Below are 72089 nucleotides of genomic sequence, written 5' to 3'. Positions count from 1 at the left end.
GCTATTGTTATTTCTGTAATTTACACAATTTAGTACCTATCATGTATTTCTATTAAAAAATGATATATTTACATACATATTAATTAACTATATTCATAATTTTTTACTTTTTTTCTTAAAATTTTTTAAATAATACTTAAATATCTAGTTTAATTAAAGGAAATAAACTTTAGAATTGTTAGATTATGAACCTAGAACAGAGGTCGGTAATTAAATTTTATGGCGGTCCAGATAATTTGAAAAACAATTTTTGAGGACCAGAAAAAACTTAAATAGTTGTTAATAATTGTTGTGTTATCGTAACTATTATTGTCAATAGCGATAAACGATAAACACCATCGTTATCACCAAACTTACCATAAAAGTAGATCAAATATCTATTGTTTGTGGAAAACCATGCGAAAAAATATTTTAGGCGGTACAATTATTTCCCCTCCCCAGGCTAGATTTGGCCCTCGGGCTGACTATTGCTGATCGCTGACCTAAAATGTTGTAGTTTATGGTTACAGAAAAAAAGTCATTATTTCAATTTGTAGATTACGAAAAAATGTAGAAATATAATATCAGTCGAAAACATTGTAAAAGTTCAATTTATTTTTAAAATATAATTTCGATAAGACATTATCGAATTTTATTTGTGTTGGTTTTCAATTATCAGTAGTTATATTCAATGACGTGATTGTTACATGTATACATGTTGCATAATATTATATACATAATTACAATATAATTATATATATACATATTAAACTTTGTTATTAACTCTGCTGTAGTTTTATATAGGTTAGACGTTAGTTATTCTTGTTTATAAGAGTTATTACTAACTTAGTAACGTCTACAACATTTGCTTTTGTTTAGAACGTCTTATCAAAATTCATAAACTGTAAATCGTTGTAGAATTTCAGTATTTATTTATGGGTATTTTTTTTTGTTGTCTAAATTATGTATATAATAGGTAGGTACTATATAAATAATAGTTTATAAATAATCAATTATATTAATGGTTAAGTTTACAGTTGATGATGTTTTTTTTTCAGTTGAAGATAATTGAAAATCAAACTAAAGGTCTAATTAAAAATTTTACCTAAATATGTAAGTGTATGAGTATAAATAGATAAAAATAACACATTTTTGTCATATTAATATTATATTTTATAAACAATTAACAATACCAGAACTTTTATTTTTATTTATATTATTATTCTTGTTTTGTATAAAGGATGTCGTCAAAAGGTGTATATTATACTTAAAAATTGTTAGGTTAAATAGTAATAATAATAAGCCGAAAGTATTTTAATTTGCTTTTATAAAAGAAGAAAGTTATTATGAAGCATGTCCTAAAAGCCATGTTTTCGTTCTGTTTATACTTGTTCTGAGTATTTGAATAAAATAAATATTACCAACAACTGTTAAAATTGATATATATATCAATATATATGACTATATAATATGTTCCTAAAATGGGCATCAGCACATTATTTAAAGTATAAAATTATATAGACATAAGTACATAACTTTAGTGTTTTTATTTCATATAAAAGCAGTTTATAAATTTTTGAATTTAAGTTTTAGTGAAAATAAAAATATCTTAACTTATAGTTTTTCAGTGGCTGGTTGGCATTTATCTTAAGTGCAAAACGTATATTATTCATATCCGTTTTAGCAAAATATTTTTTTATAATTTATTTGTTTTGGTTTGTGCACATGATAATGATTCTAGGTACATATGATTATATTATGAACTTCAGTCGCTACAAAATGAATCATTATAAATAAAGTTTAATGTAAAAATATGATAGTGCACAAAATATCGAAAAATCGGCCGTGGGAACATTGCGACGATCAAAATGATGATATTTCGAAAATAGTTGTATCACCATCATTATGATAATTATTATTATTATTATCATCATCATAGACACGCGCGCGATTTAACTCTTCAGAAAGGTAAATACGTGTGTATATAATAAACAATAATATTGCATATAACATAATTTTATTATTATATATCTATATTATATTTTTACGGTCGTGCACTACGCAAATTACCGAGTTCGGACCGTAATGGCAGTTGATTTTTATGTCCACAGCATAGAAATATACTCGAAACTAAAATTCGATTTAATATGTTCTTAATTTAATTTTAAATTGTTTCTTAACCGCGGTATAAATGTATATACATCCTGTGGTCTGGTCTCAAAATATCTAGCGTATATAGGTATATAATATCTGTTCCGTAATCATTGTGGTGGGTACTTACTTGATAGTTGATAGTGATTTAGTAATTGGTTACTTGAATATTTAATATAATATTATAATGTATATGGACAACAGTGTTGTGGATAATTTAGGACTGAGGATATTATTTTTATCACGGTATCAAGCTCAATAAAAAAAAAAAAAACCGTTTGATTTTTAGTCCCATGTGCCTTGACGTATGACCTCTGTGTAGTTGCGGTAAAAATATTATGTCCGTTGTTGGAATATTAAAATTGCTTTATTTGCATGTGATTTGTAAGAACGAGCAATGAACATTATTTATACATTCGCATTGACGTACATTATCTGCAACGAAAATTTGTCGCATGATCTGCTGTGTACACATTTCAAAATAGTATCAATAGTAAATCATATCATTTTTTAATGGTTGTAAATTATTTAATGCATCGTACACACATGTTAAATAATTCATTTAAACTCATTTAGTAATAGAGTGGTGCGATAGTGTAACTCAGCTGAATCACGATGGTATAATAAACCGTATAGATATGTACGTACGTAAGTAACACATATATTTTACATAGAATCTATGAGATTATTGGCATACTGCACATACCTATTATACTACAGTAAGTATACATACGATACCTACATATCATGTCAATCTCGATAATTCGGGCTCTATTGAATTGGCTACCAATTTTGGGTTAATATGAATTCGACCCTTAAATTGACCCCTGAAAAATGTATATTTAAAATTGGCTCCCTAAACTGTAAAATATTATTATTTAACCATAGGTAATCATATTATGCGCGTTTACTTTTACGATGTTAACCTATTATAGTCTGGAAATAAGTTCTCAAACATAGTATAGCGCAGGATATATCAATATTATCATATATATATATATACATACCTATACATATTTATTGAATTTAGTCTTATCCTCTTAATCGTCTTAATCGTCGTAATCTACTACAATAATCGATTATCAGTGACTCCTATACACTAATTTATTTGGTTGTTAATATTTGATGACCACAATAGCAATGTATTATACTTTATTAGTAGATACGCTGTGTTCACGCGAGTGTGTAAAAAAGAATTCCGTTAAATATGACACTGGTGTAAATACAAGATTTCAATACAATCAATTAGGGTGTAATGGTATGCATAATAATTGAATATTTTTCAGTTAAAATTATAAACATTTAATTATTGTTTAAAAATTCGTATTTTTTTTATTTCACAGTTCAGTGTTATAATTGTATCTTTATTTCTGAGTGGATCGATGGATGTAATTGTTTTACAATACAATACAACGCAATTGTTATGTATAACGCTCAATGTAACGATGTAAAGTATGCGAATGTGATACCATAAACCATATGTTAAGATATCATACTAACGTCAACTACTCTAGGATATAAGTGATATAACATCTAACTTTAAAATATTAACAACATTTTCGTAAATAATATATTTTTGAAAAAAAAACACTAGGAAGCCAATTCAATAGTAAATTCTTGGGAGCCAATTCCATTGCACCGTATAATTCAAACCTTAAATAATTCAAAATTCTTGATAATTCGTTGTAAATAATTGTTCATTTGAAACCTCTCGCAATAATTCGAAGAAAAACAACGCATTCATTGGTATACGTACACTTAGTGATTCGAGGTAAAATTTAGGATGAACATTCTTATTGTTTACTCTTACCCACCAATTTTTTATTTCGTTGTGAAAAATACGAGTTGGTGGTAAAAAAGTTTGTAACGAAATCAAGCATTTTTCGGGAAATTTTTCAATACGGACTACGGGTTTTGTAAGTTGAAATAATAAGGTATATTAAATAAGTTACATAAATAGGTAAAACCTCTAAATTGTATACGGTGAATGGGAACTATAATGGTTTTACAATAAGTACGGTTTTTCTTTGAACATACAATTTTAGGGCAGTTCAATCTTAAACGGGTTTAATAGTTTTAAGTGTCCCTTATACAGTTATACATTTTTTATAGGTTAGTTATTAAACAATATTCTCATTTTATCTGCAGTTTTGATAAATACATTTACCATTAGACTTATATTTTGAGTGTTTAAATACAAGGATGTTTTTTTTTATGTATGTAACATTATAATATTGTATAAAAAAAGTACCTAATACAATAAATAACATTATAAAGTGTAATGTAACAGAAAATATATTCACTTTCTGTTAATAATTGTTATCAATTTATTGTATATTTCTATAGGACATAGTCATATAGTTTTAACTTTTATTAACATAAAAACAATATTGTGCGTTATTATAGTAAATAAATTAATATTTACACTGTTGTGAGCACCATTAATTTGCAGTTACAGCTGATAACTTAATACGTATGATTATATACATATTATATTATTATAGTATTGTTTTCCCAATTATTAATTCAATTAAATTATGAATTTCGAAGTATAATATAATATTATATAATATTATACATTGTGTACCTATAGTAAACAAAGAAAAAAAGGAAATGCATAGTTGTGCTATGTGATTAAAATGAAAAAATATCAAAATAATGACGATGTAACATAGGATTTTAAAAAAAATATGTCTATGATACTAATTTATAAGACAGAAAATGCCGTGAATAAAAAATACTGATAGGTACCTAATATATTTATTTTTTACATCGGTTACAATAATATATACAAATGCGGTCGACTATAAAACCGTATTGCATCGCATAGGCAAGTAGTATATGGAATATTATGATATAATATAATGTAGCGCCGCTGCTCATCGTTATATTCGGACGTTTTTATATCCAATATAACCTAACGTCGTGTATAGATTATTTTCTCCTCGTTTGGTTACTGTACTATATTATGTAATACGAATTTCCGCACGTAGACGATTCGATTTTTAGGGGTAGAAAGAAGGAAAAACACCCCAAACACGATTTCACGTCGAGAGGAAGCGTGACGGGGTTCGGAGAGGACTTCCCGCATGGTCGAAATTCGGACGATAAAAATATAGTGTGCATGTATACTGCTGCGCCCACACACACACACATGATTATAATATCATATAATAGCGTATAATATTTTACATACTTATACATACAGATAAAATGTACCATTTCTCGTCCTCGCACTCTTTGCAGGCTGATATTATAGGTTATACGTATATGAGGTCAGATATTATAATATGTATACACGTAACGATGACGTTCTCGTCGGACGTCCCAACCTTATATTATTATGTTGTGTCGCGGACGCGCGCACACTCGCACACAATAATAATACACACCATAATATCATATTATCATCGACCACACGACCGAAGTCGCCGTCGAAATAGTATTATCAACTCGTTCTGTTAAATAATCGCCGGTTGAACTTGGGCGGTACCGCCACCACGCGGCGCGCGCGTTATATATTTATTATTATGCGATCGGTGCGTGACGTCTTGCCCGCGTATAGCCCCTTTACAATAATGCGATACTGTGTACATATATAATGTATGGAAAAAAAACCGTCTAACCTATAAAAACGTAAATCGCGTGCACGAACTTTAAAGACGGCGGACAATGTTCCTATGGATATGTGTGTGCGTGCGTGTGTGCGAGAGAGAGTGTGTAGTGCATACGAAACCGCCACGGTTTCCCGTTTTTAAAATTACACGTTCCGAAGGGGCGAATAAAGAGAGTGGAGTGGAATGGGAAAATATGCGGTTATAGACGAAAGGTGTAAAGAGTATAACATTAAAATATATAATGTTCGAAAGTTTAATTTCTATCGACGTCGTTACTATATACGTGCCCGGATGACTCACTATCGTCGATCGGACACGACTCGACTAATATAATATTTATACCGTATTGAACCTCTATATTTTGACGAACTTGAAGGTTCTTTGGAAAAAATTCGTTAAAAATGTATGAAATTTTTTTCACTTGAAAAACTCATTTTTAGTGCATGCAGTCTATGCAAATATGTAATAATATATAGTTTATGTTAATAAATAAATTTAAATTATATCAAGTACATCGATACATGTAAATAATTTTTTTCATTCTTTGTCGTCAAAGACCTTTCCGACGTTCAAAATATTTACAGTTATTTAATGGCTTAAAGATAATATTATAATATATGGTATGGTTTTCGGTGTGCTGATGATCTCGTACGATCGTGTGGGTATGTTATCATTTACCTATTTGAAAAGTGTGTGATTTATAAAGAACAATATATTATTATGTAGTTTCAACAATTTGTCGTTGAAAAATAACACAAAATCAATTCGTCGAATAGAACCGTTTTTGAATGAAAATTTCACGGTTCCATAACGCGTTTCGTCGCATATAGAGATGATATAATGATAGTTTCAAGATACGACTTTTAAGTAATACGATTATAAGTAGGTATATACGTATTATGTATAGAACGGCGACTGCTGCAGGTTTGGTGTTTGGCGTCATGTTTTTTAATATTATTCGTGTATGACATTATGTCGCGTTGCAGGCGCGTGCGTACGGACGCGAGCTTTGGAATATTCGGAGATAAAAAATTCGGTTGACAAAATAAAAAAAAAACGATATTCACCTTTTCTCGGTAATACGCAAACGCCGTGACATTGTACCGGCGAAGAATTTCAAAATGGGCGCCACCGAAAACGCCGTCGTTATAATTATTATTCTTACTTACGACTGCCTAGTTTTTTTTTTCTTTCATTCCGTATATTTTCGTCTCTCGGCGCAGCAGCAGCAGCAGCGTGTGTGCACGCATTCGCGACGACCGGCCGGCCGGCCGACTACCTACTCGTTTGGCGACTACGTAAGTCATTCCTGTTTTCGGCACACATCATACGGACGATTTCTCGGAATTCCAATCGTCAACGGCTTTTTTTTTCCTCGGCGCACAGCGATAATAATGTAACGTGTGCAGCACATAATCGTACATAGCTGCTGCCGCACTACGCGTCTGCCGACACCGATCCGGTCGCGCACGTAGGTAAGAGGTAGAGTGAACACACCGACGAACGCCGTTGCCGGGCTGTATATCGGGCCGGGGCGCACTTGTACGACCGTCGGATCGTGACGGTTAGCTCTTGCAAAAGCTCATTGCGATAGGGTCGACTGCGGCTGCCGACCGTTGTGCAGTCCCACACAACTGCATCATTTTCTCCTTCGTTGAGTCACGGACAATAACATAATTATGTTTTATACACAACACATTGCGCGACGTGAGCATTTAGCGACGTATCCTTTGACGCCACCTGCAGCGATCTGCGGTCTTCGCCTCGTTTAAAATCGTTGTTCGTGTCGCATCGTGGCCTTTTTCTTGTTTTATTTCGAAACGTAGGCTAGTGATACCTACGCATACGCCGCAAAACATATTATCGTCGTACCCGTTTGTTATCGCACTGCCACCGCATACCATACGTATCACTCCTGACACTTGGACAACTGCGGACGACCGTCTGTCAATCGTTGTATACTGTGGTATTTTTTACACAACTTGATAAGACTTTAAAAAAGTTTAAAATCATAATTAAATTATAATCATTCAGTCACAAATAACAGCAGTGAAATAGTAAATAGTTGTTACTCGTTAATATTAATTCATAAATACACGTAGAGAAAGTCAAGACTGCAGTTTTCCGAAGATCTTTAAATTTCACACGTTTTATTTATTTTGATGACATGTTTTTGTCGTGAAAATTGAATGCTGGTATTAAATATTGCTTAAATCGTCGTTTATAGCTCACATCACGCATCACGTACAAATATATTATACCTATATGCATTACATTATTTTTTTTTAGTTCGACGAGGATTTAAAAACATTGATTTTTAGCTTACATTACTATAAATATATCTAAGTCATACCATTATAAATATAGTAATATATATTATGATGGTCGTAAATTTTAAAATTTTAGTATTAGATTTATCTCACCGAAAATTGTACAGATTAATACGATGCTCTTTTTGTTGAGGATTGAATGCAGTGAGCGCAGAGATAGTTCGGAATTTCGAGAGCTTCGACGTATTTGGGTTAGTTGATCATGATATTTTTGATCGTAAAGTCGGCTTGAACAGCTATACGTCGTCTGTTGTGTTGTCTTCTTTGTATCGTATATTCTGATTGGCCATTAAAATCATGGTATCATGGCTATCATGCGCTATAATCTATCGCGAGTTGGATCGAGCTCAACTTTTGAACACGACACGACAGACGACGTAGCTGTGACTCGGCTTTAGCGTTACATTGAATGTATCGCATACGCGGTTGTTAGACACTGCACGGTCACATAGCATGGACAGTTATTTGTACTATTTTAAGTATTAAGAGCATTGCAGTATCAAATGTAGCGGACAGTTTGTATTATTACTACTTATTATTCGGGCCGACAAAAATGTATTTATCTTACACAATTATAATTATTATTATAAATTTAAATTTGTTTTCAAATTGTCTATAGCGTACGGATAGTGTTCTCTTAAATATCTCTAAACTAATAGATATTGATTAAGACCTGGCGAGTTTGATCTAAATAGTCTCGAGTAATCTAATCGTCTTCGTCCTTTACATTATATTCCCCACCGTACACATTGTCCACGATCAACTGTTATCGGTAAAAGTGTCCATTTACGGGTTACTATCACCTATTGGTGATATGCACGTCATATCCTTGATACGCTGATGATTAGGCGTGAGTTAGACGAGTGTGACCCATATAGTTGCAGGGTGAGTGACGATTACTTACTTCTACGAATAATATATTTACAGATTTACTGACCTTTTCAAACGTTCACTGCAGAGCTACTTACGATCTTCTATAATTCTATTTGTGTACCGTAGTCCGTCCATTCTTTGCAATACAATACGAGAGAACTGTCTGCCTATTGCATATATACTCAGCATTTGTGTAAATCACGCGTTGTGTTTATTTGAATAATAATTATATATATCAAATTACACGATCGGTGGGGACTGTCCATCGGTCTTTAGTGAGTATATAGACAAACGCAATACTTAGACATTACGATTTAGAGAGTTAACAATAAAGGACTATAAAATACGTTTGTGTTGTTATTCAAATTAGTACTACACAACACTGCCCTTAAACTGTTTTCGCCCTGTCCTATTTAGGGCCTGTCACATAATAGCTGCGTCTCTGTACGCACATAATAGGTATATAATTGCGGTGGCTATTTCATCTACCGCCCAACAGTGCACCACAGAGGTCCTTAATCTGCTGACAAACATTATTATAATAATACTAATAATAATAATAATCATAATACACGTATAGAAACGAGATGAGACAGAGGCGGCGGAAACGGCACAGCTACTAAGAGACGAGGGAGAAATTTTCCGTTTTCTTCCGAACCCGTCGCACGCCGTACACCACACAATGGATCCCCGCGGTTTAGTTCCGTCCGTTTGTGTAAAACAACACCCAAACAGCCAATAAAACATCACGTACCACATGCTGCTGTCCGAACACATCCTCTTTTATTATACTCTGTGTGCTGTTTCATACATAATCTCAAAAGACCTCTTTACAACTCTTTTTCTACATATATATATATATATATATATATATGTGTGTGTGTGTCATAATAATATAATGTATACCTAATTTAATATATATATTATATATATATATATTGCGTATACCGACAACTGGCACAGCCACAGACTCGCTCGCGCGCACACAATATAGTACGAATATAACGTAATATTAATTATTATACATGCACACAACAACACTGCAAGGTACCCTTTCTTTCTGTTTTTGGTCGTTGTCCGTTTTTTTCCTCCTCATTCTTTTTTTTTGGATTGCAATATAATATTATTATATTATAAGCGGTGCCGCGCGTGCGTGCGCGTCGTTTATATTGAATTCGCCGCGGCAATAGCATAAGGTAAACGGCGGCCGTTTATACACATTATTATTACCGTGGCGGCGGTATATACCTATACGGTGGTGTACGGGATCGAGTTTTCCATATTTTTTTTTTTCCATTCGCCGCCCCGCGCTTAAATATATATATATATATATATATGTACATATCAATATACCTCTACACGTATGTATTATAATATTTAAATCGCGGTTCGAGTGTCCTTTCATAATACATATACAATTTATTATTATTATTATATTAAACGCTCGTACCACATAATATTACATAGGAAGCCGGTCTCTCCCATCCTCCTCCCATGACAACCAACCGACGTACGTTAAGACACGCTATTTTCTTTGATCTCTTTGACACGCAGATATTGTTGTTTTTTATTATTATTATTAATACGTATATATATATATATGCCCACAATATCGATACGAGAACAATAATAATAATAATAATAATAATATCATATATACATATATATATATATATATGTATATGGACTTCTTGTTATTGCGGCTCTTCACCCCTCCGGTGTAATATAGCATCATATTATATATTTTATTATTATCGTTATAGTAACGAATTGTATATTATTTATGTTGCTGTCACGTAACGCCGTCGTTTATTATGGTCGTTGCTGTTGTGCATTAGCAAATTAACCGTATCATTGTCCGCCGCACCCTGCCGACACGAGTATATACACACGTCGATATCTTCTGTTTGAGATGAAATATTTATACGTGCATTATTTATTATATATAAATTGCAATGGCGCTGTGACCATTATAAATAATCATAATACATAATATTATAACATACTTTTTCGGTCTATTTGTGTATCGCCTCTGCAGCCGCGGTATAGACGTGGGTGCTATTATTTTTTACGTTCTCTGTTTTCGACGTTTGCCGCGGAAGAGTGATTGATATTAAAAATAAACAAAAATCAAACGGTTCCGCGAAATCGTTCATAAACCGTTCGTTCACAGCCAGAGGGTTGTTCACGGGCCACTCGCGTTCGGAACGTTTAATTAAAATTTCCGTTTAAAACCATATTCGGTGAGAATTTGTACGAATATTTTATACGTTTAATGACACTGTTTCGGTAAATGGACTTTTCCGCGCGCCGTTTGTCCAAGTCGTATTCACCACATTTATCTTTTTTTATGGGTGTGCCTTGATTTTATTCTCGAGTCTCTTTGAACTCAAGACCTAAAATGTATTCCCACCAGTGTATGGGCTCGATTTATTACTAGGGACGTACATAGAAAAAAGTTTTGGGGGGTGTTTTTGAAAATCAGTTATTAAATAATAAAACTTCTTTTTTATAAATGTAAGAAATTCATAATAGGTATACCTAATAGGAAATATGCCAATACACAATAGGTATAATTTTATTTTATTTCTAATTCCTGTTAAGTATTTTTATTTTTTTTCAAATCATATTAAAATTAAAATTTATAAGTATTCAATTTTTATTTTGCTTTAGCCGATTTTTTACAAACACAATATAATATTATACCTGTCTAAAAGTGTAATAATATAACAAATAACATTAAAATTGAATAAGTAAATATTCTCGTTGGTATCTTCCTTCATTTATAAAGTCATATCCCCCCCCCCCCTATGACAAAAACCTAAATACGCCATTGCATATAACCAAATATTTCTTGGGGCGTTTGAATATCCAAAATACCCCCCTGCGTACGTCACCGTTTATTACTGTTGAAATTTGTTATTGTTTCAAATTCTAAAGTCTACTTAATAATTATTTCAGTGAATTTTCGATTTAATTTTGTATATTATACAATATTTCTTAAGAGTTCACATTTTTTATGAATATTATAAATATAAGTCAATTACTATTATACTTCACCAAACTACCAATACAATTTTATTGGTTTAAATAATTGTTAACAATGAATTTATATCGCTTAATCCAAATCAAAATGAAAAATAAATAAAAATATCTAAAATCTAACCACAGTGAAAAAAAGGTAAAAGTATTTTTTTTTTAATTGTCAATCATGTAATTGAGCTTCAAAGATTATTTTAGATAAAATTAAAAAGTTTAATCTCATATTTATATTTTAAGATATATTTAGAAAAATTATGCTCCAAAAAATATAGTGTAATTAATTATTATTATTATCATTTATTATCAATCGGGAATACTTCATTCCCCATTCTAAACGAGATTTTATTGAGTAATCTTATTGAACTTCAATTCCCAATACTAAATACAACATAACTGATTGCAAAAATCTAGCAAAATAATACAAGGAAAACTAAAAAATCCCAAAATATATGTGAAAAGAATCTTCTTGTAGCATAACATTTTCGCTATGTGTTGTCTACTAGTCTGTCTTACAACTCCACAATAAATAATTTGTTTAAGTGTTTAACTTTGTTATTTGTAATAAATATTTACTTGTCTTATATTTTTAATATTAGAGTGAATTTATCTTATTAAAATTTAAATATAATACAATTATTACATAGACTTTCCTTTTATTTTTTCAATTTTTAAGCAAGTTAATGAGCATATTTTTAAAACATTAAATGTCTTATATTCTTATATAATAATTTAAAATGCACATAACTTGATTCAAAATAAAAATAACAAAACAGCTTACTTGGAGTCCGTAATAATGTTCTTACCTTTCAAAAATATAACACGACAATTTACTGTATAAAGTATAATTTAGGGTACAACACGATTGCGAACGTTTTACCTTTTTTATAACACGATTGCGAACGAATAACTCTTATCAGAGAATTTGTTTTTTTAGACGAAAATCGAACGATTGCGAATGTTTTTTTAGACAACGTTGCCAAGTTTATAATTTCTGAATATTTTAAACATTTATTTATTTTTATTTATTTTTAACATTTATTATAAACATTTTTTTTTTTTTTTTTTAATATAAACTATTGGTATTAATAATACAATTAAAACAATAACTCTTCGTTACAAACTAAAATAAAATTATACAATTGGTATGTAGCGTTTAAAATGTTGATTAATTAAAACAATTTTCGTTGTATAATTATTAATAATACTGTTACAAAATGTACTTGTTAATTTTACGTTATAGAAACTGAATAAAAAAATAATATAATACATTCAAAATACTAGTTTTAAAAACACACATGTTAGTGTTACGTTTGAAACTGAAAAATAAATAAAATAATACATACATACATACATAGATCTGAGTTCTGAATAAAAAATAAAATAATACATAAACATACATTCAAAATAATAGTTTTTAAACATTTTTTTCTACATTTTTATTATTTTTTTAAATTTTTTCCTTGGTAGGAATTTCCAGTTTTTCTTAAATATAAAATTAAATCCTTGTTGTTTTTATAATCATTATAATTTTGTAGAGTTAATTCAATTTTAGGTTTATTTTTTTTTGGACATAGGATTATGTACATTGTTTTTAATTGAATTAATTATTGTCAAAGTTTGAGCTTGTGTTTCTTTTAAAACAGATATAACTACATGTGTTGGAGAATGGGGGCTATAAAACTGACCATTGTACGTCCTATGAAAACTCTCTGGACCATTAGTAGTTCTAAAAAATAATTATAAAAACTTAGAGATTTTGAATTTACTAATAAAATTAACATAGGAGAAAGAATTTAATTTAAAAAATTTTAAAACCATACCTTGGATTTACTGAGGGTTCTTGTGCCCAAAGATATGGTGGAAATAATGAATCAGGTGCAATATATGTTGATACTAAATAGTCTGTAAATACATGAGCTTCTTCTAGGTTAGGGCATTCGGCTATTAATGCTAAAAATGCATCTTCAATTTCGTCACTGGGTAAAAACGGTAAGCCGAAAAATAATTTTAGCCATGGACCTAATTCATTGTTTTTTTCTTTGTATGCATTTATCAAATTTGAATCTTCATTAATCTGTAGATATTTTATTTCATTAAAAATAATGCTTCAAAGTCGTAAAGAGTATTAATTTATAAATAAGATTAGATTTTGATATTACCTTTCTCCACCAAGCTTGACCTAAATGAAAACGGCATTTATCTATCTTATCGGCATCGCTACGGCGTGGTGTAATAGCAAAAAACCCTTATATTATTATTATTTAATTATTTTTAAAATTATTATTTAAAAATTTGTTATTGACACCAAATCTGACAACATTGCAAAATTAAAGTCGGGTAAAAACGTTCGCAATCGTGTCACCGGAAAAGGTCCGTTCGCAATCGTTCCATTCGCAATCGTATATTACCCATAATTTAGGACGATGTAATTTAAAAAACTCAATAATGAGGTATTTTTAAAGTCGCATTAAATATTTATATAAATATACAATAATAACATCTCTCCCGCAATCACTTGTCACGCATAAGTCAATTCAATATTATACTCTTAATTCTTATCATATGCCTAACCTATATGACAGTAAAACATTTTAATATAACAAGACGAAAAAATACAAAATCATTCTTATTTAACTACATTATATTAAAAAAAAAATCAATTTGAAAAGACAGACGAGGTTATTCGTCCGTATTGTGATATCACGTGGTTTTACATCGATATTTTCTTGTATAGTTTGATTCGTGTTTTACACACACTAGATCGATGTTATGAGGTATTTTTACGACAATATCATAAACAAAAACAAGTTTTGTCGCAGTATTATCTAAAGTAAAATCTAATCAAGGATCCAATTACAATTTCATAAGACTATTCGAACATAATAAACACTATATACCTAAGTAAGGTAAGTAAGTACATTGTATTTTTTGTACTATTGCGTTCATCACGAACACATCACGTATTATACTGTGTTCCTCATTTTCCGAATGATTTTATGTAATTCATAAACATAAATTATACACGTCGATGTATCGCTTTATAACTCATGGGCACTTATGCGTATATGCATTTGGAACGTTTTCAAAGCGGATGTGATGTATTATAAATTAATTATTTAATGTTTCACCGCGGTATCTTTGTAGTGGATACCATGGTACATATATAACTGTAAAACATATACCTGCAGTCCATACGTGCATAATAAATACGTGTATTTATACATGTATTATGTACACGTCACCGAGGCGCTTTTATCCGCGTAAATCGTCAGTAGGTACATATATACACTACGCGAGCGGCTATTATTAATTAGAGTTTAACGCTCGACGTGATAACCAACACGAATATGCGCAATAGAGTATATAAGGGGATTAGGAAATCCTGAGGAAATTTTCGTGTTTCGCAAAACCGTCACTAAGGTCTTTTGTCGTCGAATACGACAATGTTTTTCACACGGCCATTACGGCCGTTTATTGCGCGTCCCCCTATCGAACCTCTCCACACACGGGACTACATAAACTATATAAATAACCTACACACACATATATATATATATATACGTTTTGTGCACACGAAAAAGGGGTCGTGTTTTTGGCATACACAGGTATCAGGGGACTCCGCCCCTCCACTCGAGGCGCGCGACCAAACACCTCTCATAGGTTGACACGATTAAATAATGTATAATATTATAATAATTTATTACACAAACTTTTGTACAATTATCTGTTGAACGGTATTTTCTCTCATCTGTAAAAATTGTTTTTATATATCTACGCGCAGTGTGAATTGTGCACGTATTTCATGATGTTTACTGTGAACATTCACGTACACGCAGACATTTAGTAAGATTTCTCTTTGTCGTGACGTCTGAAAATTCGAAGGACTTCTCGGCCGAATACATATATATACTCTTGTGTACAGGATAAAGGCGATCGTAGCGGAGGAGCGTGCAGCGGTAGTAATCGAGTAGCAGAGGGGGTAGGATTTAATCCTGGAAATGGAAACCGGCCAACGCGGTGGAAGATTCGGCACGGAAAAGCTTTGGGTGTATGTATACATATATATATATATAGTTGTGCTTTGGAGTTCGGTGTGTAGCGATGGTTTGTGAAAGGTCGATGGGAATCGCGGGAGTATAGTGAGGAGGGAGAGGAATAATAGTAAAAGGACCTCCAGTGTGTGTATGAAAATGCTAGATACTCGGGGACACGAGCGTATAGAGAGAGAGAGAGAGAGAAAGAGAAAGGTGGAAAGACGTAGATAGAGGAAGTATGTGTGTATGTGTGTGCGTGAGAGAGAGAGAGAAAAAGAGATATAGAGGGAGAGAGATAGAGAGAAAGACAGAATGAGAGAGACCGCAGCAGATCAATAAAAGTTTTACCCTTCGAGGAAATTTCTCGGCGACGTGGCCCTTTCTGTATTCCGTACACACATATATTACATACACACACACACACACATATGTACATACCTCCATATGTATAAACGTGTGTATTAAAAGTATATATGTGTATGTGTGCAGTGCGTATGTGTGTATGCGTTATAATATAGTAATACTGGCGAACACCATACATAGGTATTAAGTGTGTAGTGTGTGTATGGAACAACACGATTTTGTATCTGTATATATATATATATACGATATACGCATACAATATATGTATGCGAGAGGGGTGTTGTGACGCTTGCAGTGTTTTTTCCGAACTTAAGAAAATATATTATATATCCAAGCAATCTGTGTACCTAACGTTTCGACTTGTGTGTGTCGAATATGTTGTTTAGGTCACTCACCCGTACCCTGTGTCATATATGCGAAGACGTATTCCTCAATAAAGTTGGTCGCTTCTACCATATAATATCTATGATATCTCATTAATATCGTGCTTCGAGTTTTTTTTTTTTTTTACAAACAGCGTATTAAAGAATTCCCGAGGATCGCGGTGTTTATAAACGTGAATTGGACGAGTTGAATTAGTTTTAGTACGACGTTACAATTTCAAACTTTAGTGTGTCTATAAAAAGTTTGGAAATTTTAAATTAAAAGCAGCGGATAACGATCAGATATTCATATATATTATTACGACATGCTACGGACCAAAGATTGATTTAACGTTCATCAAACTTTCTGTCACATAGCAAATGACAAGTATTATATATATTTATATTTTATACTATTTTTAGTTATTACTCGAGTATATAGGTATTTCCTTATTTAAGATTTAAGCGTAGTACATGCTGACATTTTGATAATATATAGTTATGTGTATCGTAAATTCGTAACTAAACAATTAGGATTATCACAAGCTTTCAAGACAAAATTAAGCTGGAATTATCTAGGAAATAAAAGTTACTTACCAAAAACCGGGACGTGTAAAATCAACCATTTTGCAATAAGTTTATGTTATTAACCTTGGTTATCCAACTTTAAAATTACACTATGATTAAATACTATAACCAATTTGTTTTATTGTGATATTTAGACTTAAATATGTTGTATACATTTTGAATTGTATTTTTTAGTAATATTTTCAAGCTAAATAAAAATATTGTCGATTCTCGATATTTTAAACAGTTAATAACTATTATGACTATCTACTGTAATTCGATTTTTCCCCCTCTCGAAGTTTCAAACCTCTTATAAATGCAAACACCTAATTATAATTTGAAATTTTCATAAGTTCTTCCAACTTTCAATTAAAATATTATGAATATAAATTAAATATACATACTAAGTATTCTTTTTTAAATCCCATTTTACCGGTGAAATTTACTTATTAAGTAAAATATATTCCCTTTTTTTCTTTGTATATATATATATATATACTTTACATAATAATCTATATATATAATATTATTACCTAATTATAATTCATTGGGATTAACATGTACTATTTTAGTAACATACTTTTATGTTAGTTGATATTATATACATATTGATACATGTCACTTAAAAATAAAATGATACAATATTGACGTCAAGAAAGATAACAAGTGCGAAAAAAATTACAGAGTACTTATCTAATATTTTTTAATCATATTATGTTTTTAAGATTATAACTTATTATTTTATAAATATTCATTATGTGCACATTTCATACAACCATATATTATACGAGTGTACTAAGAAAATTACTAAAAATTTAATTTATATCGACTCATCAAAATTAGTGATTATTTATCTCTAAATTATTCTAATTAAGACTATTATGAAATTTATTAAAATTTTATTAAAAGTGAAAATAAATTATTCATGAATCATAACGCATTAAATATTTGATTATTACAGTCAAGTGATAAGTAAATATTTGTAATCATGCATAAATAGTACGAAATCGATTATAAATCATTTTAAATAGGCGCCTACTTAAAGTTAAACTTAATTTTAAAACAAAAATGTCAATTTTTGTAAATATTGAGTTAAACTTAATTTAAATCATGTAATCTATTAATTTTTAAACTTTATTACTCAGGAATAATTAATACATTTTCATTTTAATTACTGTTTATTTACCGTTATCGTTATTTTTATTATAACACCTAAAAGTGACTTTCACTGTAAACTGATGTATGATTAACTTACTATTAAGTACTTAAAACCAATACATATGATAGTTACAACCAATCATTTAGTTAAGTCATAAAGTGAGTATGTAATTATAACTTACATGCAAATAATGCAGGTATAATAATCACATTAATTTTAAATTAAATATTTGAACTTCTATTATAATAATTACTTAAATTGATCAGATGTAATTTTAGTAAAGTTATTCTTTTTTTTTTTAAACATACTTCTCACCACTAATTTATAACTTACATTATTATTTATATTATAACTATACATACAACTTTCATACATTCGTTCTCAGCATATTTTTCACACAATATTATATATAATAATATTGATAAAAAATTATGTCTGTAGAGGTTATCAGAACTTAAAATCTATTCATATAGATTTTAAGATATTAAGTCATTACTAATAAAGATTATGGCTTTTGTTATTTTTTCACTATTTTTATATCGTCTTCAATTACAAAATCTAGTTAAACATCGACTTATGACACGACAACAACACGATTTTAAAATGTACTATTTACATTCATAGACAAAGGGTATAAATAAAGTTTTTAAGTACCTACTTAGGGTTTTAGAAAAGTATAATTTTTAAATTTAAATATATTTTTATAACAAACTATTTTATCATTTATTTAGATACCAGATGGTGAAAACATAATAGTAAATTATATTTTATGTTAGGCACCTACCATGTGCATGTATTGCATGTTGATATATATTAATTTTAAGTTGCGATAAATAAAATTCGTGTCAATTAATTCTTTAAGTAGAAATATAACGTTTGGATAGTATACGATTTCAATAAAGTTGTACTGCTTCAAAGTTGACTTAATACCAGCTGGTATCAAATTTCAGACAAATGTGAGTATTTACGGATGTGTGGTCTGTACAGCGAGAAATGTATGTTAAGTACCTATAATTAATATTATATATTTTAATATAATGTGTACTGTGTATACCTATCATAGTGTGAACATGATATTTCGAATGCGTTTATAACACAGCGCAACCATGGTTAACTGAAGAACGAGAAAACGATGTTGTAGATATTTTCTAATAACCTCTTAAGAGTATTTTTTTGATAAATAAAATAAATGCGTATTGTTTTTTTTAAGTATTGTTTGAAAATATTTGTATAAAAGCATTATTTAAAATATATGACATACAAGGACACAAGGTTAATCAAACATGCTCCGTCTTTTCGTTATCCTTTAATTCTTTTATAATGCATTTATTGTTTTATTCAGATGTTAATTTTTTAGTTAACTCTGAATATCAAGTAGGATATCAAGAAATTTTAAACTATATGAAAAATGAGTACAAAAAATTAATTTTTAGGGTTAAAAAATGGCGTATTTTCAAAAATTTTCAACGATGACAAGAAATCAACATAATAAATGCTAGAATCAGATATTCCCATTTTTACTCACTCATCCGGTCAAACCTAATCAACAGTGATCCTTCATTCAGAAACAACAAATGTCAATTCAATTAAATCACATAAAAAATAAATAGCATAGGTAATCTATTAATGCTCTGACCGCAGCGTATCAAAATGTATGCGAACATATATTATTATCTTACCAAATTACTAATAGATGAAGGCCATGTTGCAACTCTTATTTTAGAAAAAAGCAATACAATTGTAAACTTTCTGACAAATTCTAAAATTGTGTTGCACCAACCTATTAAATGAAATTTATTGTGTTTTATACATTGTAAATAATTAAAAAAAAAAAAAAAAAAATGTAATAAGTAACTATCGTATTAATTTGGTTTAATATTCATATAATCATTATTTATAATATGTAATTGAAGATAAAATAATACATTTAATAATGAGTGATTGATGATGTACTCAGGAAATACGACATTAAATATGATTTAGTAACTTACATAGGTATAATCATACCAAATAATACGTTGTGATGGTTATTTAATATGCGTCATATTCAAATGTTCTGCAATTAATGCGTTTGTTGCGCTATGCAATTACTTATAATATGCATATTATATTATTATATCTACAGAATAGGTACAATTATACTATACATTGTTGTTCGAAAACATCTACCAACCATTTTATTGTTTTTCTTATAGGTTTTAAAAAATTCCAGGAACAAAATTCTGCGATAATTAGATGCCAAGGTTTCCAGCCTAGTACTGTACCAAAAAATATGATGTAAACTGTAAAGTAAAATCTCGTTTTTCGTCTATGCCCAACGCTTGTATTAATTTAAAAGTGTCCGGCAATAATATAAACAATTGTCTGAATATTTATCGATAGTTAATCGACTATTTGAACTTTGAACTTCGAAGTCTATCGGTTTTAATTGATCTTAAAATACAACCATCCGAATCACGACTTTAAAATACGAATAATGTGCTAGCTGATGTGTGAATAGTTGATTTTCATGACATTCATAAATATATAGATCTAATAACAATAAGTAAAATTCAAATTTGAGTAGGAATAGAATATTTTATAAAATATTAAGCTTATTATATCAAACTTATACAAGGTTATAATTATTAAACTCTTAAAAAAATAAAAATATTCAGATTTTTCATTTATTGGCACATCAAGGATAGGCAGATACGTTCATTAAAAAAAAAAATGTCTATACAATTTTAGTAATTTGTAACACATTGCACAAACCCTATACTCCGTTCAAAATCTAAATATATATAATAAATAAATTCATATATGCAAAAAATAACGTCTGTTCAAACAAATTTATTCCATACATTTTCCATATTATTCCAAAATCTGTGTATTTATTGATAAAAATGATACCTGTCTAGTAAATGTTTGTTAATGCAGCGTGTTGTTTACAAACACGTTAGGTCTTAAATAAAAAAATAGAATAGAATATCTGATTCGGATATTATATAATTATTATAGTTTTAACGATTTCCCACAGAAATATTATACAACAAGGTATTGTAAAGAGACCGTAAAACAGTTTTATTGGGATTCACTGTCACACGCTATATCGAAATAACTATAAATCGTGTACACGAGACACGAAAAATATGTATTTAAGGCCCTTCGATATTATGGCGGTATCATAAACATTGATAGTATAAATAATATGAAAAATACTCCGCTTAAACATAGGTATACGCACGTATTCGTTGTACTAAACTGTGTACGTATATAATTGATCGTACATAATATTGCAGCTATTGTGCATTATAATAATGAACACTGCGACCGCCACTATGGCTACCGAGCGTACACCTACTACAACACACACACACACACACACACATACATTCATATATTATATTAATATTATTTATGATATTAATGAAAGTCGGTATTGCGCGTACGCGTTATTCTCCCCCGAGTCACATCTCACAATAAGGATCGACGAGGTCAAAATCGGTCTCGTTGATTGACGACTGTCTTGGACCGTTGCGCAGACATCATACACAACACAACAGACGCACTCGCGTCGGCGACCACACACGAATCGCGTGCGTAGATCTTGATTAACACTGATTGGTGTGCTCGTGTTTAAATTGGAGCGTACGCAGTTATTATCATAGTGTGTGCAGACGATGTTCTATTTTTTGTGTGCACACGGGCGCGTGATGACGGAGAGAGAGAGAGAGAGAAACAAATAAATTTACGAACTGGTCGGTTCGGGAGACGAAAAACAGGCACCGGCTGGTGACGGGGGCGTAAAGCTAGAACGAAATTTTTAAGCAGACTGTATGGTCCCCCCTATATGGGAGATAGGGGGGCTTCATCGAAAAAAAATCGAATAAAAACAAAATCGTAAGCCCGCGGTTATACCACACGGTATATTATAATTAATAGTTAAATTATTATATAATAATATGTAACAATACGTGTGTTAATGTTTATACTGAGTACGATATCACTATATTGGTGTTTAGTAGTTTAGTATAGTTTAAAAAAAAAACAAATGATCGGAATCATGAAATAACGTAATAATATTTACAACTTTATACTTTCCTTTCGCTTTTATCAAAAATATTTAAAATATCTTCGTCCATATCAATATCTTGTTCGTGATATCATTTTACTGTAAGTATCCACCTGACGATTTAAGCGATAACTAATACGTAACGGTCATAGAGTAAAGTATATGCGGTTATAATATAGATAATCGGTAGTTACCTTGGTACTTCGAGTGATAAAATATTATCTTAGGATTTAAAAATGGTAGATACTAGAAAGTGGATGTACAAAAACTATCTTTATGTATCTGCGACCTGCGTATTAAATACACATTAAACGTGGGGCACCTATACATGAGATTCAGGCTTTGTACAGATTATCAAAAGATATGTTTTGGGAATTTTTATTTCGCTCATATTTTGTATGACAATAGGAAACGTATGGATTTCTCTTTAAACGATTTTAGGACCCCACCTGCAGGATACGCCTAGGCGGGCGTGAAAGTCTCGAACAAATCGATATTTGTGATTTATCTAGTTGCACATCATATCATTATATTTTATATCGTGTGTAGGACGTATCATGCGTATAAATTGGCTCGTGTGTCTGTGTGTAGTTCTTTTTTCTTTTTCTTTTTTTATCCGCCTGTACCGGTCCACTACGTCGTCTCTCAGCACAAACTATTTTATTACCTATACATTTATACCGCGTTACGTATACTTATACCGTATTTTATATACGTATATAGGTACGTCCTATATGTCGGCAAAGTATTTTTGATCGACAATATTATGTTCGCACAACGACAGTACCGCCGCGTCGTTTCATAAGTCTCCTACTCGTTTAACCCTTTCTTCGTAAGTAATTCCTTTTTTTGCTGCTGACGCAGTACCGGTTGACCGTCTGAACGTCGTGTGCAAAATAAACATTATACCTACCTGCAGTTAGCTCTATGTACATTTGGCAGCGATGGCCTCGTACATACGATATATACCTGTGTACAATAATAGAAGACTTGTGTACACACTGTACATATATATTCAGGAGCCGAAGATGTATGTATGGAGACGAAAATACACACACACTGTATACACATTACACGAAGAGAGACAGCGACCATTGTCTGTGGCCGTTTGATAACCTTTTGCTATCTTTCTCACTATCTCTCTCGCTCTCTATTTCTTTTTTCCCCTTTTTTCTCCGGTTTACTTCTTCGGCATAGTTCACTCAGCAGGCCGCCCACTACTATAATACATATAATATATGTATAATGTATATATTATAATACAAGCAGCTATTAGCCTCTATTACTTATACTTAATACTTTTTCCGGCGGTGCTGGCGTTGTTGTGTGGCGAGTTGTTTTTTAGGGGAACACGCACAAACGATAGTGGTAATAATATAATAATAAAATATAATGGTTCTTTGTCATATTGTCGACGATGCCGCCGCTGCCGCTGCCGCCGCTGCCTTTGATATAGAGTAGTCGCCATTGACCATTGTTCCGTGCGTTGGTTGCTAGAGCGCACCCTTTTGCTATCGTTGTCGTCAAAACGCATTTTTTCGCGCACGAAAACGGACGAAATTCGTATCGCTTTGCACACTGACTGTAATATTATAATTCCTAATACTGATCGAATATCGAATAAACGTGATATTGTGATGATAGAAAAGAGTATTAAAAAACAACCCTGTTATGCACTTATGACCAATACAACATGTTCTTAAGGTGGTTTGTCAAACATATTCGGTGATAATATGTTTAATAATTACTTCAGCCCAACAATTTTTTAGATATTGCAGATAGCTTGTTTTCCATTGCTATGTTCATTTTTTCTTCATATCGGGATCGCGACAGAAATATGTGGGATTTAAAAGCGTACAAATACTGTTTATTTGCGTATGTCTATGTGGATAATATACTTATACATTTATACCCAATATGATGACCACGGGGGCACGCCATACAATATGTTATAAACAATTACAACTTGTTTTGATATAGAAGACAAGAGGACTCTCTATACTTTATATATATATATATATATATATATAGTAGAATTTAATGTGCTGGTTATACTTTTTTTCTGAAAAAAAACCATTTATTTAAATATGATAAAAATATTTATTTTTTTTCATAAATATCGTTCCGTTTTAACCGTTCTGTACTTAAAACCATGTAAAAAAAACATTTAAAAACGTTAATACTTTATAAGAAAATGTATGTTTACTGTTGAAAAAAATCATACTTATTACGATTTAAATATACCTTTATAAAATATTTAAAAGTATGACTGGTTGAATATCATAATATATTATATTTTTATATTTTACTAATATCAATGTTCCTATTGTGACTGATAACGTTTCCAAAATATACATACTATTATGATAAAATATAATACTGTGTGTAGAATATATAATAAAGGGGAAAAAATGATATAAATAGGTATATATACGGTGTCCTGTAACGATATATATAGTTCGTGGGCGATTCACATGACTCGAGTCGTAAAAAGAATAATATAAGGGAGAGAAAATGCTTACCGAACAATCATGTACTAGCACTTTGTTACACAATATGATAATAAAAACGTAACGCTCGCGCGTGTCCCTCGGTCGTGTATAATATATATATATACATTATATACAGACACATAAATGTATATATATATATATATATATATATGTACGTTGTATACGTAAGCGACCATAAATTTTGGCCGACCGCTTTCCGGGGCCTTCCAGAAATTTGTCATCGACGAGAGGGTCGCAAAAAGGGACACCCGCGGCGACCGTGTGTGTGTGTATCCGAATCTGCCGATAAATCCCTGCGTGACATCCTGTGCCACCGCCGGTCCCACATAAAGATACACATATATCTATACTCGCTTGCGCGACATTGTTGTCGGCTTAATGAATCACTCAGTGTTGTGTGTGTGTAGTCCTTGCTGTCTCTTTTGGCTATCCTCCCGTCGTCCATGCACACATAACCGCTATAGCAATTACCAAACATTATCTTGTCCTTTCGACACACACACGCTGTTGCCGTCGTCCCTTTTGGCTTTTACCGCGCGCGCCGCCGGCGACGTCACCGGAAGAATGTCCTGCAGCGAAAGCCAATAAATATATAATACAATTGCGTGAGAGCAAATCGACCTTTTAACTGGCATCAGAATAATAATTACGCATACATTATTATTATACGAATTAGGGATTTCACGCATATGATTGGAAATACGTATATATATAAACGAAAAAATAACACTAACCGTCTTGAAAATGGTGGAGTGATTGATCGATTAAAAAATGTCTATACACATACAAAATTTAAATATTAAATTTAACAGATTGATTAAAATAACTACGCATTATATTATGTTAGTGTGTGTATATATGGTATGGTAATTTTATTTATTGACAAAAAAACATATTAATACGAAAGTATTATAATATTTTAATTTAAAGGACATACATTTCTATTGCTATTCATAGCAATCTCTTGACAACATAGTATTATGTAAAAATAACCGTGTAAATTCGTTGTTTTTAAAAAAAGAGAAAAATACTAAGTGTTATTATGGCATCAAACTCAAAACGGGTACAATAAATTTTGTTTATTATGATTTATGAGTTATGACCAACGAGCTCTACAGCGAATGTGCAAGACGCGCTTACTATATGATTTATAGGATATAAATAAGAACCTAAGATATCGTATAGGCATGATTTCACGGCGGTCTATTGAAACGCTCAAAACCACATCGTTTCTCACTTTTTCAACCGCGGTTACCGTATTCGAATAGTTTAAATATAAGTTTTACAACATAATATTTATAAGAAGTTAGTTTCAACATTATTGTTTCTGTTTTGCACACTGCAGAAATATTTTCCCACGCTATTATTTGGTAATTTCGAGAGGGCCCGTTAACGTATCTTTAACGACACATTGTACGCCTTATATATATATATATAACGTATTATGTATAAATAATATCATACAACACATGATTTTAAATAATACATATCCATACGTCATATATTTGTACACACCGCAAACATTTACATTGTATCCTCGTTAATAATTATTCAACTATTAACATATTTTGGCGAATGAAACACTGCGATAATAGATTATAATGGTATAACGGACAGCTACTTCCATTGTTATAATGTAAAAATAGGATTTTTAAATATTTTTCAAAATTTAATGGCAACGGTTTATTATAAATTATAAGAATTATAGATGTACCTATTCTATGTAGTAGATACTTTTATTTTTGCGTTTAACGTCTATATCACATGGAAATATCGTCATTCGTCGTGAAAACCAAATCTAATATTTTTCTATAATGGGCAACATTTTATGTCCAATATCTACTAAAGTATGTTGTTCATCAAGGATTAAAGAAATTTATTTTTTTATATTTTTATGACCTAACGATACCCAGAATAGACATTCCATATTGTTTACAGCGATTGACCCCAATATACTGGACGCTGTGGTGCTATACCTAAATTTATTATTATTATATTGTTACTATGTATTCGTATTCACTACAGATGGCATGGGAATTATTGAAGTCATCTTTGTTTTATGACTTAAAAGTTACTGTCAGACTCGTAAATTTTAAATGTTTTCATGTTAAAGTTTTATAGGAAAATTCTAGTCACGAATGAGTTATAGTTACGTTTACCAGACTAAATAACACGAGGACACGAGACCATCTATACGAATTTGCAGTGCACGATTAAGAAAGATAACAGTTGTAGCCTATGCCATCTACAAGCTATTATAGAGAATAGGTTATTGCGCTTAACCAAATCGAACATAAAACGTGTCGTGTGTAGTAATGCATATAATAGTGATTTCTCGTTACTGTGTTAGATTTACACTATAAAAATATGGCGATAATGTAAGTAAATCATGTTAAAATAATATTTGACTGAAAAATTACTGTCTCATTTTTTTATGATTATTATGTTATAAGACATCATTGTTCGCGTTCTTTAAATTTTCAAAAAACAAAAAATATAAGATACAAAAAAAAAAACCACAAAGTCCTTATCAGTTTTATCCTTCGAATAATCTTTTTCTTTTTATTACAGGTTACACTAGCATACCATAACGTGAGTATAAAATAATATACCTACTAATAGGTTAATGCTGAATAATTGCATGTACGCGCGTATGGCTTGAACGTAATTAAAGCGTAGGCGCGACGAGCCTCCATCTAAGTCAACGGATACTGATCATTATTAAATTGTATGTTTTTTAATGCGTACTACTAAAAAATTCAACAGTTTAATTTTAGCGCTAAGTTTAAACATAAACGTATCACCTGAACATTTCTTAATTGAATACCATTGAAATTGTTTGTATACATGATTTCAAATATTAAACTTACCTATCATTTATTTATGTTAGCGCTGCATTATTCTACTATTAAACGCTTTTACACGATGAATTGTATTTACGAAGTATAGCAACAACAAACCTGCACAGAAAGAAAACATTTGGTTTAAATTTATCCGAATTACATAATATTATAAAATCTCTTTGTATACAGCCATGAATTCATAAAAGCGTCGTTTTAGCAATAACGTACAAAGCGAATTTATTCGGGAACTCGATAAGTATATATCATGTAATATACTATATGTATTTACTATTTATACGTACATCATGTAATTACATACCTGCAGCTCACTTCACTTTTCATCAGAATTGGTTTTAGTTTGTATAATATATTTTATTTTATATATCAACCTAATCGTAAAAAGTGCAATCCTACTATACCATTGTATACCCGCAAAGCCACGTAATAAAAGCTTTGTAAAGGGTGATATGTCGACATGTCGTTATTGATTCTACACAATATAATTCTAAAGAAACCGGTCGGAATGTTTTATGTTAAATTAATATTTACTTATGTAATTGTATACTTTTATTTTATACTGATCAATGTTGTAACATGCAATCGTATATAATATGAATATATAAATAAATAATAAGTTATAAGTTTATAAGTTTATTAGGTTGTGGAATTACCTTCACATTAAACGATTAAACATTATATATTTTACATCAAAAAAGAAACAAGTACGTTTATAATTGTAAAATAATTATTGTGGTTGTTGTATACTGTATAGCGTTTTATGTAAAATGTATAATGAAAATACATGAACAAAATAATTAATGAATTTTATTTTTACAAGTATTAATATATTTCTTCAAGTGAAATGTATGTGCTATGTTATACCTATGTATACCTTTTATAAGTTATAAAAAGTTTTTTAAACGCTTACATCATAACCAATCATATTATTATGCTGAAAAAAGAAATAATGAGATTTATGGTGAAAACTATAAAAAAAGTTAGACGTTTTAGGATACAGGAATTATTTATAATAAGATCAGAAAAAGAATTTAAGAAAGATTATTGATTGGAAAAGAAAAAAAGAACAGCTGAGAAGGATTTACGTACATGGATATCGGAATAGATATCTACAGGATCAAACGAAGTGATATGAGTAGAGTAGATACATTTAATTATTAAAGGGGATGGATTAGACAGATAGTAAACAACTAATGCACACGTGTGAAGGAGACAATATATTTTTGAAAATGTATGATTGATTGTGATAAAAAAAAAGAGAAATCATTGGACATAATTTTTATTAAAAATGCAAATTATACCACATTAGATTTTATAGTAAAGTTTTAAAAAATAGATTTTTATACAAAACCATTAATTATTAATAAAATTAGTTTTTCTAAGCTAACGTCTTGACAATTTAATACAAGATTTTATAGTAAACTGTTATCGCTAGAATTAAAAATAGAGAGTAATTCCAAAAATATTTTTAACGATTTAATAATATTCCAAATGTATAGTCAAGTTTTCTTTTTTGTGATTTAAAGTTAAAGTTTTGACAAAATGCATAAAAATCATAAAGATTTGAAAATCATTTTGTAGTTAAAAATGTATAAAATATCCATTTTTTTTAGTTAAGGTTCAACTATTAAATATAAGGTTCCTCATAAGTAACGCATACTGAAATCAAATGTCTAAAAAGTATATAGACATAATTTTTTTTATAGACATTTGAAGTTTAAATTTAGAGGAAATTAGAATAAATATTTGAATAATAACCATTGTTATTTTATTGTAATTCAAAAATATAATTCACGGAGAATTAAAACTCACATATATTATATTTTTTGTACACAAAATCGACGTTTTCAAAACATTCGGATTAATTTTAAGTTTTTGTCTATCTATACTATGAACTTATTCACGTTGTTTTGTGGTAAGTCGATAAAAGTTAAATAACAATAATATTGATGTATATATAACGTTTATGTAAAAACTGACTATCTCCACTTCTTTTCGTAATAAATGTTTTTATATTTTCGGATAAACAATAATTTTATATACATTTTGGTGAAATAACCGGATATCTCTGTCTGTTAGATAAACTAATATCATATAAATGGAGATGCAATAACGTTTTTCGCGTACAATGATTTTTCATCGAATTCATACATTATATTATAGAAGCTTACTCAATGACGAGATACCTGCTTTACAGCAAAACAGTTACTTAAACTTTTTCCCTTTTTTATTTTTCATTCTATGTTTTATAGTTTATGAAAACCGTTTTCCTAGATATTATTTTGCTATCGATAACAATGACTACATTTGCTAATGGAGAACATAGCAATAATTTTTTTTTTTTTTTTTTAATATATATATAGGTACCTAATTTTAGTTACTATGTAAAATATATAGGTACAGAGTTGTTTTGCACGAAGAACGTTTTGATTTTAATGAGTATTTTTTATAAACTTCAAAGGTTATTATAAAGGTCAATGTAAATAATTGTCGTCACAAAACCTTAAATCTGTATAGATGAATTAAACAAATTCCCGTTAAAAACAATAATTATGTTAATGGATTTAAAATTACATTAGTGCTAAATTAAAAATTATCAAATTAAAGCTTATATGGTTTCCCTACAGTATTTCAATAACTCTGCCACATAAAATTAAAATAATGTACATTTTTAAGATTTAAGATTTTTTAGTGTGTGACTCTAATTGATCATTTTTATTCGAAATTATTTTATTTTTAATTATCATAGGGACATAATATAAATTACTGTGATATACGGGCACGTTTGTATTTTTTCTGTATTTTCCATATTGTTCCTACTACTTACGTCTAGATATTTATTCAATTCATAAAATAATAATTATTAGGTAAATATTATTTTTAGACTATTTATACATTTTTAATGTTTATAAAAGGTATCATGTTTAAAATAAAAACTCGTTGTACAAAATATTAACATAGCTGCGCAAATAATAAACCTAATTATACAATTTATAAAAAAAAATATTGGCATCATTTATCGCGTTATTTATGGGGTCTAATCGTACACTATATGTCATATTATCATTCTATAAAATAATAAATATATTTATTTTTATTAATATCACGTATCACTAATTTTTCTAAAAAAAAAAAAAAAATGCACAATCGACTGATTTTAATGTAACGTATGTATATTTTTTATGGTGACTGTCGACCAAATTACTAACTCAGCGGTAATCGATAGCAATATAAATACATAATAATAACAATTATTATTATTGGCATCCGATAATGATGATGGTCGTCGAGGATCACGAACCGACATGTCCGGTTTGTCATTTAAAATTAATTTTCTCCAATCTTCGCTCTCTAATAAAAGATAACTGGGAAGCAACGATATTACCATTTACGACCAGTCGATTGTAGCAGATTGTTTTTATTAGTCGGATTTAAACGAGCGTACAATTTGTATCTGTCAACCGGACAGTCGTAATTATTATTATTATTATCGTTATAAGTTATACTTCACTCGCGTTTAATAAAATTGTAGACAAATCTATGGACTATGGTCATATAAATGTATAGTACTATAACAATTAATAAATACCTATAAGGTATCTACGTGTGTCTATAATGTATATATATCTGTTTTATATACGTGATCACTTAGACACTGAAAAACTCGTCAATCGTCGTTAAAAAAAGGCATAAGTACGCGAAGTCAATGTAGTTTGTACTATAATATATAGTATTATGGCACCTAAAACGACTATTTAGATACTCACCCGAGTTCTATTTTTGATTTACAATAAAATATTACGAATATAATTATTTATGATTTAGAAACTTCGTTTTTGCAAACATATTGTGAATTGCGACAAAAAGTATTATAACGCGCACAAAAAATTATATCAGCGTTTGTACGGACTCGGGACAACTGCGAATATATGTTATGACTAAAGCCTAAAGGCACTTACAGGAATACCTGCAGAAACATATGAAATGAATAGAGACGTTTTTATTCAACGAAACTATATTAAAGTCATAGAAAGAACAAAATAGTTTAATAATTAATCACAAGAATAATGCCAAATGTAATAAAATATAATAATATACTATATTATTATACCCAATAATGCGATTTGTGAATTGTTTTAGCTAAGTACTTAACTGCTCGAAATACAGTACCCACAACAAAACATTAACTACCTATTATAAATGTACTTAAGACTTTAAAAAATAAACTACAAAAACGTTTAATTTTGTTTTTTTATATAACATAAAAACCTGTATCAATATTCGACAGGAAATATAGCCAGAAAGACAGAAACTAATAGCTTTACAGTAAACTGATGTTTTCAAAATGATCGTTCATTACACTTTAAAAAATAATAGGTATAATAATTACCGCTTCCAATTTAGTTTACGATAATGTAAAATAAAAATTTATAAAATCATACCGTTAGCTGTAGTGCATTATGCGTAAATAAGTGTAATATTTAGCTTTTTTTTTTTTATATATATGTGTTTAAGTAAAACAAGGTTTATTAAAATTATTCGTTTCGAATTTATACGAGTACACTATTTAGTTTTGTTGTTTATTTTCACTTTTTATACCAGCAAAATATGCAAATTATGTCGAAATCAAAGAAATAACGAATGGCGTTGAAGGAAAAAAGAAAGAAAAAAAATCCAAAAGTGCGATGAAAATAATTAAAATCGTGAAAGAATAATGGAACGGATTCGTATTTATGTTTATAAAGTAATTAATAAATACTTTATGCAATATTTTACGAAGTGGCTACTTTACATTCATGAATCATGAATTTAAAATAATGGTGTAATTTTTTTTGTTTGGAATTTTAAATGACTGGTTAAAAAAAAAAAAACAAAAGGAATTAATGAAATCACTTTTAAAGGTATCCATAAAAATGGGCTTTTTTTAATGATTAGTCAGTAAAATATAATCTGTTTTAATTGGCAAAGCATTGAAAAACCGCATTTTTCACAAACACGAAAATATTGTCTCTGGCGAATCACATATTTTGTATACTATATACTTGTTTCGTATTTTTAGTTTAGTTCATTATATTATATTATAATAATAATGAACACTACACATCAGCACTAAGAATTAACTACCTATATTATAAAATTATTAATATGATATCATAATACGTTGTAAATTTGTATGAATTTATGAAATGTATTTTTTTTAACTGACATCATTCATACAGTATACCTACTTAACATGGGATTCGTTGACACCAATCAAAGTTTTAGTCATTTCTCCATGCCCTTCGCTTATTTCCAGCCATTCCGGATCACCGTGTACGTGGTAAAACGAATTTTCCAAACGGTAACCGACGTACGCATATATACGTGCGTGGCGGGCGTGCTGGTTCCAAAGTTCAGGCAACAATTAACACTGCCTTTGTTTCGCACAAACATCTAACACGACATGCATGCATACTGTAATAATTCTCCACTCGTTCATTTAGACTCCGCGGAACTGCATTAGCATTTCATCAATATACTCCAGCGCTCGAGTCGTCATATCTCATACGTATACCTATATTTTGTACATAAACTATATTATATTTGTGTGCACTTATCCATGAATATTTTCATTGGCACCCGTACGAAGTATACAAAGTCGCACTCGTTTTAACATAAAACTATAATAATAATGATAATATATATATGTGTGTGTGTGCAAAATAACGACCAATAACGTATAAGTATACTGTTTATACATAGCTGCAGTACATAGGCATGTGTATATTATGTATACTGTACAAGTACCTACATGACGTGTGCCGTACGGATATTTCGCAACGATTTATCAGTCATCAGGTATTGGTTTTGGTCAAATAATAATAATAATAATAATAATAATAATAATAACTTTTTTTTTTCATTCCACCACGTGTCCTCAGCTCTCCGACTCGACGGCGACGACGGTAGCGTCTATTAAACGCCGTTGTAAATCAAACCGATACACTAATAAATAACGCACACACACTCACACACCCCGTTTCGATTTCTGTCTGTGAGCTCCAGAATATCACATACGTATACGCGTAAACCTACATATATATAAATATATATTAATGCCTCCACGCCCGCGCCGTTACCCGTTTGACAAGTCTCCTCTGGCGTCTAAGTAACTAAATATATGTATATATATATATATATATGTGTATTACACACGCATGACTACTTGTGAGCGTGTGTGTGTGTGTGTGTGTGTGTGTAGTGCCGCAGGGTTGGGCGCCACACAGCCGCTCGGCGGCGACGCATGGCCAAGGTGGTTGCTCGGGAAGCGCCGTATGCGTACCTATATATATCGTACGAAAAAAATAAATAAATAAATATTAATAACAACCATATTATTCTTTGTCTTAATAGCAACGATGGTAAAAACTCTTGACCCAATGCGGGCATAAAAAAAAAAATTCGAATATTTCGGAATTCGGATCGTTAAAACGCGCCGATAATAAACCAGTGATATATATATATATTTGTGTGTGTGTGTGTGTGTGTGTTTTATATAAATTATATTGTGCGCGTGTGTGTCTCGCGATCCGTATGTGAACAATATTCCGATGAACGTATATTGCACACGATATACCCATAGACATAGGTACCTACATAGTGCCTATATGCGCGTGCAAATGTCAACGCCGCAGTATTTTATTCTGATGTAAATGTGATAAGAAAAAAAAAAAATGACTTTCGCGCAAAAATTATCGTCAAGTCTCTGTTATGCACGCGAGTATAATGTGTAGGTATAATATATTGTAATAGATACGTATAATATAGTAGGTAATAGAGTTAAGTGTACCTACTTGTCATAATCGATGTGTAATTCAAAACAATCTCGACAGCTGCGGCCGTGTCGACAATTTTTATTTTTTAAATCTAAGTACTCGTCATCATCGTTCTACGTTTACAGGAACAAGCGGTATTGTTGAAAAAAAAATTTAAGTCTACTCAATGTCATCCTGATGTCTATTATGATATAATTTATACGTGTAAATCTCGTTTCTTAAATTTTGTTTATCATATTATAATATTCAGTAAGTTATGTAGTATACAGTTAAAATTTACTTGACATTATGTACTTATAAGATATTATAAATTATATGGATAATGATCTAGTATAGAAACTTTATATTACAAATTTTGGTTACTTATAGTCATTGTTTTTAAAAAAAAAATAAAAATAAAATATTCATGAAGCGTTTAAAACAACAATATATTTATAATTTTATAATTATATTACATACAAAAACATTAAAACAGTTATATAATTCCAAGTTAATTTGAGATTTAAAAGAATAATATACACAGAATTTAAGATTATATATGTTTCAGTTTCTGAGCGGAGCAATGAAACTGCAGAGTACCTACTTATTAAAGTTCCACAATGATGTGTTTTTTTATTTTTATGCCTAAATAGTAACTTTTTAAAGTAGAAAAAATGCTTCAATCTTCCTCTTCAAGGGTGTTATCTGATAGTAAATTTGACCTAGTTGATAATTTAGTTACTCGATTTTCAGTATTTTTCTTGACTATAAATATGTACGTAACGATACATTTGAAAATGTATGATAAAATATAATAAAACATAGTATTTTGTCACAATTAAAAACGTATTACTATTAATAATTGAAATTTTCATGAAATGTTTTTACAAGAATTATTTATGTTATATGTTTTTTTTAATTTTCTGATGTCACTACATTTTGATTTTTATCGAAAGATTTATAAATTTTTTTCTACGCTTAGTTAATTTCTTTTTTGTCCATCGAAAATTTTAAAACTTTATTATTCAAAAGGTTCTTTATAAGGTGTTCTTTTTTAAGTCAAAGTGATCGAGTTATACATATTTTTTAGATATTTCATGTTCAAACTTTTATGTGGTAGGGTATTTAGGTAAACAAAAAATAACGATTTTAGTTATTTTTTGCTGTATTCAACCCAATAAGGTTGATTTTGCAGTTGCCATCTTACATTCTTTTTTTCTTGCCTCTATTGCTAACAGCTATGAAGTCTTTATAGTATGTTTCATTACAAATCATCTTTTTGATATAATATTATGTTTTTAATCGTCCTCAGTTTGTTTTGTTATTTGTGTTAAAATTTAAAAATATATATAATTTGTTGGTACTTGAAACTTCTTGCATTATGTTTATTATCATTGAATATACCTAATTAATGGATTTTTCAAAATATTTTAAGATTTATTTTAATTTATTTATACTACAAATTAATCTACAATACATTGAAAATCGGCATAAAGTTATTAGGTAATATCAGATAGTATATAAAATAGTAAATAATAACTAATATTCTGTAAAACAATTTTATATTATTTATTATTGTTATAACTATTATTGTTTTTCTGATTGTTTATAGCATCGACTATAATGGTTATTAGCTAAACATAAATATTTATATTGTATTGAGTTATACATCACGATATATTTTAGATAGAATATTGTGTTTTTGGAATCTGACAATGGACCATTTATTACTTCATATAGATCATTCAGAACGTTAAATTAATTTTTGGCTTCAGTTTAATTTGAATAGTAGACGAGGATGTGTTTAGTAGAGTTGTTTGTATTGCATGTTTGCTTTTTTTTTCTTATTATTTGTTCATGTAAGAATGTAGTGTAACCAATCTTTAGGCGACTGAGAACTACCAATTATTTTCAATTTAAATATTTGTATTTGGGAAAGAGTTTAACAGAGAAATATTTTAATGATTATTATACAGGTAATGAATACGATTTGTGTTTAGAAAAATAAGTTTAATTTACCGTATTTATTAGAATTAAAAAATAAATTACTAATAGTAATATATATATATATATATGTTATGAAATATTCTTAGAAAATATAGGTTGGCAGACGATTCCCGCTCAAAATCGTTTTTTATCATGTACAATGATTTATTGTTAAATTCAAATTTAACACATTCGTCACAGTGCCAACTCAATGACGAAGAATAATCGACACCTACTATACAACAGAACTAATTTTTCAATTTTTGTAGTAACAATTTTGTAGGTATATTATACAATAATAAATAGTCAATGATTTGATGTAGATATATACACAAATAAAATTGTAGCAATAGTGTATATATGATGTATAAGTATAATTATCTTGGTAAGTAAATTTAATACATTTAGTAAATATAATATTTTAAATAGTGTACAGCCACGTGAGCATTACTATTTTAGACTGTAGATAATTATTAATTGTACATTGTAATTATCTAAACTATATGAGCCATTATGTTAACATATTTTGTATATCGTAATTTAAAAATATAATGATTTATTAAGTACATTTTAACTTAATTATAAACCCCTTTAGAGTATAATATTATTTTAACTCAAAATCATCTTTGACCCCTGGGGAAATATGACTGGATATTGTTAGACAAAACATGCACAAAAGAAGTACGTCGAAGTCCGTTTAAAAGCAAAATACGTAATCATTGTTTTCAATGAATGAGAAATAAGAGAAATTAACAAATGCACACATGTTCACACGGTTATAAACAATTAATGTGTTATTAATTATCGAACTTCCTTTAACCTAATTACCGAATAACGTTTCCTGCAAATATAAATGCGCTGCGTTTATTAACAATTAATAGTGTGTTTCGAATTATATTAACAGTCTGTGTTAATCTATTTTGTATTGTAATAGTATTTGTACACTGTACAGTAATATGGTGTGTGAATTATGATTTTTGGTGAGTGAAAACTGACAAGTACATAAGAATAACTTATCGAATAACTACAGTACAGTAACCGTTTGTATTAATTATTTTATTTATAATTTACAATTCTTATTATTGTATATATATATAAAAAAAAAACAGATTACAAATTTAAACTTCAAAATGATTAGAAATAAATAATGTGTAGGATAATTAAGTTGGTAATCAAAACTTAAACGTTGTCATATTATTTCAACTATATTTCTGTCATACTTAGAATCGTAGTAATAAATATAATAACAAGCCTACTTTATGATAAACTGTATGTATAAAATATAACCATTTTTAATTAATTAGGTGATTTTTCATAATTTATTATAAATGAAGTATTAACTTATAGCGAGCATTTACATTAATAAAGCATTATCAATAAATTTCATTTTTAACTGCGTTTATAATGGTTTTGTTTTTTTTTTTGTTAAACCGACAATGGTGACTTTTACGGATACCTAAAGGCTCGAGGGTTCCGGTACTAAATATTCATAAATAAAATCACAAATATTAATTAAATATATTAAAATTGCTAAATAAAGTATGGATAATTAAATTACGATTTTAAAAATCCTGAAATTAATTAAATTAATTAGTATTATACAGACAAGTGAATATTATTACTTAAAAATCTACAGTATTTACCTATGTATTCTACGTCATATCATAAATGCAATATATATTTTACTCGGGTAAAAATAAAGTTTGTTTTGCAGACTTGCAGTGTTTACTTATGCGAACTGATTTGTATATATTTAGTGAATTTTAATGAGCAAACACTTAGAGTATTTTTTTTTATTTAAACGATTCTCAATACGAAAATTCAAACGAAGCGTTTGTTGCGTAACGCAAGGCGTTCGTGTAATTTGCAAATACAAATATGTTATTAAAAAATATAATTACATAGCAATATTATAGGTCTTTATAGGTAAAGTATAGAATAATATCAATGATTATACGATTGGACAAAGAATATACGGTATTTTTAAAATAGGAAAAAATCATTACGAAATTTAGTACTTTAATCTTAAGTATCCTCTTATCATCTTAAATCGTTGTATAATAATTATACTATGATTATATTATATAGTATACTTCATAAAGTTTTAAAATTTATGTACGGGACGATTCATCAAGTATTCTCAACTTCATTTTTTTTTTTTTTAAATAATGAATTTAATTGAATTCTGATTGAGGAGTCTATTATAGCGATAAAATCTTCTGTTTTTCAGTTATTAAAATATTTGTACTACGAATAAAATTCCTTAGTGATAGTTTTAAAAAAGAAAAGAAATTCTCATATAATTAGATATACCATTTTTATAAATTTTAAGTTTTGATGAACTAACCATCTACTGATCTACTATATCTACTAAATAATGTTCAAGCCGCCATAACACCCATTTCCTAGACTCATAATCCTATTAGTACACAAAGTTGAATAACTTAATATACTATATATAATACTAATATACTCGTTTTAATTTTGACTGTGATACGTCAACATTTTAACAGAAACTTTCTACATCAATATGTCTTACAGTCGAAAATGGCGAGGGAGGGAGGGTTGTGACCGTTTTAAAAGTAGAATTCTTATGTCACCTCGAGCAGTAGAAAAAAATGGCAAGAATATAACCTAAAAACACGGTCTTTCAGTATACACACTTGAAAATTTCAGAAATCATATTTTAAACAACCGATTTTAACCTTGGCGGAAGTAATAAAACGGCGAACATCACTCGCCGAATCTCGTCCCGTACACGTTTGTGTGTGATATATGGCACGTGCGTTTACGGCCGTAGAGACTATAGAGTTATTGCGTGCTGCAACATAATACGCGTGTAGTAGTGTTGCGCGCAGGTAAATCTGTACAACGGTATACAGATACTCAATGCACAGATAGGTACCTACACATATAATTACTACACATACCTACGTCCTACACCATACGATATATTATTATTGTCATCATCATCGTACACGCGTATTTCGTCTAGGCTCGCGCGAATAACCCTCCCCGCCAGCAGCGGGTCGGATCTATACACACATAGGCGGCGTCGGTGCAGGCGAGTAGGCGACGGACGGCGATGACGACGACCGCGACGCGTCCGCTTCTACTCGTCGCCCGCCGCCGCCGCAGCGTCGTCGTCAGCGCACAGATGGAACCGTTCCAGAGAGAGGTCTCGGCCGCCGCCGCCCGTGCGCCAACCAACCCTTGTCCGCCGCGCGGGCAATCGATAAGCTCGCGCGCGAGTCCAACGCCGCCGACACCGCTCGCCCGCGCCCATCCCGCGGGAGTGGGCGTGCAGTGATTTGCTGGCTGCTGCTGCTACGGTCGCAGCCGTACAAGTCTATACGTGAAATACGTGTACGATAAACGCACTTGTGTGTGCGTATACCTCGCGTTTTAGTTAGCAAATATAGTGTATGCAAATCACAGCTGAAAACCCTGCGCGAAAAGGTATACACACACACACATACAGACAAACATACATATATGTAAATCTCAGCGATAGCGTGACAGATATGTGAGTGTGTGTGTGTGTGTGTGAGGGAGAGAGACGGTGACGGAGTTGTGCGTTTGAAGAGAGCATGGTCGAGTGAGATAGACGCGAGGAAATAATTAAACAGAGCTGCGTACCGCCGCCTCCGTTGAACAGCAAACATTAACAGTATAATATATATTATTATATATGCGATACCGTCCCCGAGCGCGATATATATACATATAACTATATTCACACCAACACGGTGTGGAGGGATGTGCCGCACCGCCGCGGCCGTTGTCGTCGTCGTCGAGGGGGTGTCGACGGCAAGCCGAGCGGGGCGTAAGGGGTCAGCGGGGGAGGGTTTAATTTATTCGTCCGAGTGCCACACGAAAACCGTGTTCGCTTTAAAACGTTAATTTTTCGGTCCTGCCCACGCGCTTTTTGCACCCTTTACGTGATTTGCATGCTTAAGTTTCGCGGTTTGTATATAATACAGACTTGTCGTCGTTGTTAGTGTTTTCGTTTACTTTTTTTTTTCCACGTGCGCGTACACGCGGGACGAGGGATAATGTATACATTACAATAATATAATTTATACCGTTCGCTGCAGTGTTCGCACCGATGCGTCGTGACATACAAATACCGCGGCGCACACGCCGAAGTTTTAAAATTAACGCAGACAATATATCCGTTGCGCCGCGGGGCTTTTGCGACGACCGATTTTGATTAATCGCGTGGGTTGTTTGACACCCCGGACTATCTAACCTCGCACGCCTCCCGCCACGTTCCGTTTGGTCTATCATTTGTTTCCTAACCGTACACATATTATCATACCTATACCGCGGTATACTTATTTAGATTAACGATTGTTTGTTGTCGTGTCGTTAGAAGTATGGAATTATCCGTATACCCACTTATGTACAAGTACTACTTTATGCTATGATTATATTATTTCACGTGCGCTTCAAATCTTCATGATTATATTTACATATTATCGTTGGTAGGTATCTGTACTTCGTGTACACGGGTAACGTGTCAGTGCAAACTAATTATTACATAATCACGCAAAATATATTTTATACGAAAATGAAGTCTATATTTTACCTATCAGATACACATCATTTTGTCTATATTAACATTGGTATTTTTATTTCTGCCTAATTTTTCAAAATTTAAAGAGGAAAACAACAAGTTTATTTTTTATCTTTTTTTTTTTTATTTCCATTATCTACTTGTTTATACTTACACGCTATTTCAAAATCGTCTTGGCCCTTGGGTAACTGATTATTTGTCTATCTGTTTATTTGATCATAATATTATGAAGAATTAGCCCCAATTTAACTTTTAAAATATTCTGCTGAGACACAACTTTGGTTCATTATAGATATTTTTCAAGTCCTGCACGATTAAAAATGTAGAATTACAAAAAATAACTAAAATTGTTATTTTTTATTTAAATGTATACCTAATTTCGTTGAAATTTTAACTTTAAAATTCATATAAGCTTTAATTTTAAAACTGTGATTATATTTTCAAACCTATTGTCTATAAATCCTATGGTATAAAAATTGAAAAAAAATTGTTTAAAAAAATTATTTCTAAGCTTTTGGATGATAAAAAAAAGATTTATGAAATTAAATTTAAAAAATAAATATTATAGAAAAAATTTAAAATGCTAATACATAATTCAAAAATATATTTTATCAGTATCTAAACAAAAATTTTATGATCTATAAAAAATACCAGTATATAATAATTAATGAAAATTTAAAGTCTTCTTTCATTTTAAATTTTAATAGATTCTGAGCATGGACGGAGTTGTATAAATTTATATTATTATTTTTCTGTATGATGTGCTTCTTTTTTTTTTTTTTTTGGCTTATAATGTTTATATTATATCATCACCTTTTTTGAACTGTAAAAATTATTTTATTTTCAACTTTGAGGGTGGTTTCTGGTAGGAAATTAGATTTAATTGGTACATTAGCGGTGGTAGAGATGAAGATTCAAGATCAAAGATCAAAATAGTTACTATTTGATATATTATGCTATTTTGTTTTTGGAAAATATTAGATTAACTAAAGCAGATGGGTGAGTCCCCCATCTTTGAAAATAAAAACTATAAAGACAAAATCAATTTTTTCCAAAACTTATTTGTTTTTCCAATTATTAAAAAAAGTACTCGAAGTTTTCTACTCTAGACCAATGTCCTAACCAGATCCAATTTTTTACCTGCAAGTATAATTTATTATTTTGAAGATCGGAACAGAAGTTCTGCTCCAAAACGTAATAATACTAACAACATATACAAAATTAAAAACCATATACACACACACATCATCATAAAACATTTTAAAGAGAACATTTTTGAAAACATTCAGTATGGTAATATAATAAAATCTATTAGCCTTAGGTATATAGTATTTTAAAATATTAAATAATCACTTTATATCGTTTAACATATAATTTCTCTACACAAATTTTTGAAAAAAAAAAATGGATTATTAATATTCATATCACGTTAACTAGTAAAATAACTAATAAATAAAATATATAACTACTAAGCTACCATCTCACAATAACACTATAATATTATATAGTCTTTATGAATTATTCAAATTTTTTTTATTTTTATTGAATATATTTTAATTAATTTAACTATATGAATAATTGATTAATTATTAAGCTGTCAAAGATATTACTTCATATAATAATTACCATAATTTAAATAATTACATTATTTCTACTCAATTACACTATAAATACACAAATGTATTTTTTTGAAAACTGAAAAATTATAAGTTATGAATTTACAATTATTATTATCACATGTGTTTACGTATATATAAACCAATGAATAGTTGACTGTAAAGTGTAAATATTATTGTATCATTCAATAAAAAAATTTTTTATTACTACCAAGTATCAGAAAAACCTATTCAAGGACAAATTTAATGTAGTGGTTATACCTGACATAAAAATAATTATGAAACTTTTTAGCTACCTTTTTAAGGTTAATTGAGGTGTCATTTACTGTAAGAAGTTATAAACCGTAAATTCAAAGTAGATATAGGTACACTCCTACATATTGATTTTAACATAATATTATAATTATATTATATCTTCTTTTAAACATTAAATTGGGTTTGGAGAATGGACTAAATCAGTAGGTAAAACCATTAAACATTTACCACCTGCATAAAAGTATTTTATTTTTAATTGAAATATAAAATTAATAACAATAAAAATAAAAATAGTAACAGGTATCATAAAAAGTAGACTAATTATAATCCAAAAAAAGTATAAGTAATTTGGTTTAATTTTAAAATATTTAACATATTTGGAATCACAATAAATTATAAACATAAAATACAAAATAATTTTTAATTAGCTGAAATATAAAATTAAGTTGTTTCTTTAGAGGCTAATTGTACATAAGTGAATATCGCATCATCCGTACGTTTTGAATAAAAAAATAAAAATGATTCTTTATATCGATAAATTTTAAAGGAACACAATTCAGGATGGTCGGGTTGACACGATATAATTAATTTGGGAGGGTTCTGAATAGCATAGCAAGTGAATATTGGTTTTAGAATATACTTCTGCAGGTATCCCGCCGTGTTCGTTTACCCAAACGTCGGCACCCAATGTTCGATCGATTTATTTCTACCAGTCCCGCTTAAAAATCCTCTGACGTGTTACTCATTTTAGGAGGATAGGTATATTATGTTGTTATTATTATTTTTTATTTAATTATAGATGTTTGGATTTGACAAGATAAAATGGTGTATTAAAACGTAACGTAATATTTGTTATACTATAGAAAAATAAAAGTGATTTTATTAAACCTATGTATGAATAGAAAACATAATTGTATTTACTAACCGCCATGGATTATAATTACGAAGAACATACATTCGTGTTGGTAGTTTTAAAATTCATAATATTAAAAGTATATAAAACTAGTATAAATTATGTTGACTATATCATTTCAGTTTTATAGCTGATGCTTATACGATGATTTTATCTGTAAATCGCTATAAAATATCTGAATATTAAAAAATGTTAATTATATCATTGTGTGGAAAAAAACATAAAATTAAAACATGATCAAAATATCATTAGGGATAATAATTTGAAAAAATGTAATGGCTGTAGGTATACAGGTAATAAAATACCTATTACTTGTTAAAGTTTTAAAATGTTAATTTTAATAAACCCAATAGCTATTATTTAAGTAAGTATTAAAGAGGGTGTACATTTTATTTTCTTAAAAATTGAAGAATGTTTAATTATTTTTAAAAAAAATTATGTAAACTATTTAAAAATCTTTAAGAATACGTTAAAAATGTATTTCTTAGAAGACAATAAAATTAAAAAAAAATTATGTTTTACAAGCAATATTATATTTCCAGCTATGTAGGCAATTCACTGAAGAAAAATTAAACTAAAAATATTATTATTTAAATATTTATAGATATGAGCTCGACGGTCGACAAGCGTTGCATATATTATACACATTAGGTTGTATTATTTGACCATTACGTTCCTCTATAAACCTACATGACTACAAACATATGGGCCGTATAATAATTTTATTATAATATTATATTTCATAGAATAATTTGTGAAAATGTTTAAAAATTTGAAAATCGTCTTAAAAAGTACAAATTTGTCATATTATATGTATGAAACAAATGTTCAACTTAGAATGTTAATAATCTAGAAAATAACTTTATAATTATTGTATTATTAATGATTGAAGAACTAGTAACATTGTAAAATAGTAAAAATAAAAAAATGTGCAAAAAAGACCAGTTGACCTCGACGTGATTTGAACACGCAACCTTCTGATCTGGAGTCAGACGCGCTACCGTTGCGCCACGAAGTCATTGTAAATGGTTGGTTAAATTTATGAGATTTAAGTAATTTATTCTATTCTAATACATACATAAATAGGTGATAATTTTTATAATTGTATTTAAAAATAATTATTAATGTTTCTACCTTTATAACAAATCATTAAGTAAAATAAGTTTAAATGTGTCTTAAATACGTATAGACTCGTCTCGAACATTTAAACATTTCAAACATTGTGTCGATGTTACCGTGGGACGTGAGTAACTGTTAACTATTAATTATTATACACTTACATTAATTTCTATAGGCGCAATTTAAAATGTAAAATATAGCATAATATTATAGGTATAACTGGCATAAGCATTTCAGTGAATAGATTTTAATCATTGAACGTCAATTTTAAACGATTTTATATTTATACATTTATACCGTCGAAAAAAATGAAAAAAAAAAATACTTCATTTTTGAGGAGAATAATTTATGATAATCCAAAAACTTTTTGCAAGTGAAAAAATAATTGTAATGTGAAGTAGTTTAAGAGTATTCAACTAGGTATAATAGTTCGCATAAAAGTTAGAAACCTAGGTATTTAGGTATTATTATCATCAAAATATATAATTGTACGGTGTACATATATGTTCTATTATCAGTACCTATGTTCATTCATTGAGATTAAAGGCATGCGGTATTCATAAGTTATTGTAGTTTATGGAAATTAAATAGTATAATAAGATCATATTATGGTATTGGCAATTACTTCACCTTGGTATTATAGGTAAATACATGTAGACAAGCACAGAGGCAGGATATTTTCATAGGGGGCGTTTTAATTTAATATTTAAATTTTAAATACAACTTGAAGAGGGGGGACTGTTCACGCATCCATGACGAAGTCATAAGGTCACATCAATAAATTATAAAATACGTTCAACTTTTGAAATTCCTTTAAAAAAATTATATTTCTGTACCTATAATATTAAAAATTAATGAAGATACAAAATTATTTCATGCAAGAATTTAATCTTCAGTGCAAAAATAATTTTCAAAAATATTATAAAAATATTTTGAAATAGGTAATTAATTGGATTAAAAATCTTCATTAGTCATTCTGCTAGAAAATAGACCTGTGTACCTATACAAAGAGTGCGATAAAGAGTACAATTCTATTCATATGCTTAAGATGAAAAACTCATTAAGTGTTTCATAAATTAATCATTTTGCTCAAATTGTGTATTGTTATCACTTATCAACAGTGAAGTGGCAAAAATAATTTATATTTCTGCATAGAAAAAAATTGTATGACAACAATAAAATTGACCTCGACGTGATTTGAACACGCAACCTTCTGATCTGGAGTCAGACGCGCTACCGTTGCGCCACGAAGTCGACTTAAAAAAGCTTAGAACTTTAAAAGCTATAACTTTTTAATGGGCAATGAGAGTTCTATTAACGGTGGTAAACCACTTTGTTTTTTCTAGAAATACTGCTGGTAACTTATATAATATTTTATCATTGATTTTAGAATATATTTTAGCAGGTATATTCTAAAATCAATGATGTTATAGGCACTTTGCAACCTAACGTTTTACTAGTGACTTCGGAGTTATTAAATATTATTATTTTATTATTTAAATTTATCATTAAGACTACCTATACATATTTGTATATCATAATTATACAAAATTTTAAATTATCAGTTCATATAAGTATACGTAACACTCTGTAGTAAACATACATTATACAACGTTAAATTAGGTATACTGAAACTCGTGATAAAAATTAAAAACAATAAAATATTATATAATACACTCAAAAGATTACAGGTACTTGAGATACTTCGTACTTATGTTATATGTGGTTAAAACACCGTATTATATTGAAATGTACGTAATATTTATTTATCCAAGTCTAACGAGTTCCGAGTAATGAAAATATTTAAATAAAAGCTATAGTTGTAATATATACTTTTCTAAATGTTAAAATTATTTATTAAAAATGTCTTTGATTACCAATAATAAATTGAGAACATTTTTTTTTTGTTTGGATTTCCATGGTAAACTATTAACTAATCATTATTGGCAAATGAGAAATTAATAAGTGAAAAAAATTGAGTATAAATTTAGCGAAAAAATTGACCTCGACGTGATTTGAACACGCAACCTTCTGATCTGGAGTCAGACGCGCTACCGTTGCGCCACGAAGTCTTGCTGGTCAAGTAAATAAATTTAAAAATTTAAATTAAATTCATTTTTAATATGTTAATTAACAAATAATTTTAATTTATAAATAAGGATATAAGCCATAAAAAAAAAATGATTTAGAACTTTAATACGTTTTAGTGTAATTTAGGCATCTGACAGTAACCAGCTAGAATATAACAATTATAAATTTAAATTTAAATTATTTTGTTATTGAATTTTGAAACGGAGTAGATAAATTGTGTCACCTAAAAAGGGGTTTGAAGTGTTCAAAAGTAATTTGTTTTGATAAAAAGACTACGCCTTTTTGTAAACCGTTAAATCATAGGTAACCAATATTATTTATCCAAAATGTATGAAGTTAATTGTAAGAGTGTAAAATAATATCATCTTAGGCGTTGTTACTAGTTGAAAAAATACCTAATAACCGTATTTATTCAAAGTTTTCTCAAAATCTAAATACTGCGATTTCTTATTTTGATTTTACATCAATCAAAAAATCAAACAATTTAATTAAGTGCATAGGAAAAATAATTTAAGCGAGGAATGATGAATGAAGTAGCTTATTTAATACTTACATTTTAGTAGTTATTAGTAGTTGGATAAATCAAACCAAATTTCCGAGCTGTTTTGAGATTAGACGAATGTGTGTCAGCTATTTGAAAATTTTTTTTTATAAAATGAATAAATTATGAAAACAATTTTTACTTAAACTTGTTCAAAAATTTCATTAAAATATGAAGGAAGGTAATTTTTATAGCTCGAAAGTTTTTCTCATGAAAATTTAAAAATATCGAATATAGGTATGTATATAGGTATAATGTATATTATGATACATTTAGGAGGTATTTTTTGTTTAACCGAATCCACACCGCTCATGCACGCATATAATGAATATAACCACTCGCGTGTATACAGTTAATTTTATCACTTACGTGTTATCATAAAACTGTTAACACTCAGTTATCAATTGTTTTAATCATGTGTTGAGTGGTAGATTCAAAATAAAATTATAAAATACTCACCTATGATATCCCTCGTGTTATAATTAAAAATTAAAATAGTAATATAGTCAAATATCGGGTAACCCATGTCAAATTCTTGTCATACACATTTTGTGGAATTTATTCAGTGAAAATTAAAATGAAAACTGATATACATAACAGTAACAAATAATAAATGTATTAAAATCACATGAGTTATGTTTATCTGAATAAAATACAATATTCTGCGAGTTAGAATATATTTTACACGACCCATACATTCAATGTAATTGACAGAATGATAAATATAAATTAACAATTGTTATAATGTAAGTCATAACCCTCGACGACGTGTCTTTTAATTGCTAAATGTGTTTTCAATAAAAAATTGTTTTGGTTATTAATCGCTGATGGTCTATTTTTTGAAATTATGCAGTATTTAGTTGGTTTTTACTTGGGTTTTTTTGTTTAGTTTTTCCTTTATATATTATTTTTATTATTATTATTATTATCAATTTAGCTATGTTTTTTTAATATTTTTGTACGTCTGCAATATTACAAGTCTACTATTAAAATGTATGTTTCTGATTTACTTCATGGATGGTCTCATTATACTCCTAAAAATGTCAAAAAATACTTGTATTCTTGGCTGACCAATGAAGACATTTTGTAAAATACTGATGTAAATACATATATCTTATCAGTTACCGCCTACCTAAACGACGCCGATCTAGTTAAGACTTCTAATTTTAGAACTAGTGCTCATCTAATATTTTAATATTTCGTTGCATGTGGCCATACAGATAGGTATCTATATTCTAAATAATGACTAACAATTTGAAAATAATTAGTTTGATAAACTCTAGTACCTAATCTAATACTAAATACATAGGTATAGTGATTTTATTTATCTTTTCGACTCTATACAGGAGAAAAAAGTGATATATGTGCTCCAAACAGTGAAAAATTATCAATGATTTGCATTTCTAATTCTATATGATAAAGAACAGCCCCCAAGCAAGCTAAATTAAATTTACGTTACCTACTATAAGCAACTTGAACTCCACGATTGACAGAATTGAAACGATATACATAATAAATTAAAGATAAATCGTATAAATCTACCAATATAGTATTTTCATTTTTAGCATTAAGCTAACCAAACCTAACTTAACTTTAAAAATAAATACTTATAGTGAGCGCTGAATCATAAGTATGACTAAATCAGTCACACACATTTCAACAAGAGACTTATAATATTTTAATGCACAAAAATTTTTGCAAAATATAGTTAAAATAATAATAATAATACATTGAGAAATAAGTAAGAACGAAGCGAGAAAATCCAAATAAAAACCAACTAACTGCATCATTTCAAAAAAATAGACCATCAGCGATTAATGACCAGAAAGAATTTTGATTGAAAACACATTTTGCAATTAGAATTAAGACACATCGTCGAGAGTTAGTGGCTTTAACAATCTTTAATCGATATTTACCTATCATTCTGTCAATTACATTGAATGCGTGGGTCGTATATAATGTATTCTAAATTTCTAACCCAGAATATTGTATTTTATTTAGATATATTTAAATCGAATGATTATAGTAGTACTATAATATAGTACATATATTTATTATTTACTAAATATATTAGTTTTAATTTTAATTTTTACTGAGTGAATTGTAGAAAATGCTTATGACAAAGATTTGACATAAGTACCTACCCAAAATTATTATTTTATTTTTTAATAATTATTCAAAAATTTTATTTTGATTTCACCACACAACATATACAATTAAAACAGTTGAAAACTGAGTAATTAAATTTAATAATAACGCGTGATTACATTTATCTTGACCTGCATGTGTGCATGCATAAGCACTATAGGCAGGTGAATAGAAAACACCTCCGGGACTATTCCTATAAATAATATAAACACACTCGATATTTAATCGCTGTATAAATAACTTTTAAGTTATGAAAAATTTTCAATTTTGGGTGATGATAACATTTATAAAGAATAACTAAAAATAAAAAATGCTATATAAGGTGAGCTAGTAATTAAGTAAGCAAAAAACACCTCCAGGGACCTATAAGCAATATTAATAATTATAGTCATTTTATATATATATATATATATATATATATTTATTTTTTTTTTATATAAGAAATTGAAGTGAAAATGTAGATGAAATCAAATCAATTTGCGAATTACAAATTTTTATCTTTAAATTTTATTATAATATGGGCTTGAAAATGTACCTATAATACTATACCATATTTACCCCTTATAAAAGTTGTTTTTAGAGCAATTTTAAAATTTCAAATGTATGTAATATGGTGTTCAATTTTTTATGAACATTAAAAGTTTGAATTATGATTTAATTGGATACTCAAGAAAAAATAACGATATCAATTATTTTGTTGTATTTTAAAATATTTAAAAAGTAAGAACATGAAACGTTTTTTAATTACGTATATATAATTTTTACGTACAGTTATTACTTATTTTAATATAATTTAATATCGTGACATCGGTAGACGGATGACGATATATAAATTTATAATTATTTATTGTATATACTTATATAGGTGTATAAATATATTGATATTGCATGAATAGGTTCATCATCAAATCATCAAAGTTTTTTCTTGTATTGCAAGACTATTTATTATAACACATACACACACACACACACACACACACACACACATATGTATAAGTATATGTGTGTGTGTGTGTGTGTAAAGTATCTATGTACCACACCCGTGATTGCGTTGCGATATTAATAAAAGCAATAAATTTTGATTCCCTCCCGTGACGACGGCCCCATTGTTGAAGGGACAATAATATTATTAATGACCATGCGCGACAAATTTTGGTGTACGTACAAATTTCCATATCCTTCCGACGCGTGTCTCACGTCGTTCGACGGTTCCTTCTGTGCACACACATAAATGTGTTATATACAAAATAAATATATTTCTTTTTCCTCCTCGTAGTTTTTTTTTTTTTTTTTTTTATTATTTTATGGATGTTTCGAACGAGGGCGAAAAAAAACAACAATAAAAGAAAGAAAAGTGAAAAAAGGTCAAGGGAGGACCCCCTGCCGACGCCGGAAACCAGTTCCTCTTTTTTTTTTTTTGTCTCCACATGCGCACATACTATAATATGTAATATATTATTATTATATAGACGGAGATTGTGGCACGCGTCTAATAGGGCACTATAATAATAGTAACGGATGTATCGCGTAAAACAAACCGTTGAAAGTTCGGCACGTTTGCACTCTGTATTGAAGTCTTTTGAGTTTTGATGACTTTTAAGTTTTCTCTCCGTGGCGATCGCCGAAGTGTGACTACGATTTCGGTGACAATCACGTTGCGTCATCGTTTTTGCATAGATATATAGTATACATAATAGTACCTATACGTTCTTTAACGCGTTTCTGGTTCCGGTTAAATGTGGTACTTATAATAATAATTATGAATGAAACATTGACGACGGTGTCACGTATTGTTTCAAGTAATAAGTATGTTTCGTCAATTCAAAATTTAAAAAAAAGTAGTTTACATAATATTATAAATTACACATTAGTGTAATGGAACACGGAAGTGAAAAACATTTTTAAATAATATCGGTTAGGCTTGGCGCTCGCAATTCATAGGTCACCATTCAATTCTCCGTTGAATGCATAATAAATAACTGCAGTGGATTAGTGTGTATATGTTACAATAGATTTGTACATATATTTTGATATATGTTTATAACGCGACTGTGTAATTTACGGTATTTTAAATCCTTTGTATTATTCTGTATGCCAACTATAAATTTGTATACAAATCCATAACCCATTCAAATCTATAGATAGGAATGTATAATATACATAGCATTTATATTTATTCGAATATTATCTCCAAACGTAAAATGTGTATATTTTATGTCAAAAGGTTGATTACATACAATTTTAGTGATGAGTTCAAATGAATAAATATCGTGTTTATAATAGGTATACGCTATCATGATTTTTAAGGGAAAATGTTAACTCGGCCCTGAAATTGCACGTAACAAAAATGTAAATTGTAATTTCAACTTTGATGATTTTTTTTGAGGTTTCCAGTGTCAATACAAAAATACACATTAATTAATTCATCTGAATATATTCTATAACCGACAAATAACACTAAATATAAACAGAAATCAATATTAAAACCGTAATAAACAGTTTTAATCAATCATTGAAATATATCTTTAAAGCGAGAAAAATTTATTAGAAATTATGCTTTAAAAATTGAAAAATATAAAAATAACGAAATTTATCAAATATTACCGAAAACGTAAAATACCTAGATGATGGATTACTATTTTAAAATAAATAAATAGATAAGTTTTAAATTATTTTACATAACATTTATATTTACAGATTTAAATTTATTAAATTATAATTACTATAAGCAATGATAGATTACAAATGACGCTTAAAAAAAATATATGCTCATATAAGTTTAAGTAAAATGAAAATGAAAAATAAACGAAATTTCTGGCAAATAATGATTATTGTTTCTTCTGGTAAAAAATCAGAACCGAGCTTACAAATTATCAAATTTGTACTATTCAAAAACTCTTGGCCGCGTTTACGCGCGGATATGGTTTTATGAGGTTTAAGGTGGAAGTCTGTATGATGGAGAACAAAATTAATTTCAGTATCGAAAATATCGTATAGGTATTTGACTAAAATAAATGAGATATTTTAAGCGTGTTATATTCATAATGTTGTATCTAACAAATGTCCGCTACGTTTCGTATGGGAACTAATATTTGCCGAAACGCATTTCGCTGGAAAATCGAGGACGAACTTTTCAACTGACCTTATTTTATTACCTGCTACGTATGTTACTATATAAATCGAATTTATAGTTGCCTTATTTTTATTTTTCAAAGCTTTAATATGTACCTCTACTATGTTTGACTTTGTTCGAGTATAGGTTATAGATTTTATAAAGCGGATTTCGTTTAACCCTACCCATATGCGATTGAAAAATACACATGTATATCAAAATATGTTCACGTATACGCATGATGTTTATTGTATAAATAATAAATGTATAAAACGATAAGCATTTGCGATATACGCGAATATATATATAAATTATATAGGTGTATTATGCTGCGTGGCTGTATCATATGGTCAATGATTCGCGAACTATATAAACGACCAAATAATAAAACAAAAGTCATATTGTACACAGTTCAATTTACATAAATACGTAATTATATACATACTTTGATAATTCAACTTGTTTTTTTCTGCGCTACACTGTATATATACCAATAATGCATTCGTACTTACATGTATAATTAAAAATTTCAATGGGCTTTCATCAACAAGCCACGAGAAATTATACTCTAGCCCAAATATAAGTTATGACATTATAGTGTACATGTAGTAGGCACCCAATGCGTGTTAATGTTAGAGCTGATGTGTTTAAAGATCGTACACAAAAAGATGTAATATGCGTAATAAATATGTTACGTATTGTGAAATCGAGAGATTCGAGAGACGTCACAAAACGTCGTTTAATTTTTATAGACTGGTTCTGTTAATTTCACGTTAAAGGCTTGCCGTAGGAAGACGGTTATTGGTACGTTCGCTATACCGCTTTTCGATATTATACCGTAGGCTATCGAGTACGTGAGCTTTATTCACACTGAGCTGGACGTTAATCTTATCTAATCCATACTATTCAGATAATCGAAGCATATCGATCGAGAGAATAATGATGGAATTAGTCGAAATTCAAATTGAGTCATTACTTATTACCACTGTATTAAAGTCGTATGATAAATTCAAAATTATAAATGTTTCTACTTAGTTTCAAAAAGTCAAAAATGTACACACATAATACATCAAATGACTTACCTATAATAATGACTACCGGTGAATTTTTTCAAAAATAAAATGTAAAATATTGTACTGCTTGCGTGTGATGGATGAAGATCACATGATCGGAAGAACTAAGGCGGTGTATCTCCGGTGTGTGTATCACATCATAAGTATAAATTACATTAATATTACGGTTTATACGCCGAGAAGATTGAATAATCAATCGTCGAAGACTGTACAGTACCTATACTGCACATGCATCTGTACAATGTATTATTTTAAATCTAATGTCATTTGGCTAACGTATAATTTTCGGTTATTTGACGATTGATAAATTTGTGTTATTGTAATTTACCTACGTAACTATTATCCAAAATAATTGTGTTCGTGAATTCAAAAAAAAAAAATGTTGATCACTCGATAATTTAATTGGTCACGCATCTGATTGTATTATAATGTACAAACAACTTTTATCTATTACCTACATTAATTTCGTATGACGTGTGCTATTCAATCAACAAAGTGAATACCAACCACGGTTCCGCGAGTATATATATATGTATACATTAACTGCAAGTTAAAACCTTGTTGGTAAAAGCATAATATATTATTGTGGGGATAAAACGTTATAAAGATACACGTATGCGCGTTGTTCGTAATTGTGTACCATAAAACTCACGCAAACAACAAAAACCATGCAAAAACCACACTGTCACGGCGGGAATCTAAAAAGGAAGTTTAAACTTTCGAACATATTTTGCAGGAAAACATTCAGCAGTTGTCTAACCAAAAAACTGTCATGAATACTTTATATTATTCGTATTATTTATCTTACCCCTAACCCAGTTTATGTCTTTTAATTCGCACGGAAGAAAATTTAAATGTTGTTTACAATGAAATGTTAATGTATTGTGCGTAAGTTTCAAATTTGAGAAACTTTTACGTTACAAACTGCAGCTATAGATACTGTGTATTTGCGTTATATACATATTTATATAAAGTATAATAAAGTGTTATTATGTTTTAAGCAATTTTGTTATAAAGTATGTTAAATCAGTAAATATATTGTGTACGTACCCAATAATACAGTGCACATAAGAGTATTTAGAACAATTTCATAGATTTGATCAAGAGTAATTTTTTTGACTTTTTTTGGTATATGAAGTTATTTTTTCCATTACATGAAAACATTTCTAAAAATTATTTTTAAACCAATTTAAATTCACCTTAAAGAATCTTCAAAAACATCAAAAATTAATTTTTATGTATAGCGGTGATGTGATTTAGTGATGAGCTATTAACATTATGCACTAAAAGATCAAAAAATATCGTTGCCGTTGTTGGAATAATAATTAACTACATTACAGGAACACATCAAACATATATAAAATACCTATTTTTTAATTTCTGCTTTAATTTTTTAAATTTATTATTTAGTTTAATACGATTTAATATATTTAAGATCATGAGCTAATTCAATTTATTCAGTTTAAAATAAATCTGTCTGGTATTATTTACAGAAGAAAATATTGTTTCATGCAGTTTATAGTTACATTTTAAATTGTTAACATAAGTGATTAGTATAAATTATAATTTAAATTATAAAGCGGTATAAAACAGTAAGACACTATAACTTAATGAATGCTACATTCTTTAAAAATAAAATAAAATTTATATTGTGATGTTTTTTTATTTATTTATTATTTTATTGAAAATGAATTCTCATAAAATGTATTGAAAATCAAAACAAATAAATCTTTATAGACTTTGAATATAATATAATTCAATAAAGTTCCACATATGTTTTACTTATAGTGGTTTTAAAATATTGAAAATACATCGAAACAATTTATATTAATATAAAAATGTTTACATTAAATATTTTAACGTATGATAATGAATAAAGTTATTTTTTTTTAATTCAAAAAATATTCTTTACTCTTTAGCACTTAAGACTTATCGTCATTTTATGTATTAATTTATAATCTATTTTATACACAATGACATTTTTAAAATATTTAGATTAATAGTAAGCTATTTATTCTACAAACCTTTTTACACTGTTCTACAGTGTGTTGATATCAGCTTAAAAATTATAAATTAATAATAACTGAAAAATAAATTCAATTATTAATTTATTATTAAATAATGTATGCGATTTATTGTTGGCAAAAATTATTTAATAAAATATCCTCATGGATATCGGTTGTTATAACTATATATTTTTACTGTTTTTCATTCCGTTTTCTTAAAGTAATTTTAAAATATTAAAAATACACAAGTACCTACAATTTTTTTTTTTTTTTTATTACATTCATTTGAATTTAAAATGTTAACAAAAATTAATGATCAATAAGTTATCTCACCAAAAAAATATTTGTTTAAAATAAAATAAAAATTAACTCGCAGATAGTTTATATTTCTATAATAATAATGTGTTAGTTTACGCGTAAAACCAGTCAATTGTTATTTATTACCATTACGTTAATGAATTATCGAAGCGCCTCTACGTTTAGTGTTAAAAGCCGTTTAATTCTTTAATAGTCATAAAATCGTACTATTAGAATAGTCAGTAGAAGTAGGCATACGTTATAACTAACGCAAGTCACAACGTACAACTAAACTTGTTTCCTCGCGTATAAGTGTATAAAACATTAATATATATATATATGGTTATTGGTTTTCATTAACTGAGTTGATTATGTAGTGGACATTGCGTGGGAAATGTTTTGTAAGACAGTCTACATTTTTATTTATTATAGGTAGTACCGAGTCGTTAAAAACCTATCAAATACACAATGCATATTGACATATTGTTTTCACGTAGGTACGTGTTGCGAAGAAAATCGACTACTATTACACTATTTTTGTTGAGAATAAATTTACAGTTTTAAATATTAATACTATATAAGCATTTAAAATCACATAAATTTAAAAAAATTTCCTCCGGTCATAAATAAATGCATCTATGTATAATAGTGCTCTATACTTTGTGTACTTTTGACAGATACAAACACGCAATTTACTAATAATTTTAATGTCTACGAAGTATATTATTTATTGTTTATATTTCATAGTATCGTTTATTGTATTTTGTGATACCATTTTATACCTATAGTCATTACATTACCCACCTAGTCTAAATCATTGGATTGTATGTGTCGTATAAATGTATATTATTAATTACAAAACTATTTTAATCCTAAGCTATCATCATATTGTACGTGGGTTGTGATTTTATAAACTTTGTTTGCCGCGCAATATATGTTTATAAGCGTATATATATATATATATATATGACATGTCACTATACGTTTCTAGGTACTATTCATGTATAGAAACATGGAGTTTGCGTTCCAGTTTACGTACAAATTACAATTTATATAATATGTGTGGTGTATGGCTTGAAACAATTAGAGGGAAATATTCCACGAAAATAAACGCTAGAGGTAGACATTGATATAGACATCGCTGTTCAAAGTATAGAAATAAGTGCAATACGTTATTATATTATATTAAACTATTTTCACATAAATTACATATACTTATATAGTATTAGTAGTATTACAGTGCCCCACCGGAGTATGTACGTATTACACAAGCATAACCTAACTACCATCACACACACGCACACGCGCGCGCGTGTATATATAATAAAAAATATTTTGACAATTTTTGGGGTTGACGCAAGAAGAATTTCCTGAAAATATGCGATTTCCTCCGGTCGTTGTCGTACACCACATTAAACTACATGCCATAGACGCACGCGTGTACAAATAATAATAATAATCCAACGTCCGACGACGATATATTATCCCGAGCACGAAGGACCGTTTGTCAGAATGTGCGACCGTCGGTATATATTACGTTTTTCTGTTGGGACCGCAACGACGACGTTCTTTAAAAAAAAAAAATAAATAAAAATAAAAATAAATATTGCGTTTTTCCACTCGGTTCTTTTGTTCCCTTGTCCCGTGTACTACATACCATGCAATCGCCTTGGCTTGTTTTTCCTCTCTAGTCTCTATACTGTCATCGTTTCGGCCACTACCGTGTCCTTTGAGTGGGAATATCAAAGTATCGCACACGCACACATACACACACTTTATGCTTGCGTGTTCTATACGGGCGAGTATCCAGCATCGTTTACAATGTTTAGATATTACAACGTAAAAAGGCTCGACTTGGAAAATAAAAATTGCAGAGGTACTCTGACGAGTGACGATTATATTATGTCCGAAATACCCGTGCCCCGTAGTTAATTATTAATATACTTAATGTAATTGTGGCGAATTTGCTTCCACGCATCTATATATTTTTATATCTCAAAACGTAATAACCTAACCACAAGCCAAAAAATATTTCACTATAATTTATTATACTCGTTTTAAAAGTTTCAAAATCATAAGCGTGCGTATAAGTGATTGACTTTTGCATGCAATTGACGTTACATAATACTGGGACTTTTTTATTTTCATTTCTAATGAATCGATATAATAAATCATAGTTATAAATATTTTCATATACTCCTAAGATATTTAATACTTAAAGAGATAGTTATTTTTTTATCCACAAGTAATTTTAATAATTTTTTCAGATATTTATTCGTTATGTATGGCGTCGACTTTATAAATTGTTTTTAATCAACTACATAAAAACTTTATATAAGTTTTTAAGACATGCCACTCTATAAACATAATAGGTCATTAATTAAAAAGATCTCAAATGGAGTATAAAACTAAAAAATTACATTAAAAATATGCGAAATCAACAGAAATAATTTCAAAATTATAATTTACTAGGTAGTATAATATGCTAATTGATACAAATTAGGGACAAATTACAATATTATTTGAAAGTTTAAAGATTTTTATCTTAATATAATATATTCTGGGAAATTCACTTAAATAAAAAAAAAATACATCTAAAACGGGTTAGAAGCATTACACATTTTCAAAGACAATAAATATGAATCATATTAAGTAAAGTAGTACGTCATATAATTTTATATATATTGTATGCACGTGTCAAAAAAATATAGTTAAAAAGTATGTTTTTTTTTTTTTTAAATATAAACGAAATGGAATGGTGTTATTTATGAGTATAATGCATACTTAAGTTAGTAACTACCGAGGAAATTACAGTTTATATTTCATAGGTATGCAACTTGTGACGTTATACCACGTCTTATACTTACCTGCATATATGTGTATAGGTATACAGTATAAATACTATACGTCTATACGTCACACGCGTTAGATTTATCGATTTCATAAGACAATTTTAATGACTTTTGTGTTATGTTTCATCATTCGTACCCAGTAAACACGTTCTTGGCTAGAATATCGCCTGCAAGAATACCGTAGAAGGGTTTGTATCACCTGTAAAGGACTGCAGAGGACATATAATATTTGAAGAACAAACGTGCTAATGTCAACCGCAATGGTCGACTGCCCGACGCTATATTATATACATAATCATATTATACATGCCTACGCTAAAGATAGGCAGTTGCCGTTACTTTCGTGCGTGATTATTAATTTGTCGCATACGTTATTCGTTCCCATCCACTTATAACGGTAAATTTCGGACACTATACGTATGTAATACAGTCACCCTATCTGTGATTTACAAATGATCGTGCGCCGACGTTACGTAAAATAAATGAAAGCATATACAATATATACATATATAAACGTACTAGATTCCATCAGTTTCACTGTGACATCTATCACTTTTAATGTCTGTTTTTAAACTACCGTCGGACATTTTTTACGACTCTTCGAGATGCGCATGAGATGATAGGTAAACGGTTTGTTTCGTATACATATATGTGCGTGAGAGCACCCGTGACAGTGCGTATATTTTCCGACAGATCTTGGCGTTTGAACAAGTATTATAATTCGGTACAGAGACTATAATCAAAACACGCTTAATTTATATTCGGTGTTTTAAAAAAACCCGACTATATGTATATAAACATATATATATATATATATAAACATCGTTTTCCTGAGAATTTGTGTTCAATAAAATTTTTATAATGATATATATATTATTTTTAATTTTAATTTGTAATCGTTGTTATATCTTTATAACGAATATTTACACATTGCACGTTATTCAAATAAAAAGATAAACCTTATGCATATGTTAATACACAATATATTATTGGAATTAATGGATTATAGTTGAAGTATAATATATAAATTACACGAATGTAGAGAAATTTTAGAAGAGTGTCATAAAAAAATAAATAAAAATAGAACGACAATTTAAAATTAGTTTGATATTTGAATAAAATATTTAATAATAATTGTGATTAGTGATAAACTGATAAATTTAAATAGGTTTACTTATTGCAGTTTAAAATTTTACATTAATTACAATAAATTAACTATTTGTGGTATTCAGAAATAATTAGAATACATAAACTATTAATAAACGTTTTATTGATTAATTTTTTTTTTTTATGCTCTTTTAGATTTCTCTCATTTGAATTATATTTCTAATCGAATTATTCTGAATGTAAAATATGTACAATAATTTTACTATAATATTATCGAGCAATATTTTAGTATTTTACTTTGTCTAATATTTAATATTTTGTGTTAACTTAATACTTATTAAGTATTCAATTCCTATATAGTATCGAGTTAGTTTTTAAGGTTATGTTTAATTTATGTAAAAGTTTCAAACGGTCAGTTTAATTTCATGGACTTGCTAAAATTAACTTAGACAATTTAAGCATATGTAATATAGCCATTGTATTAATAAATGCAGTGACCTAGTTTAAAAACGGTTAAAGAAATAAGAATTAAACAGTCTAAAATTTGATAAATTATAAAAAGCACTATTGTCTATTGAATTCAGCAAATTCAACGTAGGTACACTATCTGTACTTATACATACTAATATATTATTTGTTTTACATTAATAAAATACCTATAGACTTAAATAATTATAAAAGTAATGAAAAAACTTAAACTTACATTTTTAATTAAATAACTGACAATTTTTTACATTGAAAATATAAAAATGATAGAGAGTTAATGTAACAGACTTATTTTTAAACATTCGTCAGCATAGATTGATTTTGATTTTAAGCAATTATAAATATCTTCATTTCTTGTAAATTACTTTAAAAATTTGTTTTTAAAAGAATATAGTATTATTATTGATAATAATAATTTATATTTACGATGAATAATCGTTTTTACTTAATAATATTTAAAATGTCTTACTTATAGCCCTTGAAAAATAACAGAAAGACTTAATATTTATTTACAAGGTTGTATGTAAGTTATAATAAGTATATAATATCATAATCTTCATAGTAAGATTTTCAAAATAAATGAATATTCATACAGTGTTTTTATGACTAGCTGGTATATCAAAGTACGTATAATAAACGTTCTACATAATTATTGTAATAGGAAGTTAATTAAACTCTATCAAAAATCATTTTACGATAGTTAATCACCAGATACATTTTTTTTTAAATTTTAAATATATTTGCATCAAAAAGCCAAAATTATTATAACTTATATTATACGTTTTTAAGGCGGTACATATGTTTTATAGAGTACACGTTTCTGAGCTAATGTTTTAAGACAATTTAAGGTTATCCTTTTAATCGCTGCCTAATTCGATTATACTAGTAGACACGGGTATAATTTAAAAATAAAAACCATACACCAATTCATTTTTTTACCGAACCGTTTCCACCTCGTTGGCTCTTGTAATCCGATATCATGTTTTTCGGCTGCATGCGTATAAAAATATATGTTAATTTATACTAAAAAAAAAGGTGGTACATGCAACAGTGGTACGTATATTATAGTCAGTAGGTACTAATAGTGTTAACTTAAAATTCGATCTTATCATACCCATACAATGCTCTATGTTCATCTTAATGCTTATTTGAACATGTAGAAAAAAACACGTGTATTTCTATTGTCTTATCAAAATTATAATATCCTGTCTTATAATTTAAAAACTATTTATTATTGTAATTTGTAAGCGTGTTTATTTTTTTTTTTTTTTGGACAATCAATGATATTATATTTAAACATATCGAGTAACGTGTATTTGAATAAATAAAAATACAATGTTGCAGTTTTAATTTCTAAAACTAAATTGTCAATCATTTATAATTGTATATTAAGCAAAACATGTATTTTATTTATAGAATGTATGTTATGTATATATATATACAGTAACTTTGTATATTATGATAGTGTACATAATATATACATACATAAAATTTATTAAATTTATAATACAATTAATACAGTCAAATAGATATTATAATTAAAACGGTCACAATTTGAGAGATAATAAAAGCTCCTTGGTTAAGAAACGTACATCGAAAACGGTTACTGGATCGTCACCTATACTTTCTGATGGTTACGTTTTGCCACTTTATCCAGTACCTCTGCATCGAGTTGAAATATAATATCGTCGATCGGCTAGTATTTGATTTATACCATAATATAGTGTACGAGTATAAACGTATAGTATGGGATACAAACACAGCATCATATACTAATGATATACAATTAAAAGTTGAAAATTCTAAGGTGAGGGTGCTTCTATATAGCACTTCCGTCTTGAAAAAGAATCGTTAAAAATCAGGGTCTATAACACAAATGTGGAACAATAAAATACTTCTAGTTTGGTTCTGAATTCGAGGTGGAGATGCCAGGAAAATGCACCTTATTGCGTAATGACGTTACTTCCCAGACCAGTTGGCTTCTTGCCGGATTCTTATTTGGATGCCAGCGGTCTTAACTGACCGAGCATATCGGTCGGTTAGCGTTGCAGCTACCCAGGTCAACTTACCCATCTAATACATTTTTGCGCGTTTTCGATTTCTCGAACTTTTTTTGTTTAACGGACAACGGGAGGCGCCGTTTGGAGTGCTCTCTAGTCAGTCACGGATTCGGTTTCTCGAACGGCTACTGCGTGCTTGGCGAAGGCTAGGGATTTCTCACATATCGAGTAGGCATTCCGATTCGGAAATTTCGTACATTACGAAAACATTAAACGATTGAAATGTGCAGCCATACGGGTGACTGGTAATTATGACTAGCCTATAGAGTGTAGATTTTTATTGCAATAAGTAGGTGTCATAATTATTAAGACTTTTATTTAAATTTTAATTGATTAAATCAATCTATATATTATATATATTATACTTATCAGACTATGAGAATTATAGCAGTTGTTGAATTTTAATTTCGACCAAAATTTGGCAGGTCTTTTAATATAAAACGTACCAGTACGGCGTGCTCAGATTTCTTTAAAAGCGGGTTATGCGTTTTTGAATATTTTCAAACCGAATTAAAACAAAATAATATACATTGATACATCGATATCACGACGATGATATAATACGCAATTAATCGTACGCGAGGGGAATCGGTATAGTACTATACTTATATTATTAATCATGTCTCGGCGTAAATCGCCCCGTGACGTTAAATATATTCTTTCGTCGCATTACCGCGCATACTTCAATGTTATCGATCGACTCAATACTTATACGTTTACGAAAAACAAAGACTGTACGTAAAAAAATATCGAAATATATATCGAATACCGACGTGGATTTTTAACTCGGGTCATCTGCTTCCCGCGATCCTACCACTGTGGCGCATACCGCGACACTTGCATGCGCATTTTTCCGCAACACGCTACAGGCCCGTTTCTATCACACGCGGTGTACCTGCGACTTTTCGGCACAAGTAAACGGACGACGACCGACGATTTTTTTTCTAACGGAAGAGTGCGCACTGCCGGACAGAGAACCCTTTACCGTTTTGTGCTCGGATATTGACGCCGTATCGTGTACACCCGTCGGACGTTATATGCCCATACTTCGGCTCCGGTTGTCTGCAGGTATAGTACGTCATGACGTTTTATCATCATCCACGATACAACCCAACCACCCGCACGCTTACACTATATATTATTATAATGGGGTATTATCGTACGGCGAACGAGTAGGATGTAATACGCATATCCGTACTTCGTTCCTATATTATATACCTATATAATATCATAAACGTATACGATAATATTATGGATAAATGCGTGTATGCACATAAATCGGGAGCCATCAACGTTGCAGTCGTTGTCGGGTACACGCCGCTCGACTCGCTCGAGCTCAACTCTGTGTGCGTGTGAGTGTGTGTGTGAGTGTGTGTGTGAGTGTGTGTGTGAGTGTGTGTGTGAGTGTGTGTGAGTGTGTGTGTGAGTGTGTGTGTGTGTTTGTGTGGGGTGTGTGTGTGTGTGTGTGTGTGTGTGTGTGTGTGTGTGGTGTGTGTGTGTGTGTGTGTGTGTGTGTGTCGTGTGCGTGTGAGTGTGTGTGTGTGTTTGTAAACGCGCGCGCGCGTACATAATAATATCTGGCGAACGGATCTGTGCCGACAGGCTTGGCGGGTGGTCGGCGGCCGGATTGCGGCGCCACCACGGGCCCGAGTACCGGCGGTCACCGCGGCGGCGGTGCGTACCACCACTCTGCGAGCATTGCCGCCACTATATATATATATAAATATTACATGCATATGTGTATATGTATTACATGTATAATATTATATTTATATATGGCATGCATCGTTTTAACCTTCTCGTCACACACACACACACACACACACGCACACATGCACACAGCCTCTCTCACCGAAAAGGAGACGACGGCCGCCGAGAGACCATTGCGAAGACGGCGCGCGCGTTTACGTGTATACCTCTATATGTATACGTAGCGCGCGCGATTGTTGTCGGCTGCGGCCCACGTTTTTACAACTGCGGCGGCGGCGGTTATGTGTGTGTGTGTGCAACGATCCGTGTGCCGCCGCAAAAAACGGCGGCGGCCATTTTGACCGTGTTTAATAAAACAGTAAAAAATACAAAAAACGGCGTACACCAACAGCCCCGTCGATGGGCATATCGGTGTTGTGTTGTTATTATATTGGTATAGTGCCCGGTGCGTTACACGTCTTGCTCGCCGGTTTGGATCTATATGGGTATAGGTACGGTATAACAGAAGCTCGGCGGCTCGACACTGCAGACTTGACCGTAATCTACCGCGTTCGTGTAGAAGTGACCGGGGTTTACGACTGTCCGATCCTCCCCTCCCCCGCACCCGCCCACTAGTCTGGAACTTTGCGGTCGACGTATTTTTTTAACGCGATGTCAATTTTTTCGTTTTTTTTTTCTTTCCGATGCACCCACGTCGCATTGTTTTGCCGATTTCTGCTGCCTATATAGGTGAAAATTCATAATAATTAAGAATATCATACATTTTATGATTGTTGACCGGACTCGTATGATATGTTTATAATTCGTATTTGTTCAACACAGGAACCCCTCTTCGCCACTAAACGAGCGGTGCCATTTTATAAGTATTCAATAAATAATGCGTGCGAGCAATTTTTAGTTTTTGATTATCAGCTCTTTTAAATTTGAAAAAAATATATTTATTTAGATTAATCACAATCCTTGAAAACATTTAACGTCTCGCATTTATAGGTTTAATACGAATACAAAACAACATAGATGTACTGAAATAAAAATGTTTACAATAATATACGTTTGCATAAAATATTTCTATTTCACGTCTCGCGGAGAACATAATGTATACATATAATATTCAGCACGTTTCAAAAAAATTAATCTCAGCCCCAAACAATGTCTTTCCGGAACAATAGATTTCAGCGAATACTCTACTTTATGTCATTTCGCGTTTTGACGAATGCACGTGAGTAAATATTAATATAGAAAGTAAACATTCATCAATCGATGTTATATAGTCGAGTGATACCTACCTACTACGAGTTTTCGCGATTCGTGTAAAAAAAAACTTCCATTTTTCAAATATTCATAAATAATATTTACTGTTAGTCGAATTCGAATTTGATTGTAGTGTCGATATATTATATTATGCATAATTTGTTTACTTGTCTACGATAATATCATGATTTATTATGTAAATTATAATATATTGTTAAGTCGGTCGGACAGCGTATCAATAATTCACACGCACGTATGGCGCGACTTGTATATTATATGATTTTAGTGTCTAAAGTACGGTCACCGACAATCGTGTTGAGACCCAAACCCTAATGGCTATTATACAGTATACACATAAGCACGCTCCTATGCCTACACCGTCTTAACCTTCCGATACGGGCAATGTGCTAGTTATATATAATATAATATACACACATATACATATATTATTTTATTTATACGAATGCTTCCTCACATCATTCGGTAATAGTATACCTCCGAAATTGATAACGATACCCTGCACAACTGTACACACGTATTTTATACATCATCATCATGTGTGAGCAGCACGAAAACATGTCTATTATATTATACTCGCCAGTCGAATAACGATCGTAAAATCTTACCGTTTATGGTTCCCCGTGTACGCCGTCGTAGCTAGTACCTACCTATAATATGATGTGGCTATGTCAATTAAACCATACCCGCGGCTACTTTGGTCGTTTGCTCGATACGTAGTATTATTATAATGTTTATTATTATTATTATTATTATTATTTCAACTTGACGTGTTTTATAATTATGTGAATATTTTAGGGACAAATAAAATGTTATTACATTCGGTTGTTGTTTTTTTCATATCAGATTGAAATATTAACGCACAGAGAAAGTATTTAAATAATGTTCCTTCTATTATCTTGAAATCACTTTAAAACGTAGTTCTTAAACACAATATCAGTTTCGGTAGGACCAGTTTTGTATATTACCTACTATTATTTTAACAAGTATTTTTGTTGTATTTTCTTAAATTGCCTATATAGTTTATGATGTGATTTACGTACAACAAAGATATACACACGAGATTAATTCAATTTAGTAAAAACAGTTTTAAAGTAGTACCTGTAATGTTAATGTTAATGGACTTAATATCTTAACAATGACATGAATTTATTTTTTTGAAAAAGGTCAAAGTCACAAAAATATAATGTTACAAACAATTATGAATATAATGAGTTAAGTCCAGATAGGTCGATATTTTTCAATATTAAAATATAACACTTACTAAATAAATAAAGGTCATTTATTGAGCATTATTATTTAACATCTCCATATTTATAATGTTTATTGTAAAATTTAAATACATACCTGTAAACAAATTATCTTAGATGTTAAAACTTAAAAATAAAATAATATTTTGTTAAATAATTTGAAACTAGTTACAATTTTTTTTATTTAGTAGGTATCTAAATTAATCATATTGTAATTAAATATTTCAATAATACTCGGAGAGTGGAGACTAAACTGTTTTGTATTAATAATAATAAAATAGCCGTCTACGCACACATACCTAATATACTATTATGATGAGAACTATTATTTAATAAGACATACAATATATAGTTTATAAATACAATGATAATTTGAACATTAATTGATTATAATATTTATTTAAACAACTTTATTAGAGTTAATATATAGATATGATTGACTTGACAGTAACATTTTATTTTACAAAATTGAAGACAATTTAGTTAACTTTAAAAACCATAATAATAATAATTACCTATAATAATATATACACACATACATATAATATATTAATTTGTTATGTTAGTAATATGTTATAATTAATTTTATATCAGAATACGTATAATTCATATTATTTATTTATTAGGATTAGGTTAAAGATAGATAAATGTTTTATGTATATTATTTATATTATTTTATTGACATGCATACTGACAAATGACTATACTTAATTTTCAGGTTCGATTAAATTAGCAATAGTTTCTTAGAGTTATTATTGAAAAGTAAGAAAAAAGGTGAACATAATTTCATAGCTATGTAATTTTAAAAAGTGCGACATAGATATTAAAATAATGCTTATGGAGCATTTTAGTGAGATTTCTATTTTGAAATTAAGTGTTGAGAACTATAAGTATACTCTTGAATTTACATATATATTTTAATATTCATTTCGCATGAAGCATCTCATCAACGGAGTATTTACTACTGAGTACTGATTCTCAAGCTCTTCGTGGATTTATACGTAGGTGGTAGAATTTAAAATTACATTCGCATAAATAAAAATAAGTGTTATAGTGTTTGTCTATGGTACTAATTTATATGTACTCGTGTTCGTGTACCTAAATTTTTTATATGACTTCAATTTTAAATTATGATTATCATAACTATACATGCGACTTTTAACGAATACGATTATGTACTTTTACTATGGACTGAATATAATCATATTATACAAATCGTAGTCTGCATTTTGCACTTTTAAACATTTGAACTGCAACTGTGTTTTCAAATATTTTTTACACACTGAATTATAATAAAACGTTATTGTATCAGCAATTTGATGAAACAATTTTGTTAGCGAAAGCATTAATTTGTTGTCTAAAATTGTATTTAATATCTTATATTACCTCCCTATTTATTTACATAACCATATATTCAATGTATTCTATTATTATGTCTTTAAAAATTTATAAAAAATATTTTTGTTTGAATTATTACATAATATTACATTTTATATTATTTTTTTAATTGTATTATATTAATAATTCATATTTTATAGACTTAATTGTATATAGGTATACTTGTTCCACGGGCATCCTTCGTTTTTTCGTTTAAAACGGACAATAAAAACGACGTATCGTGCACGAATGTAAGCGATCTACAAGACAAAGCGTACGATTTGAGTCTTAAAAAATAAAATTCTGTCACTCGACTCGTGTACGTAGAGCACAACAACTCGCGTCGCAACGTGGGTATTTACATGAACGTGTTGTTATGACTTATAACTTAAAAAATAATATATTATATTGAAACATTCGAAACGATGTAAAATACAAAACAAGGCGTGTGACGGTGTGATTGGGTGTATTTGTGTGTACATAATCCTATATGGAGAAAATGTGATACTTGAAGTGGTGTAAAAAAAAAAAAAAAGAAATCGACCTAACCCGATATCGTATACTGCGTCTATAGGTAGACTTTGTGCAGAAATCGTACGAATGCAACGATGACATGGCCACGGCAAGGAAGGCGCTTCGACGAGATACGACCAGTCCGTAGTAGGTATATTATTATTTTTGTAACAATAATTTCGACCATCCGTTTGACCTGTAGCCCGTACTTGATGATTGTTTTCATCCAATAATATTATTATAACATTAAAATCAAGTATAGCATAATATGAAACGTTAAATATACACAATTGTTGAATGCGATACAACAAATTATTTTAATTTTATTTTCATAATATTATAATGATAATAAATTTATAATAACACATTCGTAAAAATATATATATATATAATAAAAATATTGTGTACTTTTTATACAGTATTCTCGTCTCCTTATACATTTACCTACTCGTCAATAGTACATATATTTACTACCCTGACACCTCTTTGTTTCTCGATAAAACGCTCTTAGCACGGGCACTTGTGTAACAGCCATACCTCTAACACCATGTAAAAAAGAAATTCAAAGCCATAAAATATCCTTTTAGTCACACTTCAGTACTCTACTTAACATTGTAGCTAGGTTAACACGGACTACAACTGTGTTTTTTAGCTTTTAAAATATAACGTAATATTGCCGGACCAATAAATTTACTTAATCTTGTTATAACGATCTATTATATTATATTCAAGAGTTAGTTTATACCGAATCATAGACTGTAAAATCGGTGGATTTTCCATTTACCACAATACTCATAATATTCATAATATACAGGTGATTCATTTAACACAAACACTTATAACTTTCAGAAAACACTAACGGTTTTGAAAATATTTCTGTTACATAATTTTTAATCGTCGAAAACAATATTTTTAATAGGTACTTGGAATATTATTTGAAGTATAATTTTGTGAGGTACCCCTTCACTCTACTTCACTCATCAAAACGCAAAATCTATATTATTGTCATCATAAAAGAATAAAAAAAAACTTCACATAAAAAAATTTGAAAATTATAAGTATAAAAAATGATGAATACTTTATTTTTTTGGAAATTTTCATTTTTAAACAATTAAGATTTCATTTATATATGAAAAAAAAATATATATAATTTTAAAAACATTAATGATGACGACGAGTGTCTTAGGTTGAATGGACTCTGTGGTGTAATACATTATTTATTTATAAAGTGATTCAAATTGACCGAAAAAAATATTTGTCTAAACAAATAGTTTTAATAATCACGTGTATACGATTCAATACGTATGAATCGTTGGAGCGATGACCCGTACGAAACCGTTGGCAGCCCAAATTCGGGCCTCGACCGTGCGCAAAATTCGGGGCGGGGGGAGGGAATGCTGTATAATGGCAGGTCGCAAACAGTAGCGACGTTAGCTTCAGTGGCGTTCACGGTTGAACGCGAAGCGCAGTCATCAATAATTTACATGGCCCGCGAGAGAGAAGGGAAGCCACGCGCAATTATTCGCGTGTGTGTGTCGCGGCGGGGCTTAGCACACGCATATAATAAAAACAAACAGCGGCGGAGGTTCGGGTGACACGGTCTGTGATTTTCGAAAGAAGTCGCTACCGCCGCGCCGGCCGTCGCGACAGCAACGCACGCACGCACGCACGCGACCCTCCTCCCACGCACACACCGCCGTAACCGGACCGCAGCACCTCCCCACCACGGGGTCTCCGTCGTTAACGGGTGCGACTGCTATTCGTTCGCCACCGCAGCCGCCGCCGCTGTCGTCGTAAACCGCCACCGCCGCCGGACTTCCGATGCGTGCGGGACGTGTGCGTATACACACGATCGGCGGAAAGTGTGACGAGAACGAATTCTGGGCAAGACCGACGTGTGTGCCTGCCATGTGCGTCGTGTATACGCACACCATGGTGCGTTTTCTCTGGTCGGACGACTTTTTTTTTTCCTTAAAATTATTATATTTATGCGATATATAATTATTATGCAAATGAGTGCGTATAATATAATATATCATGTATAGAACGCACAAACTAGAAATAATAATGATCCGATGGATTTTTGAACAGCTATATCGCATTTGGGTATTATAAGCACTGCGTAAAAACATTATAATACCTACGGTGTTACGTAATGAACCGCGCAGGTAATTTTTTTATGGAAGAACACCAGCTATTTTATTATTATCAAAAACTATTCACGTTATTAAAACTACTTATTTTATTTTTTTTTTTTACATAACTTTAACCTTTGAAGCCATTACAAAAGGATATTTCTGAAAAACTTATATTCTTTGTTTTGTTTTTACCGCTGTAATTTTTTTAAAGTGGTTTAACCTTTTTAAAGATAACGTGCGTTTTAAATCCTCTTTTTAAAATTGTTCGGAATATCTTAATTTTATGTATAAAAAAATCGAATTTTGAATGAATAGTTTACGGGTTAAACCTAAACCCGAGTAGGCATTTAAAGTTTAAATGATCGGAGAAGAGTTGCACAGGGTACACATATGAAGTTACGATGTAAAAAACACATATTCAAAAACTTTCATTCATAGTTTTTGAAATAATAAAACGTTTCGCGTTAAATTAATCACCTGATAATAAACGTACCTATTTATATACCAGCCGTAGATTTTATATTAGCAATAGCTGTTGAAAATGTACATAAGATACTTATAGGTAGACATAGTAATAATACTAATAATATATACTTAAAAACCAATAATTAATCACCTCTCTTAATTATTCTAGTAACAGTATAGGAGCCAAAAAAATATTTAATCGGTTGCGAAAAAAGTTATGATCCAGTTTTTTTTAACACAGAAAAACCTGTAACGTTTAGTCTCGTCACGTCTACGATTTCGTATGATCGTCGTTCTTAGAATTTTCGATTGACAAACAACGTATAATGAAGTTGAAAAAAAAATCAGGTCAATATCGTATTTATCGTATGACGAGTATACCTCTGGCTGTTAAAACCTCGAAAGAGTATAATAAATATAAATTAGT

General features: G+C 29.6%; 1 protein-coding gene and 3 non-coding genes across 4 annotated transcripts; all 4 read right to left on the bottom strand.

Annotated features, from left to right (window-relative positions):
- Nucleotides 1-13546: 13546 nt before the first annotated feature.
- On the bottom strand, nucleotides 13547-14404 carry LOC112592299. Its single transcript, XM_025336322.1, has 4 exons — nucleotides 14401-14404; nucleotides 14152-14237; nucleotides 13813-14066; nucleotides 13547-13718 (listed from the first exon to the last, which is right to left on the bottom strand). Exons 1-4 carry the CDS (start codon nucleotides 14402-14404, stop codon nucleotides 13547-13549), a joined length of 516 nt encoding a protein of 171 aa, XP_025192107.1.
- A 30590-nt stretch (nucleotides 14405-44994) lies between these two features.
- On the bottom strand, nucleotides 44995-45066 carry Trnaw-cca. Its single transcript has one exon. It is a non-coding gene; the product is annotated as a tRNA-Trp (tRNA).
- A 1283-nt stretch (nucleotides 45067-46349) lies between these two features.
- Trnaw-cca lies at nucleotides 46350-46421 on the bottom strand. The gene has a single exon. It is a non-coding gene; the product is annotated as a tRNA-Trp (tRNA).
- A 746-nt stretch (nucleotides 46422-47167) lies between these two features.
- Trnaw-cca lies at nucleotides 47168-47239 on the bottom strand. Its single transcript has one exon. It is a non-coding gene; the product is annotated as a tRNA-Trp (tRNA).
- Between the last annotated feature and the right edge of the window lie 24850 nt (nucleotides 47240-72089).

This window comes from Melanaphis sacchari, unplaced genomic scaffold (assembly GCF_002803265.2).
Source record: "Melanaphis sacchari strain LSU unplaced genomic scaffold, SCAv2.0 Contig167_pilon_pilon, whole genome shotgun sequence".
Lineage (NCBI taxonomy): Eukaryota > Metazoa > Arthropoda > Insecta > Hemiptera > Aphididae > Melanaphis > Melanaphis sacchari.
This window is presented reverse-complemented; position numbering and strand designations above follow the sequence as displayed.

Excerpts from the sequence above, each read along its gene's own strand:
- LOC112592299 (XM_025336322.1), bottom strand. Across the intron at positions 14,067-14,151 it reads GTCAAGCTTGGTGGAGAAAG|ATTAATGAAGATTCAAATTT; the intron begins GTAATATCAAAA and ends AAATATCTACAG. Across the intron at positions 13,719-13,812 it reads GAACCCTCAGTAAATCCAAG|AACTACTAATGGTCCAGAGA; the intron begins GTATGGTTTTAA and ends ATTATTTTTTAG.